The 60,948-nt window shown below is 44.6% G+C and overlaps 1 protein-coding gene and 1 pseudogene across 3 annotated transcripts; one reads left to right on the forward strand and one right to left on the reverse strand.

Annotated features, from left to right (window-relative positions):
* Positions 1-3,087: 3,087 nt before the first annotated feature.
* On the forward strand, positions 3,088-17,234 carry LOC115400811 (max-binding protein MNT-like; annotated as a pseudogene).
* A 1,979-nt stretch (positions 17,235-19,213) lies between these two features.
* On the reverse strand, positions 19,214-59,600 carry LOC115400818 (septin-4). Of its 3 annotated transcripts, XM_030108865.1 has the most exons (12): positions 59,387-59,600; positions 54,960-54,967; positions 24,041-24,137; positions 23,830-23,916; positions 23,608-23,731; positions 23,374-23,508; positions 22,536-22,653; positions 22,314-22,415; positions 21,542-21,638; positions 21,272-21,434; positions 21,044-21,143; positions 19,214-19,414 (listed from the first exon to the last, which is right to left on the reverse strand). In XM_030108865.1, exons 1-12 carry the CDS (start codon positions 59,436-59,438, stop codon positions 19,346-19,348), a joined length of 1,152 nt encoding a protein of 383 aa, XP_029964725.1. In that variant the 5' UTR covers positions 59,439-59,600; the 3' UTR covers positions 19,214-19,345. The 3 variants fall into 3 exon arrangements, with proteins under 3 accessions (XP_029964725.1, XP_029964727.1, XP_029964726.1); XM_030108867.1 differs by lacking the exons at positions 54,960-54,967; positions 59,387-59,600 and adding an exon at positions 36,945-37,092; XM_030108866.1 differs by lacking the exons at positions 54,960-54,967; positions 59,387-59,600 and adding an exon at positions 31,216-31,248.
* Positions 59,601-60,948: the final 1,348 nt, after the last annotated feature.

A 60,948-nucleotide genomic window follows, 5' to 3' on the forward strand; every position in this document is an offset into this window, starting at 1 on the left:
ACATTGAACCAATGACAACATGGTTTTACTTTTTTTCTTTAATTTTAGAACAAATTAAAACACACACACACACACAGAAACAAGGCCACTGTACCACTTTTAAGAACAGTTCCTGCACAACATGACACACAATAATGCCCTCATATTAATCAGAAGTCTTCTATTGCCATTGAATGTGTCTCTCCTCCTGTTGTCCACCTGGTGGCAGCAACACCACGACTTTCCAACCTTCCTATTGCAACCTGAGGCCTTGCAGTCATTTTTCCACTGATAGGGAATCATCTCCTGGTTTTCATGACGGATTTCTGACTCACAAACCTTTGTTTAAAGGTTTTGCGGCTGTGGCCAGAGTCAGCCTTGGTTTCATTTGGTACTGGATCAGAGAGAAAAGCTGTGATGCTGCACATAGTCTAAATGAAATGAAGTGAAAATATAACACACACATGCAAATGTCTGATGGAAACTTTCAGAAGAGCCTCTGGAGGAAAAAAGTTCAGAGCACCAAAGATTTTCTTGAGGTCAAAGCTACTCAAATTTAAATCTCTTTTAGGATGCTTCATGAATAATACACATTATTTTTGAGTCATGTTTTCATTGAAAATATTCAAAGGAAAAAAGAAACAAAGAGCATTTCCATTAATGTTATTTTGTTTTGAGCCTACAACAAAGGTGAAGGATTTGACTTGATAAATTGGAGATTTTTTTTAAAGTTACACTTCATAATTGGACGCAAGAGGGATCAGGATCTCATGTCAAATCAGCAGATTTCAGAAATTTCTTAGATTCATTCCGCTTTTCATATCAATAATGTCATTTCACAATTAGTCATTCACCATTTTTTCTTCTTTTCTTGCCATGGTGGAAACTTTAATGTATAAAAACAATATTAATGATAAGTAGGCCAATAAAAATCAACTCTGTCTGAAATTGAATTGATCAAATTATTGCTTTATTTCAAACAAAAAAATGAATAAATAATTGCATGCAGTGTAAAAGCTTAAAAAGAGGAACTCGAAAAAGGGAGAGTGAAACAAGCTTTAAGGGTAACACTCTTCACTTCTGGTTCCAGCATAAGTGTCTGTTTGAAAGTGTGTTGCTTATCAGACTGAAGCCACTCTGGAGAGGCTGAGAGCTGCTCTGAGCTCTTCAAACAGCCTCTGTTGTTGTTCTCACGTTAAGCCCTTTGGTCGTCACTTCATCAGATCCTCTGTTTTACTGTGACACTTTGACTCTGTGCAGTTCAGACACTTCCTGGACCCCCAGTCCAACTCCACCGCAGAGCTGAGTGAATGGCAGGAAAACAGACCTAAATACCCACGGCCGCGTGCGTGCGTGCAGTCAGGCCCTCTGTTGTCACAGGCAGGAGCACACTTCCTGTACGCTCTGGGACGAGGTGGTCCTCGGTCCCGGCTGGACTTTGACTTCTCTGCTGTGAGTCATGTGAGAGAAAAACCCTGATATGTTATGAAGACACCTGAGAGAAATTAAATTCTATTAACTGGAGATTAACATCAACAACCAGGAAGCTGGAATACAGATTATCAAACATTTAGAAGTAAAATCTAGATACAATTCAAACAGAAGGAAGAAGATTTGGGCTAGGTTCAACATTTTTTCTAATGAGATAAATATTCATATTGACAGAGTTCTTCCTGTGACCCACTTGGGAAAATTCTATTTTCCAGTTCTGCTTAAGAGTCTAATAGTGGTTCAGTGAGTTTATTTATGTGGGCTGAAGTTTGGTATTTAAACAACCAGTGCTTGTTGGGTCGGGGTCACACAATTTTCTCCAGAAATCAGCTTAAAAGCGTCCCGTTCCTGTCCTGCTTGTTGACATGTTGATCCAGAGTGGTTGCTAAGCCACAGATAGACAACAGTAAGCTGCTCACAGCCCTGGGGAACATTTACTGACACCCCCCCCCCCCCCCCCCCCCCCCAGACAAGAGGCTGGACTCAGGATTTAGAGCAGTCCAGCCGAGGTTGCCACGTCTGTGAGACTAAACCTGCTCCACCATTAAGTTCAACATCCATCCAGCTCCTCAGCGTCTCAGGTGCATACATCGCAGGGAAAACACACAGGGATAGAAAACCACACACACTCACAGAAAATGCAAACTCCACACGGAACGGCCTGGTGACCTTCACGCTGTGAGGCGAGAGCAGCAACCGCTGCTCCATCCTCCATGCTGCGGTTCAAGTGGTAGGTTCAAGTGTTGCTATGTTACATGTTATATTCGACTTTGTATAGAGTCTTAATAGAACATCGACAACATCTGTGCAACAGTAATAAAAGCATTTTCCCCCCCAAGTAGTTCATCAGAGTTTCATTAAAAAAAGAAACCCACACACACAATATGATTTTGGAATTTCCCCAACTTCGTCAGTGGAATGAATAGTAATGAATCAGTCTTGACTCGAATGACATTTTCCACACAAAACCAGTCTTATCAGTCCTCCCCTTCTTCATTTTTCCAGCAGGCACGGCGGTGCAGTGGTTAGTGCTCTCGCCTCATGAGTTCAAATGCTGGCCCAAAATGTTGCGGTTTCCTCTGGATGGATGGATTGACTGATCATTCATGACTGAAGCGCCAGATGTTTCAATGGGTTTTGGTGAGATTCAGAAAAATGAAACTAAGCTAACTTATCATCCTTCATTAAGCCCCTCAGTCATTTCCAGTTTTTCCACACTGACCCAGAGGCAGAGGTGTAGCCAGGTTGTTGCATTCGGGGGATTGGCTGGGGGTCAAAGGTCAAGTTCAGGGGCCCACAGTGGTGACCCTCAGCTGATTTAAACCTGCAATCTAAATCTTCTTCTCTAACCTCTCGGCCACGGGAGGGGATTTGTCTGTTTAATTTGTGTCCAGAATAGTTGTGTCGAAGCTTTAACACAGAGAAGACAATATAAGGCCATGCTACGGGAAACCCTCGGACCTGGCAACCTCTCCTCCCCTCCCCTCCCCCCCTCCCTCCACTGACAGGCTCCGTGTTTTCCCTCCCTCTGTCACTCCGGGGGGAGGGAGCTGCGTGCCTGTGGGCGGGGACACTCTCTGCGTGATTCACAAACCTTATTTGTTCCTACTACTTGGATGGAGCGCCATCTTGTTTGTAACTCTGGTACGTGAGTGGAGGAGCGGAGCGCCGAGGGGGGATCCTGTTACCCTGCTGCCGCTTCTCTCCGGGAATCTCTCCCTGAGCTCAGACAGGCTGCTGCCGCCGCTGGAGCTGCCGCCGCCCCCCTCCTCCTCCTCCTCTCTCTCTCTGCTCTGGATCTCCCTCTTTACCTGGACAGAAATGAGCATCGAAACGCTCCTGGAAGCTGCCAAGTTTCTGGAATGGCAAGCCCAGCAACAACAGAAAGCACGTGGTGAGTTTATGGTTTTTATTTCAGATGCGGATCGTGTCGCACGCGCTGTGAAAGGGCGATGCTTGATTTTTGACATTGCGTCGCTGTAACTTTGACAGGACTGTCGGAGTTTGTTTTTTTTTTTCTCCTTTTACTTTCGTATTCGTTTTGCCGCGCTGTTGCGAAACAGTGACTCTAAAAAGCCGCTGCAGTCAAACCTGCCGCAGAGACGGTCAGTGTACACACACCCACACACACACACACACACACCAGCAAGCCTTCTGCATATAAAACAAACGCCACAGGGCAGGAGGACACGAAGGGCGGTGGCGCGCGGAATGCCAGGCGCGCTTTACATAATAACCCGACACCGTGCGCGTGCGATCAGATGTCTGCTGGCCTGAGGGTCTCCGCTCCGCGGCCCTCGGGCCAGGCGGCCAGTCGGCCCCAGCCGGGCCGCGAGCCGACATGTTTCTGCCGTGTTTATCACGAAACAACAACAAACTCCGCAAGCCTCTCGTGGAGGGCATCGAGCGTCTGCCCGTGACGTGTTCAGGTAGACCACGCCCACCCGCAAGGTACAAGGCCGCGTGACTCCGCCCCTTTCGCCACGTGCGTGCTGGGTAACCCCTCCCAGAGATTGTTTATGAAGAGGATGAGTCACTACAGCCGCGAAGGTGGAAACAAATCTGCTCGTCGTGTATTTGTCAAGTCCAGTTTGTGAACTGAATCATCAAATGGAGGGAGAAATATTTAGATTTTAAATTTTTCTACAATCATTGCAATCTTTTGTGGTGTTAGTCATCAAATTAAATAAATAAAATAAAAACAAAACAAGAATATCTCCCCTATCGAAGATTCTACAGTATATTTCAATAATTCAAGTGAAACTGAGTACTAATTATTTTGTAACAGCTTTCTTAAAAACTCTAACCATTATTTTTATTTTTTTTAAGTAAAAAAATCAATTCAAGGTTGCAGGAGTTGATCTCACCTGTCCATTTCAGGAAATTACTGATCAATGAATAACCACACACACATTAGCAGCATAAAGAGCAAGACCAGTTAATAGAAAACACTGAATGTTTGGACTGTGTAAATCAGGTAGCCATGCACTTGTCCTGGAAGCATTTGGATAGCTGTTGTTGTTGCTGTGAGGTGAGAGGACTAACACCCTGCAGCCCTCTTTTCTCTAAATCCCTCTCTCTTCACAGATAATTTCAGATTTTTGCAGCTGTTTACCTTTCTTCTCCTTTTATAGGATGATGGACGAAGTAAAAACATTGACACTCTCTCTCAATGTTGGTGTACCAAAATGGTTCCAACACATTAGTCCCCTGCAGGGTATTTAGGGACACGAGCAGTCTGCGCTTTATCGCTGTGGCGGGAACAGACTTGTGCTCCTTTTGTGGGGTCAAGTGTCCTCAGTTACACTGTTACACACAGGAGACAGGTCACCTGACTGACATGCTGTCAGAAAACAAATCACAGACGCATGCCATATGTAACAAGCAACGTGAGGAACACTGCATTTAAAAAAAAAAAATCAATGTTCCCAAACTGCCCGATGTGAAATTGATTGATGACATTTAATAACGATAACTTTTATTTTTCTGTCCCCCATAAGACTTGAGTGCAAAGACCAGTTATGTGAGACATTATCACGTCAGAATAACCATATCTGCCAACAATCTGCTGACTTTTGTCACATTTTACATCTGGACTTGAGATAAGACCATGAACCCATGTGTACGGGTTCGTCTTTAAACATTACGATTCCACTGAAAATGAATATATTGTGTTATAATCGAACATTTTATACCAGAGGGCTTCGATTCTCCTAGCCGGAGAGGGCGACACCACAGCACCACAGCAGTTGTAACAAAACCTCCCCGTCCTTCAGACTCACTGCAGTGTGTAACCTTGCATCACCTTTGAATGTGAGCGGCTATTTAGGTTTCCCCCACTCCGAGCCCCTGCAACGGTTCAACCCGGAGACGACAAGATTCTGAAAATGAACACCGCTTAATCAAGAAAGAAAAGTCTTCGGCTTTACAGATTCAGCTGGAGTTTCTCGGATCTTTACTGACGTTGTGGACTCAGATGCTCCGAGTGAGATCTCTTGCTAGTCTGCTTTCCAGCCTCTTGGTTTGCTGCATGGAGAGTCCCCTCCTCCTCCTCCTCTTCCTCCTCTCCTCCTCCTCCCTGCTTCTGTAGAGCAGGTCACTGTGTTCGGAAAGTAGGCCATTGTTTCTCTGTGAGCTGTTGCAGTTATATAATGCGTACAGAAAACCAGCATGTTTTTGATGAGTTTCTCAGATTTTCTTTAAGAAAAGTGTCCACTGAGCGTGGAGCGTCTATTAAAGCCATCGCACACCAAAACTAAGAACATGCTGTTCTTTTTAGGTTCTCTGACATCAGGGAAGATTTTCAGTTCAACAACATTTTTGCTGGCAAAAAAAATCTTGTTTGAAAAAGTGAAACGGCAAATTATTTGATGTGATGCGCTTTAAGAAGAAAGTTGTGTTGTTACTGGAAGCAGGAAGAGTCTCCTCCTCACGTTGCAGCATATTTCTGTGTGAACAAAAGATAGACGGAGATACTTTCTATAACTTCCCTCCGGCAAACTCAAAGCCAGCTTTTCTGTTTTGTAAACTCGAACCGGGTTTGAGCGAAGTTTGTGTTCAGGTTACAAAACGAGGCTGTAATGTTCCTGACCTTTGAACTCTTCCCTACAGGACAAACACTTTACTCCTCTATTTGAGATTCATAACATACAAAGGAGGACAGAAAAGCAGTGTATCATCAGTTTAATTTTTTTCTTCTCTTTTTTAAATGAAAATGCCTGCAAAGAACAGATGACCGTTACTGTTTAGGAAATTGGAATTCTCTGTGCCATGTGTTTGCATTACGTTCCATCATCAACACCTTCGATAACTTCATTTCTGCAACGCCCAGATCTAATTGAGCTGGTTCCTCTGTGCGGCGCCGCGGCGCCCTGCTTTCCTTCGTAACGATGGTATTAACAACCACTTGTCGCTGACATTTCTAACTGAATATCACAGCTGCCATAGCAACTCCAGCCTCTCTCTGCTGCTTCCATACATCGGTACGCTGGTGCGGCAGTGTAAACGTGATCAGGCTGATCCTAATTCACACTCATGCTTTTCTAAAGATGTCTTTTTATTTACAGACTCAACAGACGATCTACCTAATTGATTCATTTGATTTGTTGACACACTTTGAGGTTGTTTTTCCTGAAACGTGTGTCTTGGTGTGAGAGAGCCTTCCTGGCTTTGTCAGCAGGAAAGTCGAGCTGCTGTGCAACACAGCTCCTCTTCATAAATTAGTAATATTCATTAACTGTGACCCATGTTGTGTTATTGCAATATGTATTACCAATAGAGAAACAATTTACTTTGTTTTGCAGAAGTTTTTAAAAAGGAAGAAGTATTTCAAATATTAAGAAGTCTGGTTTTAGATTCCTCCATTGCTGAATATCTTGACTTTGTCGCTCGTGTTTTCTCTAAAAGAAACTGACAGACCTTCCTGTTTTGCAGAGGGAACTGATGGCTTTGTTCAACTCTTGTTTCTCCCACAGAAGATGAGTTAAAGGAGAGTCTGCGTCTGCAGCAGCTGACTGAACAGAGGTTTTCTGATGTCAGCTACAACTCCATCGCCCCGGTCAGCCATGTCTCCAAAGCGTTCCGAGCAGAGGAGCTCCACGCGGAGAGCTGTCCGGCGCCCGTGCCTCCTGCCCTGAAGCCCCCCCTCCATGCCCGTGGCCGTCGTCCCCCGTCCCCGTGGTCACCCCAACCCCACGGGCTCGCCCACAGCTGGCCCGTCGCCACGCTCTCCCCGCCGGCGGGCTCCTCCTGTGAGTTCGCCCAAGAGCGAGCCTCACTCCCCTCAGGAGCAGAGCGCCGCGGCCCTGCTGTTCCTGCCCCCAGCCAGACCGGACCGCCCGGCCGCCCGCGATCACAAGCAGCCGACGCAGAACCACCAGCAGCAGCAGCAGCAGCAGCATCACACCCAGCTCATCGCTCCGGCCGGCGGCGTTCCGGGCCGGCAGCAGACGCCGCCGCAGCACGCCGTTCAGCGCTACCCCCGGCTCCAATCGTTTCGCCCCCGCTGCAGCCCCACCCGGCTGTCGCGCCGCAGGGCAGCCCCGTCGGCCGGGGGAGTCCGCCCGACGACGGCCGGCAGCTCGACGGCAAGAAGAGGCCTGGAGGGTGAGTCTGAACGGCCACACCGTGTTACTGCAGATCAACCAATCAAGATCAATCAAGCTTTCCTTTAATTTACTGACAGATTTATTCTCTTAAGGTGTAGATCTGTCTTAAAATGTGACTTGAATAGGAAACATCTCATTTTTTAAAACATTAATTAGTCTTTGATGTTGATGCTTCTTGTTGCGTCACCTTCAGAGATGAATCCTGACAACGTGCTCCTCTTGTGTTCCTGCAGGGGCCGGAACAAGAGAAGTGCACAACAAAGCTTGAGAAGCACAGGTGGGATCAGCGTGTAGTGAGCCTGAAGTTTAATCCAAGAGGCCACTTTGTTTTTATGTCCAGTGATTACTTTACCCGCATGGATCCATGATTTCTACTGTCCTCAGTCTCCCTCCCTGTCTGGTTCTCAGACGGGCGCACCTGAAGGAGTGCTTCGAGACGCTGAAGAAGAACATCCCCAACATCGACGAGAAGAAAACCTCCAACCTCAGCGTGCTGAGGAGCGCGCTCAGATACATTCAGGTGAGCTTTTTTTTCGCTCTCAGTTTTCACCTCTGACCTCGCTTGTTGAATTTAAAGTTTTTTGCACATTTCCTGAGAGCTTCCGTTTGGCTCGGTGGATGTTGACTAATAATTCCTTCGCTGTAAGGAGCCCTTGATTCGATTTCACAGCAGTTTAATTATCTTGCATTGTTCTGGCGTCACGGTTGGACGACAGTTTCACCACATTCATCCACTGTCAGCGCCACTGCCAAAAGTTGTAATTATACTTGACGAACGTTGTGGGGTGAATGTGTACGGAGTGTTGTGCAACTCCAGAGCGATAATCCAACGCTGGTACACAAGTACCGATTCAGTGAGAAGTCTTCGTTCGTCTGTTTTCCTCACATCTCCGTGTCTTCATTTCAAAGCAAGCTGAAGTCTTTCGATTGTCCTCTTGTGTGTGTTTTTTTTAAAAACTCGTGTAATTATCACCACGCAAGAATAAGCTTCCCTTCTCACGTTCTTGCGTCACAATAGAAGCTGCGGCACCAAGGACAGTCACGTCCTTCCCATTGTCAGTTTACTGAGAAAAACTATGCATGGAGTTGGAGTAATGAAAGAAAACACACAAACACTGTTGGACTGCGGCGTCGCCGCCTGTCAGTCGGAAGCGGTCCATCATTCAGAGGACTGAAGCATTGTCGCTGGCAGAGGAGGATGTTTTGAATGCCGGCCAGTAGTGGTTGAAGCACGGAGGAAGAGGCCGCGCCGTGTTTGTTACCTGTGGCGCTACCTGCTCGCGCGAGGGCGTGACGCTTTAAAAACAAGCCCAGGGAACAGAGCGTGACTTCAGGTTGGTTCCGGGTGGAAATCTCCCGGTCAGAGACAGTAAATGTCAACCCACCAATAAAAGGAACAGCTTGAACATCTCTTGAACAAACATGCTATAAACCAGTGACCTCTCTCCACCCAGAGTGATCGTGTTTTAGACCTCAGCTCATTTGTTATATTGTAAACTGTAATATTGATTTATGGTTGTTGAATTTTAAAATAAGGAACACTGTAGTACTAGTACATCGACATGAATCTCTGTTTCTCTGTTTTCTAGCAGTTTTAGGGATTTGATAATATAAGGATTAGTATCAGCGGGACAGTGGACTGTCGGGTTTTTCTAAAGATCTTTTCCTGTTAGTTCAGCCAGAAGGGACAGGAGGAGTGGTCTGTTGTTCCAAACAATAAACAATTGTAATTACAGCAGAAGGAAATCTGACTTTCCTCTAAACATGAAGGCTGATGTTCTAAAAATTAGATGTGGATATTTCACACTGTCGTTCAGGCTGTCGGAGGCCTGATGTGATCGAACTGCTTCGATAACATCCTACTTCTCATCCACTGCTCGCACGGCGGATTCAGCTCCGTTCGGCTTTTTCCCTGAATTCTTGGCCTGTTTTTGCCGCGGCGCCTGGGTCCCGCCGTAACCTCTGATGTTTCCCTCATTTGCACCGTAGTGAAGCGTGCAGCGTGTGGACTGGCAGCCTGCCCACGGCGAGAGGATCTGCTGGAGCAAAGGTCCTCCGCTGGCCTGGTTTATACGCTTCCAGACAGCGATTATGCTTCTGTTACGTACAGTTGAGTTTATTGACCGACCGGCGAGGCCGCGGTGGCGAACCTCAGCGAAGTCAAGGAATCAGCCTTGCTTTTCGCTGTGTGTCCTCCTCACGGAGCTCGTTCAGATCGACCCCGTGGCGATACTGACAGGAGCGCCGCGTCGCCGCTCTGATCCTCTGGGAAGCAGGGTTTTGGTCTGCTGGTGTCTGTGCGTGGATAGTGAGGAAATCTAGGACAGCGTGGGAGTGCAGCTCGTCACCCCCCAACCCCCCCACGAGCCTCTCTGTGATTAAGCAACACTTTGTGTGTGTGTGTGTGTGTGTGTGTGTGTGTGTGTGTGTGTGTGTTTGTGTGTGTGTTGTGTGTGTGTGGTGTGTGTGTGTGTTCGACTGGCTGACTGACCTGCCCGGCGTCCCTCCTATCACAGCTGAGCTGGACCAGGGCTAAATTAAAGCAGGTGGAGCGAGGAAGACTTTTATAACAGACGCTGCTTCATCCCGAAATGTCCTGTTGTGAATAGAGGGGAATTGTAACTCTGAGTTTCTGGGCCACCGCACTTTACTGCCTCTTTAAGTTTCATGTGTACCTTTTTTTTTTTTTTGTCATTGTTGTGTTCAGTGTATGTGTGTTGTGTGTGTGTGTGTGTGTGTGTGTGTGTGTGTGTGTGGTTTAAAGAAGAGAAACCAGGATGTTCAGGCCAGTGTTTTCTTTTCTTTTTTTTTTCTAAAGAAAAGCCATACACGTGCCGGTACGGGCACCGTAACATGGGAGGGCGTGCGGCCTGCCTGCAACCCCCCCTGAGCCTCTGCCCCCCCCCCCCCCCGCCCCGCCCTGTCCTCGCCTCCTCTGGCTGACAGACACAAAAAACAACTTAGCTAAAAGGCTTTTGGCTCTGCATCACATTCCCTGTCGTTTGTCACGCAGAGTTCTAGAATAAAGCGAAAGTGTTGGAAAACTGCTGCCCGTATCATCCCACTATCTACGGAAAATTCAGACTTTATAAAGCGTTGAAACCAAATTCATTTCTCCTTACCTTTACTTTTTTTTTTTTTTTTTTTCCAATTTCACTGATTCACAATTGCATTGATTTTTTTTCCATGATTTCCCGTTTATTGGAGCCGATCTGAGCTTGAGCTTCTCCCTTTTTGCTGTGCTTCGTTATGCTACCGTGCCTGTGAGCCTGCCGTGCCCTGCTCCTCCTCCTCCTCCTCCTCCTCCTCCTCCTCCTCCTCCTCCTCCTCCTCCTCCTCTTCATCCTGCCTCTCTGACTTTTAAGCCACATGAGCTGCGAGCACATGGCTACCGAGCCGCGTGACGTCACCCCCCCCCTGCTGGGCCTCCTCCCAGCCCTGCAACAGGCAGGACTCGCTGTACCAGCGGGCTTAGCTGCATGCAGCGGGGGAGGAGCATGGAGCGGTAAACACACGGCTCAGTTTCCTCCGCTTCGGTTTCCACTCTGAGCTGACCGATCCTGTTCCTCCACTGCCTCCTGGGAGACGTCGAAAAGCCCCAGTAGCGCGTGGATGCATTAGGTGTCATTTGTTTGGCTCATGCCAGCGAGCTGTAATGACTTACAGCCTTTTGAAGCTTGTCTTTAAAACACGGCTGCAGTGACGCCGTTTGACAGTTTTATATTGACGGAGTTTTGAGCTTCAGGAAAACTGATTACAGCAGAGTTCAGGGCTTTGAAGTTGGACTTAACTGACAAACCAGCATTTACACTTCCGCCTGTGGTTATTAGTAGATATTACAAAAGTGAAAGCCACCATCCTGCCCTGCTGTCTTACATGAACAGCAGTTCATTCCACTTAATTCTTTACCAGGTACGGGTAATTAGGCCACCGCGGATGCAGCTTGCAAAACCACATGCTGTGCAGAAGTAGGTATTTGTGTTCCCTGCAGACAGACCTTTTATTGTTGAACCCCCCCCCCACAACGTGACCGCCTCTGTTCCAGCTTGAAGGCACAGTGAGACAAGCTACGGCCCTGTCACAAGACCTTGTGATCACATGTCTGCAACGTGGCCTTGGAGCTCCTGGCCCTTTAAGACAAGCCAGCCTTGTGCTTGTGTGTTTCCTGGCTGCTGCAGAGAGTGGTCAGTCGGTACAGCTTGTATCGCTCTCTTTCAATCCCCCGCTATCTGTCCCCCCCCCCCCCCCCCCCCCCCCCCCCCTGCCCTCCCTCCCTCCTCCTGTTGTGGCCTCTCTGTCGGGCCATGTGCTCGGCACTCGCTTGCCTGTGACGGCGCTTGAGCATTGTTTACCCTTGCATGTGCACGAACACACCCACACCGCACACACACACACACGGCCGCCTATCTCTGCGCTGATCTAGATTTTCGCGCACACTGGAGGCGAGGCTCAACGGAGGTGCAGCCATGTGAGAGGAATCAAAAGGTGCTGGGCGCCCTTGTGTCCTGTCAACCTGGTGACACGATTAACGCGCCGTGGAAGTCACGCGGGGTCCATCTGCCTGCTGTCTCCAGTTGTCAGGTCCAGCGCGGTTAATCTCCAGCGCGCCGTTTCTCGTCGGAGCCACGATCCGAGGGACGGACGCGGCGTGGGTCGCTCCCGCCGCCGCCGCCGCCGCCGGAGAAAGGAGAGTTCAGTGGGTCTGTGTGTTTGTGGAGCACTTCTTCTCTCGCTCATTTTCTCTGCATGAGTCATGAGTAGTGGTGCTGGGCGAAACAAAGGCAGCCAGACTTCGCTGCCTGCGTGTCACAGATGTTTTCACGTCGGTTGAGTTTTACGGCACATGAAGGCGTACGGTTTTAGAATTAGGAGGGAACCTTGGGAGGCTTTCAGCCGTTTCCTGACAACCAGAGGAGGGGGGTCGCTTCAGTACATCATGTTTTGTGGCCAGAATCGAACGAGGACGTCCTCAGCTGACTGAGACCCTGATGGGAGTGTGAGGGAGGCTTTCCACATCTCTGTCCCTCAGGGAACATGTTATTCAATAAAGTCTGCAGCATAATGTGCACAAAAGAAATGAATTACAGACGACAGCGAGTGTCCACAGCACATTTTCAGGACTCATCCATCATTTCTCACTGCTTAGACTGCTGCTGTCACTTAAAACAAGAAAATCAAGTTTCAAATAATTTTAAGTCAGCTGGAATTTGTTTGAACCATGAAAGGAAGCTGGAAAACACCCGCGCCCTCACAGAGAGAACATGCAACCCCTCACAGAAACACACCAACCCCCATATCGGGACTTGAAACCAGAGGCGGTGCTACTGCAGGGCAGGAACTTTAAACCACTGAACCGCTGTGACTCAACAGTTACGTGTTTGTTCCAGAAAGTTTGAGGCTCACCAGAAGCACACAACCCTGATCTGAACCGTACGAGCAGCGAGGTGTGTGTGTGTGTGTGGTGTGTGTGTGTGTGTGGTGTGTGTGTGTGTGTGTGGTGTGTGTGTGTGTGTGTGTGTGTGTGTGTGTGTGTGTGTGTGTGTGTGTGTGTGTGTGTGTGTGTGTGTGTCACTCACACTGTGACAGCACTGACGCTGTTTTGGTTCGACTTATCGTTTTGTAGTATTTAAAACTAACAATAGATTCTTGTAGCGACATCGAAACTCCTTCCAAAACCACAAAAAATACCTCCATATGAAGTGTTTAGCCGGTTGAGACACGCAGCTCTCCTTCCAACACACCCAGCTGGAAGCAGCAAGAGCCCAGACCACTTGGCCACTGCATTTCTAATCCTGGATCAGGGCTGGAGACAGGTGCTGCCTCGCTCGGGGCCCGCCTTTTGTCCCCTTTGCTATTCATGTCCGTGTGTGCCGTACTGTAGTCCCACATGCACACAAAACAACGGCAGAAATGTCACACACACACACACATACAGTAAGTAGGCCAGGAGCAACACACAACATGTCTTGTCTCACACATGCAGGTGCTCTTTTCCCAATCCCTACACACACACACACACACACACACACACACACACACACCACACACACACACACACACACATGTAACCACGTACAGCACATGGTGGTGTGACCACAAACAGGAAGTCCACCCTTTGGAAATCCAGCTTTATGATGCTGAGTCACACGGCTTCTCACACCATCATTTCCTGCATCTCTCACCAAAAACCAGCGAGAGCAGTGAGCATTTGACCATCATGTCGTAAATATCGCGTGTCTGATTTTCCGCCCCCCCCCCCACAATAAAAACCACGTCCGCCGTGTTATCAGCGTATGAGCGGGTTCTGTCTGTGCGGCACATTCTTTTCTCCACTCCAAACTTTTCCACTTGTTGCCGTGCACGCGGAAGTCCAGCTCGCTTTGTTTGGTTGAGTGGAGCGTCAGGCTGATCAGGAGAAAATTAGGTCAGAGAGTCATTCCCAGCAGGCCCCTCCCACTCTCCAGCGGCTCCGCCCTCGTCCCTCATGCTGCACTCCCTCCATTCTTCTGGTCTGTGCGCCGCCGCCGCCGCTGCCGCCGGACTCACATTCTTTTGTTTTTCCGTCTTATTCTGTCCCGTAGCTGGATTCTGCTGGGTGATTCATTTAGAATTAAAAAGTTTAATTAAAAACATTTAAGTAGCAGCTGTGAAGTGCCATAACACAACATCATGAATAGTTTGAATTAAAGAGGGAATTAGAAATAAAACAACTTAAATTAAAAATATTTAATGGAATAAAACTTTAAGTTACGCAAGACTGGAAAAGTTGATTGACAGTTTGTCAGTGTGCATTTAAATATTTCATAATAAATGTCATGAATTGGTGAACTTCATCAGTTCAGTCATTGTTTTGAATAACTTTGAATAAAGTGGTTTACAGTTTAATCTTCCGGTATCAGAGTAGACGTTTAACCGTACATGTCTGTGAGTTTCATTATTTTCCACTTTGTCTTTTCAGACGTTAAAACGCAAAGAGAAGGAGTACGAGCACGACATGGAGCGACTGGCCCGGAGAAGATCGCCACGCAGCAGCGGCTGGACGAGCTGAAGAACGAGCTGAGCCAGTGGATGGACGTGGACGGCGAGATCGACCGCGTCGTCCGGCAGGCCACGCAGCCCGAGGAGGATCAGGCCTCCACCTCCACGGCCTCCGGTCGGCCCGCCGCCGCCCTCCGCCACGTCCGCCTTCAAATCGCCGTCGTGGTGAAATGACGCTCATGCTTGTTTTCCTGTTGCAGAAGGCGAAGACAACATGGACGAGGACGTAGAGAAGAGCCGGCGTCCAGAGCGCCGGCCGCCATGCCCGGCGTGCCGCAGAGCGCGAAACCCGAGCTGCTGCAGACGGCGCCGCCCGCCCAGCCCCCGACGCTGACGGCCCATCACCACGGCGACCTCCTTCATCACCCAGCACATCTCCATCCAGCAGAAGGCCCCCCAGGCCCAGCCGGCGCCGGCGCCGTCGGTGCTCGTGGCCGCCCGCGCCGCCGCGCCCGCCCCTCCCCCGCAGCCCCTCGTCCCCCGGCCACCACCAAGCTGGTGACCGCGCCCAGCCTGCACCCCACTGTTATCGCCCACGCCTCGGTGTCCCACCCGTCCGTCATCCAGGCGGTCAACCACGTCATCCAGGGCGGGGCTCCCAAACACATCGCCCCACCTGGCCCCCTCCCCCCGCCGCCGCCGCCGCCGTCGGGCCCGTGCACCAGCCCATCGGCCACATCACCGTGCACCCGGTGGCCCACCTGGGCCAGCATCTCCCCGCCCTCTACCCCAGCCGGTGGCCGTGACGCAGCACATCCACCCACACGCTGAACCACGCCCACCCGCAGGTCAACGGGGCGGCGGCGCCGCAGGCCGCCGCCACCATCGTCACGAAGGAGCGCCCAGATGATGGCGCATCACCCGCAGCTCGTCGGTCAGACGGTCCTGAACCCCGTCGCCAATGGTGACCATGCCCTCCTTTCCCATCAGCACCCTGAAGCTGGCCTGAGCTCCGCCCACCGGACCGCCGGGCGTCGTGCGGAGACGCTCCGCCGGAGGGGGAACCGTCCGGCCTCAGAACGGGCTGCGAGCGAGCCCCGGGGCCGGGGCAGGGAGCTGCTGGAGGACCTCAGCCTTCTGCTGAAAATTCACTGTCACTCAGAAGCAGGACGTGAAGTCGGGAACATTTCAAGACCTCCTGTTAACGCCAGGCTGCTGCAGTGCAGCGTCGGCACGCCGCGCGTCGTCGGCCTTCGTCGCCTGGGTGTGTTGTGATGCACAGTGACCGGAACTCGGCAGCTCCGGCTCGCGCTGAAGGAACAGACGACGTTCCACGCAGGCCGAAAGTCCAGCAGTGAGTCTCTGATGAGCTCCATCACCAGCACGTCACTCACTGTGATCAGAGACTCCTCCTCCTCAGCGGGAGCACGTGCTGCAGGGCTGGAGCTGAAGACCGGACTGAACTCCCCTCACACAGACCAGTCCTCGGTGACTGCGCACGCAGCAGGAGCTCCTCCTATTGGCCGTTTGTGTTCACTGGCGAACAGAAGCCTTTATGGAGAAGCGATGCTGCTCAGTCTGTCGCTCATACACCGGATGAATGTGCAGTTTTATCAGAGTCTGGCTCCTTTATGAATTAAGAGACAATCAGATTGTGACTTATCTTTATGCCCTTTCAGCCACTTAGTGTTGCAGAAAGTTTTGACTTTCCACAGATGTTTTGGCCCACTGGGAGCTCGTTGGGGCTCTTCATGGCAGAGATCTTTACTGACGGCAACGTGACTGACTCGGAGAGCTTCGTGTGGAGATTGTGCTCGTCTGGACGATGTAGTAAAATGTGTTTCCATCGTGAATCGCAGTACAGATGGCTGCAAACTGCAGCCGTGTTTTCCGCTTGTCAACTTTCTGATCCGAAGCAGCGTCACCGATAAATCGTCGTGGGGATCCGTTCTGAGCGAGTTCGCTGTGAACGGTCCCTCCTGGAGCTCGCACTGTGAAAACCTGCGCCGCAGCACCAAGGACAGCTCCAGCCGCGCTGCCTTCACTGAATGTACCGATCATGACAGGATGTGCAGTGGCAAACCTTTTGTTTTTATTTTTTTTTTTTTTTTGCTATGCTTTTACTTTATTAAAGTGTAACGTTCAAAAACAATTTTTTATTTTAAAAGAAAAAGTGTTGCTTGTTTGAGCTGTATCTCTTTATTTTAACTGTTTTTTTTTTTTTTTTTTCCTGGGACCATATACAAGAGGCTGATGTCAACACAGATGTTTTAATTTTTATATCACATTTGGCCACTCTGTAAAATCTTTTGCCCTTATTTTATTTTCTTGTGGTTTAGTATTTCAGTTTTGAAGAACCAGTTTACTGAAAAAAAATGATCAACCCTTTACCCCCCCTCTAAAATTTTTAAGCATATGATTGTAACAAAAAAAAAAAAAAGCTGTATTTTCACATCATTTTCCAAAAAAACAAAATGTATGAGAATTACAGGGACACAGAAACTTGAAGAAGCAACAATACTTGTGTGTTTTCCCTATGGTGAAAGTCTAAGTTGTACATTGCCTGTAAATGTTGGGCTGTATTTGATCTAAATGTATCATGTAAAAAAACCTGGGGGGATATGTAAAAAAATCAAAAATTTATTAAAAAATAAAACTTAATAAATGGTATTATGTTTACAAATGTCTATTTGTCCATTTCATTCAAAGAAAATGGTAATGATAGCTTGTCTTAAACAAGAGTAAAAGAACAGAAGTTGCAAGGGAAAGTTGACTCAAACTAAAACAATTTTATCATCTTTGAATGTTGAAGTGTTTTTTTGTTCCAATTCAAAAGCAGGAAACAAGATGTTTGAGCGAGAAGGAAGCCATTAAGGGGTAAGGGAGTTATTTAATGAACTGTTCAGACAGTGCTTCAGTTGTAAACACTTGTTTACTGCATTTCAAACATAATTCCGTTATTTACAAATCCATCAATTCATTTAAGGAGTGAAGAAAATCACTTTAAGTTTATCATTAATTGACTATTTCAGGATTCCAGTTTTCTCTTTGACTCTGGACTGCCTGAAGGGGAGTAGTGACGGGTTCAAGGTGTGTCCCTGCTCTCTGTCAGCTGGGAGGATGAGGAAGATGAAGCATTAAAGAAATGGACGGACAGATTAATGGCTATTATCAAACATAATGGAGAGGAAAAGAAGACATTGGGAAAGGAAGCTGATCAAAACCATGAATAGAACAGGTTATTTAAAAGCGTTGTGTTGAGAAGCATAACAGTTTCCTGTTTGATTGCTTCTCTGGAAAACGAGCGCCTTCTCAATGTATTAAAAGTTGCATAACTCACAGTCAACACTCAAAGAAGGCAAGTAAAGGTCATTGTCCAACTGTGCATGAAATTATATTCATATTTTATTACAATATTAGAATTTTTACATGTTGGCCTCTCTGTCCTCACTTCTTTTATAAATCTTTTACATAAATATACTCAAAAACATAACATACCAAAAGACAAATTTAATATTTAAAAAAAAAAAAAAAAGAAAAAGAAGGAACAGAAGCATAAACCAGACTCCGGGACAGAAGCTTGAGGAATGTCAGATTTTCAACAAAAGTTCAGAGCAGTCATATCATACCCAAGTTCAAAAAAAAAAAAAAAAGTCTGCAACATAGAAAAGACTGACAGAGACATATGTTCATTATTCTTGATCGCTACTCTTGGCATTAACAAAAATATCACTTTTAAAGGGAAATCCTTGCTTGTAAGATACGTGTTAAAGTAAGTACTCATCCGACATGGGAGTTCTCCTGAAGTGAGCAAAAAATATCTAAAACCAACCAAAATATATATATAAAAATCTGTTTTTGAAATTTCTTACAAGTTCAAAATCAAAGTGATATGCAATCGCAGTAACCTTCACATGCAAAAGATAAATACGCTGCATGTCCGCTAACGCAACCCCGCCTTTAACCCGTCACTTCATACAAATCTAGGGTCTTGTCTTTTTAAAGTTTGACTCTGAATCGACCAGTTTTTTTAGTTTTTGTTTTGTTTAAAGGTACTTTATGTTACATCTTGACACGACAATCTGGAAGTAGCTTTCTGTGAGATTACCCTGACCATTGAGCAAAGCGTCATGGCCTCGACTGCACTGAATGTGCTGAAGAATCAAACCTGACAAGAAGTGAAACAAACCCCGGAAAATAAAACGAACAAAATCACCATACGTTTCAACATCATCCATGTGAAGCTCAGCAGTTTAGAGAGGTGTTATAAAACAAAACCAGCAACACATGAAAGGTGGAAAACGGTTGGAAAAAAAAAAGTGTAGTATAGAAAATTAAATTATTACAGTATATATGCATGTTGACCTATAAAGATAGTAACAATAAACACTTGCACCATAAAAATTTACTTAAAAAAAAAAAAATCACCTGTACTTTGATGTAAACCTCATAAACTTCATAAACCATCCCTGTGATCATGTGGCTAAATAAAGACTTCAGATATGTGAATGTACTAATTCCTGTTTCACACAGCGGAGTGGAGAGTTCTGGGCTTTGCAGCAGTGGCGTCGTTAACGTCAGAGATCCTGGAGAGGTCGAAGGTGTCGGGACATCTTACCACCTCCTCAGCAGCTCCCTGAGCCGCGTGGGACATGCTGTTGATGAGGCCGAGTGGACGCTGGCAGAGTGGAAGACGGGTTTGCTGGGTACTTTTCTTTTTTTTTTTTTTTTTTTTTTTTTTGTATCCCAGTGAAAGAAAGACATGTACACAGCGTGACGGGAGCTCTGGGTTAATAGCCATCTTTCTGAGTGATCATGTTGTTCTGGATCCTCTGCAGCATCTCCTGCATCCGCCGCAGCTGTGGAGAAAAGAAAAGAGAGGGGTGTTACTATCATGGTGGACGTACTGCAGCGGAGCCACGCGGGGTTTAAACAGGGCTAATTGTTCACACATGAATACGCTGATCTAAAATCAATAACACTCGGGAGATCGGCCATCGCTCTGCTGGTCACGTGACCTGCGGTGAACTGCCGCAGGATCCTCCGCCTGACCTTTAACCTCAAGACGACCGGTGTGGCACAAACACATTTTAATGCTGGAAAACTGTTCTGCCACTTATGTTGAGTTTTTTTTTTGTTCGTGGATAATTCAAATCTATTTTACAATTAAAATGACATTTAATATTCAATAACACAAACATTAGTTACCCAGCTAGTTGTATGTGCTTTCATGTTTGTAGTAAAATATGTTAAATGAATGAAACAGCCATGTTTATGTTTTGCAGTAACGTTACATTGTATTATCCCATCATGTTTACACAAAGAAATAAAAAAAAAAAAGAAACAACTGAGGAAGAAAAGACTCTTTATTTAAAATATAATAAATAGGGAAGAGGAGTTCGAGGGGAACTTGAGACACAGTGGTATTGCATTTGTATTTTTATATCATATCAGCATATTTTAGGCTAAACTTTTCTGATCGTTTAAGCCAAGAAGAGGCTTCTAATTTGGCTCATTTCATGTTTCATTTCACTCTAACTTTAGGTGTTTGTCTTGTAGCTACAGATTTAGAATAACAGGAATATCTAGGTCATGTTACTTTTCACAATAATATTGATGAAAATATTTCCCATAAGAATAAATAGTATTATTTTGTCTTTTTAAATGAGAACTGATGGGGGAGTATTGTAGATCTGAGTCAGATCACCAGATATTTACAGCATGTTGCATTAAAACATGACTGGCAGTCCTGAATCTGATTGGATGAGATCAACGGGGCGGCCGACACTCTGCCTGCCTGCAAATGACATTTACACATGTCAAAGAAAAATCATAATAAACACTTTATTGAATGTGGAGCAGGTCTGTGAACGTTCCCATTTCATTCTGAGTGCTTCAGCTTCTGTACGTCAGAGACCGGTGTGTCCATCGGGGGCAGAGTGGGGGAAAAGGGGCTGGCAAGTGGCAATCATTGAGATTGATGTAAGCTTCTTTATGTGTTAAACTGTTCGAATTTGATTCAGGTGATTCAGCTCACCTTTAATTGATGAGTTCTGCGTTGATTATATTAAACCAAGCATCTTGTGGTCCTGCGGCTGAAGCTATAGCTCTATAAAGTAACGTGCGTGTGCTTTCAGAGGGAGTGTTGATCCAATAATGTTGATGTGGCAGATTAGTATCTAACCCACAGCTCAGACAGACAGGGGAGGAGAGCTTTGTTATATTACTACACCACTTCAGATTTTTCATGCTTGATTGCCTTCTAACCACAGAAAATGTTGTTTGGTTAAATTAGAAAAAAACAACAACAATAACAACAACAAAAAACAAGTTACAGTCGACAAAGTTCAGAGGGCTTCGTCGTCTATCCGACGTAAGAGAGTCTCTGAGCCGGGCTGAGGCTCTGAGGGCTCGTGCTGCTCAGACTCCTGCTCGTGGCCGTGATCGTTCTGCTGATGCGAGTCCAGTTCGCGCTCGGCGTGCCGTACCTCCTCGTCTTTCTCTCTGATGAGCTTTTCCGTCTCGCTCTCCGACACGCCGGGCACCACGGGGATGGGGAAGTCTGTGCCGCTCTCCCTGGTGAGTTTGCTGCAGAGAAACGCCGGTTGGAGAGAAGCTTTAACGAATTACAGCAAACAGACCTGGATGTGTCCTCCCCCAAAACAACAGCTTCGCGTGTGTGTGCGCGTCCGGCCCGCTGCGGTGTGTGATCATACTTGCGGTTGCGCTCCTTGACCACCATGCGGGTCATGCTCTGGATGCAGTGGGCTCTGTAGTTCTCATAGTGACACTCTCGGGTCACGTCCTTCAGGTCTTGCATGTGTGTGCGGACGAGCATGTTCCTCAGCTTCACGAAGTCACAGTGCGCAGAGTTTTCCACTGTGAAAGCAGATTCGACCGTCTTCACAAATCAAGAATTTCCACTGTCGTGCCGTAAAGTTCAGCAGATGAATGATTTACGACTGTCAGTCTGAGCAGGGACACACCTTCTACGATGCCCCAGGGGTAGAGGCGACCTCGCACCCGCTTCCCTTTGGCCTCCACCACCGTGTTGCTGCCAATTACTGCAAAGGGAATGCTTTCCTTGAAGAGAGAAGAGAAAGAGAAGTAAATCTGAAGCAGTGCAGGATGTCTATGGGTCAACAGAGAGACTGGACGGATGCTGGCTGTGCTGCACTGCAGTGTTCACCATGGATTTGTTTTCTTTATAGTTCCCAATACACATGCCCACTGCTCTGTTTTCTGCGGCAGCTCCCTCATCTCTGTTTAATCCATCTGGAGGAACGCTTCACAGTTTTAAACACTAATGTGGAAAGTTTATTCTGAAGCTCGCGTCCGTCGGTTCCATTTCGTCACGCTGTTTTCACTGGAGGGCAACCGAGGACGGAGGCACACAGAGATACACCGCCTGCATCTCCTCTGCCAGCGAGCGATGCGAGAAGGGTGGAAAACGGTTGGACGTATCAGGACTGGGGACGTCTGCACTGGACTGAGTGTTCGGGTGATTATATTGATCTGTTTTAACGTCACTACGTTATGAACAAGAAAGCTTTAACACATTTTTTCAGTTGAATAATTGATTGATGTGTTAAAAAAACTGAAAAGAAGAAGAGAATTTTTTTTCCTGGTGTTCAGTTTGTTATGTTATGTCAGTATACTGATGTCTACTGTGGAATAACTCTAGAGCCCTGAGGCTTCTGCCCCAAAAGGCTGAAATAAAGAAATGACAGCAGGCTGACAGACAGCTGCGAGGCGCACCTTCAGCTCGTAGTCCTGCTGCTTGAAATCTTCATCCTCATCAGAGTCACAGTCGGGGAACTGGTAAATCTTGATGCCGTACTGCTCAATCTCTTCTCTGATCTGCAAGAAAAGATCTGATGTGAAAACTCACCTTTTACAATGTAAATGAAACTGACTGACATCACACAAAGAGCTGCAGGCCGGTGATCGGTTCGCCTTAAAGGAAACAGTTTCTCTTGCCTTAATTTTCTTTTTCTTGACCTCCATCGGGGTGAGCGTGTCTGCTTTGGCGAGGATGGGGACGATGTTGACCTTCTCATGCAAAGCCTTCATGAATTCCACATCCAAAGGCCGGAGACTGGAAGACACACAAACGAAGTTCAAGAAGGAGAGATGTTGAGATTTAATAGCTACATCAAGAGATGTTTTAACGTGAGTGCAGCCTGCTTTGCTAGATGAAGTTCTACATGAGATTCTGTGTGCCTGCCTGACAGAGAGAAGGTTCAGGTTGGGTTTGGGGAATTATGCATGAGTCTCATGTTCTCCCTGAGTTTGTTTTGAACGTCTGCCTCTCTGCGTTTGACTCTGGAGCTGGTGGTTTCCAGTCATGAGAGGAAAGTGGGTGATTGGTCAGTGGCCGCAGAGGTTTATCACTGGTTTATCTGACCGGTATAGACGGTTACACACCAGCAGGGGGAGCCCTTTCTCTATACATGTCACTGAAAAGCACTGCAGCTACTTTGGTTTTATGGTCCAGCAGTTCTTTGATGGGGACAGTGATGTGAAACAGTGCATGTGCACAAATGCACTGAAAAGCACCACATCAGCACAGTACAATTGATTTGTGTGAAGGCGCTGCAGCAGATGTAAATCCACCTGAAGGCAGCAGAGAAGTGCCTTAACCGTGAGCGAGAGACGCTGCATTAACAATTTATGTGGTTGAATGCACCGCAAGTAAAGACTGGTGCACTTACATGTACGCATTAGTTCCTTTACTCAGGTTGTGAGTTAAAATGAGTGGATTAATTATAGAAAGGTCTCGTGGGCGAGCTGGACGAGAATGGGAGCTTTATCATACCCGTGACCGAAAGGTGAGATGAAATAGAGGCAGCAGTGTACGCGGTTGTCCTGGATGTTCTTGCGGTTGAGGCCGCTCTCGTCCCTGAAGTACTGCTCGAACTGCTGGTCGATGTAATCGGCCACCGGCTTCCAGCTGGAGTGGAAACACACAGGGACGCTCATTCTCCGAGGCAGTGTGGATAACAGAGCTGAAATCAGATTTAGAGTCTAAATAAAGGCGTGTTACAGGTACCACTCGGTGTTGTTTACAGCATCTCCAAACCCTGGGGTGTCCACAATGGTGAGCTTCAGCTTGACACCTTTCTCCTCAATGTCCACAGTGTGTTTGGTGATTTCCACTGTTTGTGTAATTCGCTCTAGTAGAAAGACAACAAAGGAGCTTCAGCTTCAAATATTAGAGCACGTAACCTGCACAGCAAAACCTGAGCCGTCAAAGGAGAACCACCTTCCTCACCTTCAGCATTGAGCAGCTTCCTATCTTTGTAGAGATCTGTGAGAAACAGGCTGTTGACCAGGGTGGACTTTCCCAGGCCAGACTCACCTTCAAACAGAGAACAACAAAGAGAAAACAGCAAGGCTCGACACTTAGTGATTAGCAGCCGTCCCTTCAAAGTAAGCAGGGGGCTGAAGATCAAATGTCTGCTGATGTGCACAGCGGGATTTACCTGCTACCATGAGCGTGAAGTCAAAGCCTTTCTTGACTGACTTGCGATGGACCTGGTTTGGCAATGTCGCGAAACCCACATATTCCTTGTCTTGGTCCTAAAAGTAAATAAGAGTTCTTTGTGTAAATGGACGTTATATGGATTTCTGTCTGACTGTGGTCCACTTCAGTTGTTCAGTACAGGTTGTTTCATTCACAGTCAACTTCCCCAAAATCCCCAAAAGAATCGAAGCTCGCCACAAAAATATGAGCTCAAACAAAACAAAAATTCAACTTTCTGGTTCAACCTTCCACAACAATATAAATGTTTCTCTACAAAACGCAGTTCAGCTGTTCAGCCGTGCTACAGACAGATCTGAAACACTCAGAACGAGTTCCCCCTCTCCTGACAGCTCCTCCTCCTGTTACCTCGTTATTGTCGTACGGGTCAAACAGGCCCCAGGGGCTCTTTGGCCTGGAAGGACTGGCGGAAGACGGCAAGTCAAACTCCACACTTTTGCTCTGCGGCAAACTGGCGTCTGACCCTGAATCTGACTGGGCCCTGCCCGCCGCCGGGGGCCGCAGGTAAGACGGGGTGTGTGGGCGGTCTTCGCCCTCAGCCTCCCTGTCTGCGTCCTGATCCTCGTGATCGTGATGGTGCGTGTGGTCATGATCGTGGTCATGGTGGTGGTGGACGTGCCCTCCGTGATGCTGAGGGTCTTGCATTATGCTCTCCACTTCCGAGTCGTCTGAGTGGCTTGAATGCTAGAGAGACGCCGACGTCAAAGGGGTGGATGGATGGATGGACGGACGGAGTGGTGCAGAGGACGGAGGAGGTGGAAGGAAGGGGGCAAACACAAAGGTAAAAAAGCAGGTGGACGAAGAGAAATCGGCTTAGCTAGTTAGAAAATGTGCGAATGGGTTTTCAGAGACATCTCCAGCGTATATGGCAGGACTGTCAGAAACAATGACGAACACTGACTCAGAAGATCTCTGGGTTGTTTTGAATACGTGTATTTTTTTCATCTGTTATCAGCTTTCCTGCATCACATGTTTGAGTCTTCTGACCACTTCTTATATTTTGCTCAACAAAACAGTTTCTTCCTGATTTCACAGTTTACAACATCATAAAGGAATTAAAATGGTTTTTCTTTGTTAAAATACACTGAAGGAAATAGCAGATGTTCCACAGTTCAGGCTGAAGTTGAGATGGTCTGTTTGACCCTGGGGAGTTATTGGGGGCGTCACTGATACCTGCTGAGCATCATGGTCCCTGCAGTGGGCTGGGGAGGCGGGGCGCGAGTCGTGCTCGTCTGAGGAAGACGGAGCCTCGTGGTCACTGTCCTCCATTGCAACAGGGGCTACAGTGCACTCTGCGATCTCCAACCAGACAGGAGCGCACAAGTGGGAGGGGGTTCAGGGCGGGTGACAGTAGTGGGGTGTTGAGAGGGAGGAGACGGGCCCACAAGTCCACGATGATGAAAATACGAGGCGCACGAGGTTCAAGAGTCACGAGGAGTGTGACGAAAGGAGTGAACATGATGAAGGTGAGGAGAGGACAAGGTAAAAGATGAGAAAAAAAAAGGATTAAATAAATGCAAAAACAAATCAAAATATGAGACAACATACCATTTACCACAGAAATGGTATGATCGAAGACACGAGTGACTGATGCAGAAACAAGATTTCCGTAAATTCCAATGTCGACATGAATTCCTGTGGGTTTGTCCTATTTAAACACTGGAAAGTCAGCTGGTACGTTCAAACATCCCCGCTGCAGGAGTATAATGGAAGAAACCATTCAGTGTTTGATGGGGAGTCAAACTACCAAAATAAAACTCACTTCCTCTCAAAGAGATTAGTTTAGTTATCTTTGCCAAACTGGCACCAAACTTTATACTTTGAATTCTGATATTCTCCCCACTGTTAAAACATCAAAGCTCAAAACGCAGTTCTTGAAACACTTTTTCTTTCCTGCTGCATGGTTTCCATCCTCCACTCCTGGCCGACAGCTTTCATTATGTGTGGGATCGAGAGCTTAAGGGCAGAGGAGACATTGATAGTTTCCCAGTTTAGGAAATCAGTGACCTGTTTTCCGGCGCCACAACCAAACCACTGAGATCAATGTCCAGCATGGTTCCTTCTGTGACCTACATAGAACACACGGTCAATCGGAAAGCGCCAACAGCTTTGAAATGACGCATAATATAATTTCCCACATTTATCCTAAATATAGTGCTAAAAAAACGTAAAAGTAACTGAGGAGAGTAGCAATCAGCACCACCAACATATAATCAACAACTCCAGCTTGTAAAAGAAGCAAAATGAAAGATCAAACTAATTCGATTTCAGAAAACCTGCAAAAACTGTTCAACATTTCTTAATGTACAATCTCACCTCCTCTCCTCTGCCGTCTCACCTGTGGTACCTTTCACCAGCGCGGAAATCCTCTCCCTCTCGTTTCTGTGCACACTGCTCTTCATACCCGCTCTAGCAGGCAGCACGGCGCTCAGACCGGCAGCCCCGGCCTTTATACGCCTCCAACCCAGGGGACACGGCGTCCTTCAGCTCCATCGAGCCACTCGGTGCCCCGCAGGGACGATCAGCAGCATCGACGAGCAGCGCGTCACTGATCAAAGGCCACACACTGACCCACACACGGAGTGAATCCTCTGAACCAAGGGTCACCGGGGAGAGCTGAAGCCCCACCGCGGCCTCGTCCAGCTCCTCTCATATCAGACAGGAAGGTTTAGTTGATTTCTGAGGTTATGACCAGCTGTTTGGATCCTCATTTTAGTTAAAAGCATCTTGTCAGCAATCATGTAAAACTGTGAAAAGCACCCAAATACTGGAAAACATCCACTCCACTTTGATAAGAAGCAAACTGTGTTATTTCTGATAAAAAGTTCAAATATAGAAGGAAATGAAACATGCCCAAACACTCTATTAATATACGTATCTGTAATTTATCTCAGAAGAATAAACAAAGAAGGATAAGTAAGCCCTATTTATTGAAAAAACAAAACATAGAAAAAAAATAGCATCCTATGTGTCCTAACATTAACCTGGATACACCAAATGAGAAGCCAAGCTGCTTAATATAGCTGCTGTGAAGATGTTAATGAGCCCACTAATTGAGCAAATAAATGAATTAAATATCAAGTATTTACATGCTGATGTACATGGGTTCACACACACCGCATTAAACTTTAAAGCAACTTCCTCATTTGTAAGCAAATGTATTCAGCAAGTTCCTTCAAAGTAACGATCACCTCACCAGGGTGGATTGTCTCAGTTCACCAGCATCAAGCCTCAAATACGTCTCTGATCCTCCGACTTCACTGGAACCATAATACCACTGCTTTTCCAGCTATTTCTGCAGTCTCAACATATAAACTTGAAGCCATTTTAAATTTGGTAGTGATAATTACGGCTTTCGATTACAGAAATAGTAGTAAATACTTATGAAGTGTTGTAATCTTTAAATCCAGCTGATGAGGCAGAAATTACTGCGAGCAGGTTTCAGGATTAATTCTCTCCCAGCAGCTTTGTAAGGCAAAGTAATTAAGTCGAAAGAGGAACATGATGCAACTTTTTCCTCCTTCCGAACCAGCCAGACGTTCGGTCCATGTCCGTCTTGATTTAAGAGCATATATGGGGTAAAAACAGTTACAGCTGAAAAGGTTTAACAAAAGGAATTTCATTAAAAATGGGATCATACCTACAGTGTGTAAAATGAAGCTACTCCTGGCCTCTCTAAGAAATCTCACTGGAAAGACAATTAACACAGCTGAAGAGGTGAAGTCAGGAACAATCCGAGCTGCTCGGTGTTGCTGGCACACTGTTGCACCAAAGAAGGAAAAAAGTAAAACTTCATGTTCTGTTAAGTTTATCCAGACGACTTATAATTCTGAAGCAAACCCCGAAGAGCTTCTCCATGTCTTCTCTAAGTCGCTCCTGTCATACAGAGCAGCAGCAGCAGCAGCAGCAGCAGCACTTCATCCTCAGCCTGGATTTATTTCCACTGAATTGCACTTTTCTTAAACTGGCTCATTTCCATGGACTGCAATGCAGCTGAAAGTTGCTCTCAAAACTGCAGATATTCGATCATATTAAACATACCACCACAGGCGGTTCAAATATCAGAACATTTCAAGAGATCAGCACTACCTCCCTCCAACAAGCTGTGTGTTTTCTGTGAGCAGACTTGTTCAAAGCGAATACAAAACGTACACTTCACTGCAAAGCCGATAGAGAGGCTAAATCAGACCATTTTGTGTTGTGTGAGCGGCATGAATCAATAAGCTTAGGAAGCCCGGATGTGATTGATTTTAGAATTATCCTGAGTTTATCGTAACTAACAGAGTTGATGGTTCTTAGTTGTATTAAGGGTTATGTTGTAGTCAGTGCGTCACACAGCATCCCACAAATTCCTCACAGCCACCTTTTTCTCAAATATTAACTAATGATGTGGAAAACGATCCCGTAGAACCCCAATAAGACCGAGTGGGCTCTGACACCAGTTTCTCAGATTTTCCCTCTGCCGCCGCACAAAGCGTCTCCAGTGGAATGAGTCTCAGCTGAGACCTGAACCAATTACTATTTCCAAAACAGGCTGAGGGGTTAATTCCTCCTGAGCAATGAGGAAAATGTGTCATTGGTAAGATGAGAATAATAGAGAAGAAATCACCCTCGAACCAGGTGAAACCACAGTGTGGCTGGTTCAAGCCCAAAAAGGCCTGACGAGGCCCAACAATAACACACCCTGCGAAAACAACACGGCTCGTTTTATGACAAATATTCCTGCAAAGAAAGTAAGACAATCCAAGTCTGATTAGCTTTAAAGACTTCCTCAAATTACTTCAAATGCTTTAAAGACTTCCTCAAATTGCTTGAAAACATTTATCCACATTTTCTACATAGTCAAATAAATGAGACAGGGAAAATAAAACAATGGTATGCAGCGACATTAAGCCCGGGGTAATGAGGGGTCTTCCTGGGGTTTGATACACGGTGCGTAAAGGACAGAGCGTAGTGATGAAGCCTCGACGTGAACCCAGGACGCTTCGCAGTCTTGAGGAGACGACGTCCAGGAATGTCCTGTCAAAGTGGGGCTGAAGCAATACTTCCACTCCAGAGCTGTTTATTGCATAAACAGTCCAGACCAACGGATTCAATCAATTTAATGACATTTAATAAGCAGTCTGAAAGGCAAGGAGTAAGCGGCTGTACAACTAAGAACACTAATCCTTTGTAGCCTTTCAGCCAAAGGTTATCAAGGAAACCTTCACAACCTCCTGATCATGTCAGGGAGCTGCTGCGGCGCATGCTTTATGGTGGGACTAAAACCTCCGCTGCTGACCCATGCGCTCCCTGAGAAACAATTGTAGGACATGAAATCCGGCCGAACACAAACAAGTTGTGCGTTTGGCCGCGCTGCTTTGTTACTGTTGGACGGTGGCAGTGGGTTCGGCTGACACGCAGCGCTGATGGATGATGATTTGTTGCAATAAACGCGGCTCTCGAGGGGAAAGCCCTCTTCAAACGCTCCCCGTACGACATGGGAAATGCAATCAGAAGCTGCCAGGAGTCATAAAGAACCATACAGCATGTTGGTATTGACCTTCGATGATGAAAGCACGCCGCGGTTTGCAGAGGAAACGCAGTCGACAGACTCATTCATAACCCAGCTCCAATAATTGCTGCGCTGTATTATTCACTGTATGCTTGATCTTTTTTTCATGACAAGGGTGGCCCTCCGAACAAGAAGTGTCACTTTAATGTATGCTCGCAAAATATGAACGCTGGTACAGTGACTGCATAACTACACACCAATCGGCCATAACATTATGACCACTATCAGCGTGAAATAAAAACTCATATTCTCTCCTGATCAACGGACCTGTTGATGGGTGGAATGCAGCAAGGAACATTTTATCCATGTGGTGAAATACAGAAAAAAAGTTATCAAGGGAAATTATTTCTGAAAGTTGATGAAGGGATAACTGTGTTGACAGCTAGGACGAATCATCCTCAAAACTGCAGCTACTTGTCGGGTGCTGCCATTCTGCAGCGCTCAGTATTTGATCAAAGTGGTCCAAGGAGGAAAAGTCGGTGAACTGACGACAGGGTCACGGTTGGCCCAGGCTCACTGATGCATGCAGGGAGTAAAGGCTGGCTTGTGTAGTCTAATCCAACTATTGAATCTCAAACAAAACAGATGCAGAACTTAAAGCTGGTTCATACAATAAAAGTTACCAGAATGCACACAGTTTGCTGTTTAATACAGTCATGGGCATGTGGCTAGAACATCATGAATGAAAAAGAATCAAGAAGTAGGATCATTACATATACTAGAAAACCTAACCTTGTGTACATTGATCTTGAAGAACGTGAATGGAGAGGAGGGCACATGCTGAATACCAGTAAGGTTTCTCCTTGTGATGAGGCCAGCAGCAGGTGGTGAAGTGAGCCATGTGGGCTCTGTGTGAATGCTGTGGTTGTTTGGATAGTTATAGCAGGGCTCTGTGTGAAGCTGGCTCAGTACGGAGGGAGAGAGAGAGAGAGAGACAGAAATAGTCCCCCCCCTCCACCACCACTCCACCACCACTACAATCTCTCACAGCTCATGCAAATGGTCACGTGACCACAGCTCCACAATATCACCACAATAGAAAACAAGTAATGCTGCATATGGTACATGCAAGATATAGAGTGCTAAGATATACTCAGATATCTTAGCAATAGCATCCCTGTCCCAAATGTGTCTCGCTGTCAACTGAGAAACATTGTCTTCCTCCACCAGAGGCTCATTCATAACACTCTCAATGCATTAGGCTGTCATCTGTGGTCAATACATGCGTCAATTATGTAGTTTTAGCTTCCTTGAAATGCGCATCAAGTAAAAGCTCGGAACATTTCATGCATAACAGATATTCTGGATGCTCTCAGTATTAGACAGAAATGGCCATGACTTGTTAAAAAAATCATATCTGGAAAAAAAAGCATGATCTAATTCATTTATGTGCAGGATTCAGCTTGCGTGCAGCTTCTTCTGTATCATGTGAATTCTGACACGACATGCACGGCGACAACCTGCAGCCGCCAATGATGGAAAGTCACACAGAAAAGAAAAAAATTGACAGACAAAGAGTTGCGCTTGAGTGCAAGCTCGGCAAAAGCAGAAGCAACACATACCTCGGTATCACTGTTTGTTTCCATAGTTGCTGCCATATCATGAACTAAAAACCAGCAGGAAGGACTCCTTTGGTTTTATCCAGAAAGCACAAGTTTAAAAAAAAGAAAAAGCAAAAAGAGCTTAAAGAAGCCTCCGAGAGGGAGTGTAACCTCTTGTTTTTCAAGGCAAAGTTACATAAGCACATCTACCATCCTTCTCTCACTAATCACACAGCATCCAATTTTCTCCTGAGCATTCTCCAACACTTTGCCTGTAAACATCTTTATTTAAACAGGTGCATGCTCGATCACTGCCTCCCTGCATCTGGAGCCTTCCAGGAGCTCCACCCTCCTCTCCAGTTTTGGCCAATCTGCAGTTGAATTGCAGACGACTGACAGTCCTGTGTGTGTGTGTGTGTGTGTGTGTGTGTGTGTGTGTGTGCTGCTGCCATGCCTTGAGAAAAGGAGCTATTCGACAGAGAAAACATCTGCCCCGTCGACTCGCTACAAGCCTCTTGTGCCCTCATTCCTCAAGCCACCCTGTGAGATCAACACATCACTGACTTCTCTCACGCACACACGCATGCACGTATCCACGCACGTACGCATGCACAAGCAAAAAGTAGATTAGTCAGAAATTGATTCGTAGTCTGAATAGATCATGTCTTGACAAACAGTGATCCAGAGACAGGAAGTCAAAAGAAACGAAGAGTGTCTGAGCGTCAGACGATAATAGCAGCTTCGCTTCTCACAATGGCCGTCACATCGGCCCAGACCTCCCAGCTGGCAGTGCCAGGGCCAGAGCGGCACAGGCTGAGTGTGAAGCCATGGTGGGGAGAAGAGGTGACTTGTGGGCTACATGCTACAACTAATCTGTTTATCTGATGCACACGCTCTCTTTCTTGCTCACACACACACACACACACACACACACACACACACACACACACACACACACACACACACACACACACACGCGCACGCGCACGCACGCTGTTAAATGGGCCACAGCACAAAGCCCCCCCATTAATCTTGATGAATCTCTGCTTTGCACGTCTTATAATTCTTAAAGAAAAGGGGTTTTGTGGCTGAGCTGCAGTGTGACGTTTTGTACAGAAGCAAATGGGTTCAGTAGCAGTGTACGTCATTTTCACTTTCTTTTGTACACTGCCACATGACTGCATTTTTGGATTTCACAGTGTTCCTTTCCCAGAGACTTTCCATTTCCTACCGCTGCCTAGGTGGACAAAGAAATATATGTAGCTTGAAAAGTTCAGCTCGTGTTGAGGCTGGGATCTAATCTTTAACGGCTTCAGGGAGAGCAAAAACAGGAGCGCAATTCAGCTGAGGATTCATTTTCTGCCTATGGAGGGAAGAACTGAACGCAACATGATCCCAATCTTAATAGCTCTCGGCGTAAGTGTGCCAACTCATACAACTGTAATAACTACCATAAGTAGTAGACAGGGAGCAACACAAATAGCATCAGGTCGACAGACATGCCAGTCCGGCAAACCACACAGTAGGCAAATCTCACTTAAATCCTCATTTCATGTTACACATGTTCACAATTGACCTAGACGAGAGGCCGAGGAAAGAGGAGGAAGAAGAAAGAAAAAAAAAACAGCAGGAGACAGTACTTCCTGTAAGGGAAGATAGTGTCTGGGGGGACGACTACCGGCCGGCTTTAATCCTCTCTGGCTGCATCACATCATGAGGGTGATTATCATGGAGAGTCTGAAAGGGCTGACGGAGCCCAAGAAACACACAACCTCAGATGTACAGTCTCAGACTATACACACACACACACACACACGCGCACACTCGGAGTAACCTGTATGTTATGCTGGATACACACATGTAGCATGCAAAGGCATGGCACAGACAGATGAGACAAACTCGACGTGACAGTGAGGAGCTGTCTATCGGCGCTGTGAGGATCACATTGCCAGTTGTAATTAAACAGTCTCTTTGTTTACACTGAGGGGCTGTTTGGCTCTGGGCCGAGGGGACTGCAGTGACTTTCTAGATAAAAGCCCCTGCACTCACACCAGCAGCCAACGCACGCCGTCGTTCGCAAACGCTGAGGAGCAAGCCGACTGAGTAGAAACCAGTATTTTCAGCTAAATGCATGTGTGTAAAACATGTCTGCGTGCAATGCCAGCATCAGGCTGTTTGTGCATTTTCCCCTACTGACAATCTGTAGAGGATGCAGCCTGGTCAGGGGAGGGAGGGCAGTGCCACCTGCTGCTAACGACAGGAAACAGTCTGTGCTGCAGCAGATCACTGAAGCACCGGGCTTCACTCGCTGCTGGAATGGGTTGAAGGCTTTTTTTGGCTGCAGGCATGTTGACTTTTACAACCAGATGATGCACAAATGCTCCTGACAACATCAAGAGTGGCTATTCTATTTTCATACTCCTGTCCACCGTGACAGTGAAATGACATTTACAACACCAGACCAGTTGCCATAAAGTGGCTGAAACAAGATACTTGAGTCATTGTAACCTGAACAAGGAGATTCGACGTGTCGTCCAGTCAGTGTATCCGACAGACCTCAAAATAGCTGATACTACAAAAACTTAAAAAGTGCTTTAAAATTATCAATGAAAAACAAACAAATAAAAAAAAAGAACACAAACACAGATAACTAATTGCACATTCCTTTATTTGTTTTGGGTGACATTGTGCTATGAGAAACACGTAGAAAACTCAACGTAAATATGCAGAAACATTGAATTTAATCACGTTTTCTGTTGAGCTGTCTGAGGAGGTGGAAGAAACTTTCTATTAGTACAATAAATCGGGCATCCACGCTGCTGCCCTTTGAAGCAGATATCCACCATCTCTGTTAGAAACATAAATATTGTTCCACAATGGCCAGGAACGAGGAGCTGCTGGATTTGCTGAACTTACACTTCCTACACTTCCTCCTCCATTCAATTAAGGATCGTTATCTAACAAAGAGAGATTCCTGTTGGAAAGGAGCTAAAGCATTTTCTCACTTTGTTTTTTCCCCCCCTTAAAACGGTGGCATACTACAACAAAGACTCATGTGCCTCTGGGAGGAGGGGAGAGTTTCCACTGGACGACTTAAAGAAAGAAAAAGGCTTTCCCAGATTACAAGTGTTGGAATTCCATTGTTCATTTGCAGCCATACCACACATTACAATCAGCAGTCATCGGAGGCTTTATACACGTCTGGGAGGAACTTGGCTGTCATCCGTGCTCATGGGTGGCTGGGTTTATGGGCTATGTTCACGTGCTGTTACGTGTGGTTTATCTGGCATTTAAATCCCACGAACCTCAACAAAATAACAACGTATCCTACAGAGAGTACGAGATACCTGAAGTTTGTCTCTCACAGTCATTTAAGCTATAAAAGATAACGATGAGAAAAACAGAACAGAATAAGAATAATTGTTTCCATCTGAACTTTGGGGTGTTTGCAATCTCCTCTGCATCATTAACGGTAGTGTAGATGGTGTAAGGCACATTGGCTAAATTAAGGAGAGCATTGTTAAACGTAGCAAGCAGATTTAGAGCTTATCAAAATCAGCTTTGCACAGATGCAAAACAGTGAAAGTCACTTCAAAAGAAAACACAAAGGGCCTGCTTTCCACTGATTCAAGTAATTGTACTTTATTCTGCTACCTTTGGCACGGACCCGAACATTTTAATGAGTTGTAATGTTTATACTCAGCCATTACTCAAAATGAGAACCAGTAACTGACTCACAGAGGGCTGAGCAGACCGCTGCTGAATCATGAAAAAGAAACACCTTAGAACAAATTGTAGGACTGAGTCCAGTCTACAAAGATGGCAGAGGTGTTTATTTAGTCTGTTGCACCCACGCAAACAGACACTAATGCACCTGTAAAGCTAAAAGCAAAGAAGTAGTCCAACATCTGGTGAACTCTGTGTGGCCTGGTCAAAGGAAGTCAGTGGGATGTGTGCAGCTTCGCTTTTGCTACACTGAATTCCAGCCCGTCTCGGTCCCACATTACACGAACACAAAACTACCTTGTGTGATTTTTGGCTCCTGCCGAGTCTTATCACCACGCTACTGGAGCTGGAACCTCAGACCGACATAAACACTGCTCATATTGTGTCTCCAAGTGATTCAATAAGAGAAATTACATCAGCGTCTGGACTGGGTTTCCTGAATTCGCAGAGGTGGTACGGGAACAGAAACAAACAGCAAGAGGCTGAACGAGCCCCACATTCATTATGTTTTCAGCAGCAGATTAAGAAGCTGCAGTCAGCAGTCCCCAAAGGCAAACTGTGCTGGAGGTTGACTTTTCATTCCCTCATGTGCTGTATGGAAAACATGTAGACTGAGGTGTAAACGTGCACCAGAGGCAATTTACGCTCCTCTAAAAGCTTACCATTTTATTACATTATTGTTATCAGTAAATCTGTTCGGACAGAACAATCAACAGGTTTCAATGCAGCTGACCAGAGTGTGTACTAATCTATTTCAATTCTTTCACAAATATTTTCTTTTGTGTGTGTCCATTTATCCTGTTTGACAACTATACAATAAATCCTATTTCTTTTGCATAGAACATTTGTCATGCGTAAAACCTCAAGGACTTTCATGTTGGGTTGGCTGGCATCATCTTCCTGGTAATTGAGCGCTTCAGACTGGGTTGTAAGGAGCTCCTTGCTTCTTCCAGCATCGTTGATTGACAACCAGCAACAGCAGCATCCTGAATGTGAGCCAACATGAAACCTGTGCACATCCCATTGTGTTCTGGAGTAAGACGCCACTGGGATAACAAGCTGCAGCTTGCACTGGTCTCACATTGATCTTTAACTTTTCAGAAATCTCCCAACAGATTGGAACTAAAAACTTCTCGTAAAGACTCAAGAACTTTTGAGTACTGAGTTACATCTGGGCTTCATATGAGAACGATCCAGCGAGAGCAGATTTCCCTCCATGTGGTCGAAGCTGTCTCAGCTCTTACTGGCTGTGGGTCGCTCTATTTCAATCCACAGAAGATATATTAGGACAACGTGTTGGAAGAACACTCTCAGAACAATAGTAAATGTGAAACATTGACAGTAAATAACGTGACAGTACAGGACGCATGAAAGATGGTGGCGCTGACTGAGGTGGTGCCAGACAAGCTCGGGCTCCGACATGAGCTACACCTAACAGTCCCCTTCCTCCTTCTCGTCCCATCTGTTCCCCTCCTCCCGGATGTAATCCACGTCTCTAATCTCGGTGCCCATTCGCACAAAGAACCACAAGACACACACACATGCACAGGCACACATGGAAACCTCAACAGAAGTGCTTACACACAAACACCATGCCTTGCCAACTGACTCATCTGTGACTTCAGCACACGCAGCTCCAAACATACGTTGTTTTTCCTGACAGGCATGCAGCCCTTTAAAGAGAATTCTCTCTCTTCTGTGTCGTGTGTTTCATCCTTTTGCCTCACAACTGTCTGTCATGCAGACTGTACAGCTGCAGATAACACTGCCACCAAGATATTAGTAATTTCAGGACGTGCAGATTGCAGGCAGAAAGATGACAGTAGACCGTTATTAGGATGCCATCAGAAATCACAGCTTTAGAGTAAAGATGGCAAAAAAGACTGTTTGGAGGACACTATCAATGTCAAAAACAAAAAGGCACATTTTAAATCACCTCCGGTTGCCTGAGTCAGAAGGCACGGGCCCGAATCGCTACGCTCATCTCCCTGCTCGTCACACTGCGGATGACACGCTACGCTTACCATTCTGCAGATGGCCAAGACGCACACACGGCTCAGCAGAGGACAGCGACAAACCCAGAGCTCCTGCAGGTCCGTGTGGACAAACCCTGTGTGCCTCCAGCTCCTGCAGAGCTAACCAGTCTTACAGCTGGACATTAATAACGTGAGGCTGCACTCACACTCGACTGAGGTGACGCTGCAAAAAAGAGCAGTGTCTGGGCAAGAGCGTCAGTTAAGGGAGTGAAACCAGCAATCCCACTAAAACATGTCAGGAAACAAGCAAATGCACATGAAAGGAGTTTTATAAAACTCCTTTGAAAAGCTATGTTTGCCAGAAAATTAAGTAACTTCAGAACTCTGATAATTCTGTTTAAGAAATTCTGTCAAGAAGAAATTGGTCACAAAACACCATCAACCATCACCATCAATAAAATCAATAAAATCAGGGGTAAAATCAGGTGCAGCTGATCATAGCTGGACATGGGAGGACAACAGGACTGATCACAGCTAATGTTCTAGAAAAATAAAACCAAATGCTCTATTTGGATCCTGTACATGATACTGTTTTGGCATTTTTATAAATGCACAGAAACTGCAAATAATTGAAATGTTTTCTGCTCTTAGAGTACAGCATGCTGCAAACCAGCCAGATGAACTTCCTCAACTTACTTGGGTGGTACCCAGCCATTTAGCCAAATAGACTGATTCTGATTCATAACAAGAGAGAGAGAGGGAGAGAGAGAGAGAGAGAGAGAGGGAGAGAGAGAGAGAGAGAGAGAGAGCATGTGATGGTAGAGCTTTAATTAATTTAATTAAGAAAGCATGAATTCAAACACTCCTGACCCTTGATGCAGTTACAATAATAACCTGTGGCTCTATCTCACAAGACACAAAACACCGTGTCTGATGCCAGTTTTACATGAAAGTATTTCAAAATGTTAAATGATATGATAAGGATGCACTGTGCTGTCTAAGACACATGGGACTGAGGTACAAATGAATTTACCCCCAACAGTCAGAAGCAGTGAAATGCACCAGTCACTTCAGACTTCAGAACTTTTTTTTTTTTTTTTAAACTTAAAAACAGTTTTCATTTGTGCTCAACGAAGCCAACTGTATCTAAGGCTGTCGTGTGTCTAAAAAAGAAAAAAAAAAGAAGAAGAAAAAATACAGGATCTAGATCTGTATCATTTAAAACCACTAAATAACTTGCTTTAATGAGTTTTGTTAATATAAAATACAAACAACTTAGTATATATTTTCTATAAGCCATTACACCACTGCTGTGCACTGTCCGCATCTTGAAGATGCCTTCACCTTCGAGAAGTTGAAGTTTACGAATTCCGATGATACGATCATTAAAGGACTGGAATTGTACCAGATTTTTCTTTTATTTTGTGGTTATTTTGCTGTCAGGCTCTCCTGCGTCTGCCCGTCCACACGTCCCTGGTGCTGACGGCACATTTGTGGAAATAACAACCAGCCTGTGTTTGTAGTTCGGCCACTTTCGTTGAAAACCTGCAGAGATCTGTCAACCTCTCTGGCTGGCGTGCACAAGAAGCAGAGCATGATAATGTTTATTTTAACTGCATAAGCACTCCCTCACTTGAACAGGATAGCGACTCAGAATGAAATAAACAGTTTTGCAGTTTTCCAGTGAACTTGTAGGTGAAGATTTTATGTATGTTATGGAGATGGTGTGATTCTGCATTCCTTTAATATTCCATAAAGCTTCACTGTGCATGTAATAAGAGCGCCACTTCTGCCTCCATGACGTGCCACTCAATCCAGGAATGTAAATCAACAGTCTGAAAAGCAGCGCGGCACATGATGTGTGTCATCAGCGCTAACATCTCGAAAAAAAAAATGAGGTGTGAAAGAAAATGCTATATTCAGTGAGACAAATTGCAGAGTCCTGCAGAAGTTATACTGAAACCAGAACCCAGAAAACAATACTGAAGTGAATCATATGATTGTCATATTTATTAGCAACGCACAACATAAAATAGTTATGGAACTGTGAGAAATCTTCCATGCACTGCAAATTCAAAATGACAGAGCACAGAACACAAATCAGGAAAAATGACAAACCGTAGAGTTATTGTGACAGACAACATTATCATGTGATAACCTAATATCGCGCAGCCTAAATACTGATTTACATTATGACATAGTTCATACATTTGGACATGGAAGCATTTTTGATAACAGTATATGGCACCCAGGAGTAAGTCAGATGGTACTAACCAGACTTGTAATTTTTAAATACTGTATTTACTGAATTCTTTCCTGAGAGTATGTGTGCATATTGGAGGGATGGGACCCTTTATATTGGGTTCATTGCAGATGGGAAAATACTTCAGCAATAAATTTCAGAGACGTTAGCCTGGTATTGTGAGCAGTTTGCCAGTTGTTCAGCTCATAACTGCCTTTGCTATGTTTCTATGGAAAAAGTTATAAAAAAGAAAAGTCAGGGATGGAAGAGTGACTTTGCAGCATTGAAAAGGTCCTGTGTTAAGAAGGTCAGATCCAATATTAAAAGATGAAAATATTTGGATCAACACAGATCTGAATGGATGGGCAAGTTCTACTCATAAGATCAATCAATCAATCAATCAATCAATCAATCAATCAATCAATCAATCCATCCATCCAACTTTGAAAAACCATTTAAGGATTGTGGAAGCTGCAGCTGATTCTGACAGTAGGCAAAAAGCAATGCACACCATGAAACAAAGGGCGAACAGACAGACTAAATTCACAGCTTCAAGAAAATTAGAGTTACCAATACTTTTTATATGGACAACACTGGACACTGGGGAACTGGGAAGATCTACATGTGCACAGTAAGAATAAGCAATAATAATAATGGTCAAGCATGAAACCAAACCGTGGATAGTGTCACTGTGAGGTAAGAGAGCTCACCACTACACCACCATGCAGCCCTCTTATTGATACCAGACTTCAGAAAATAAATGCTAACTGAACCCTGAAAAACCAGGCCAAGGAGTGAATATCAGGAAGATGCAGTAACAGTTCATGCACAGTGAATTGCCTGGATCTTTTATTCACATCTCGTCTGGCCAGTTTTGCTTTAATTCCTCAGTTGTTGGTCCACTTTTTCTTCAAATCATTGCATTCAGCTGCCAGGACCAAACGCACAAACCTGGCACGATGGCACAGTTTGAAGATAAAGTGAATTTCCACTGACCAACGCAGAGCTCATCTGGGACTGTGTGGAACCGGTTTGAAAGGGACTTCAGTCAGAAAGTTAAGTTGAGCAGAGTGATGAACTCTGCTGTGGAACGGCTCAAGGTCTCCACACGCTGCTGGGTAGAGCAGGAAGTGAGCCGCCGCCACACAATGTGACAGTCATGTAGAGGGAAGGATGCGGACGAGGGGCAGGTTTGAGGGAATTAGCAGCAGTGAACGAGGACAGCGAGATGAAGAGTGGAAAGAGCTTGAAGCAATGTAGACACATGCAGAGATCCAAAGATTAGAATCCCAGCATTAACATTTTTTATGCTTCTATGTTGCTGTAAGACAGAAATGTGACAAAATGAGAAAATTTTCAACATTTTGTCTCCTCATTGTAACTTGCACCATAGACTTGGTTAGTTTTAACTAACTAACTAAACAGAAACCCTTCTTGTCACTAATGAGGATCGAACTCCGGCACCTCGGGCGGCTAAAAGCTAAACTATTTTTTCCCTGATTTCTTCAGCTTGGTTCACGGTGTTTCACCTCAAAGGGTCCAAAACGATCAGCATGTCTATGCAGTTTTTCCACATTCCTGCATTTCATTCACCTCATTTATTCACAGTCATCAACAAAAGCAAAAAGCTACATACAGTATACACAGCGAGCACGGCACTTCAGACAGTGTTGTGTTTGTGCATCTGCTGCGGAAGCACTGGTTGCAGCTATTCCAGATGTTCACAGTATAATCTCCATAAACCAAAAATAGAACATTTATGGGATACAAAGTGACTAAAGCTGGAGCACACATCCAAGACTTGAAAGCTAAAGACAGCAATCACACAAATAACAGAAATCACAATCACAGATGGTTGCCACTTAAACGCTTCCTCGTTTACTATTCAACCCTCCAACAGAGAAGTTTGTGGCTCAGTTATAATCTGTGTGGGTGTCAGTGTGACGGCAGTATAATCTGTCGGGTTACACTGGGTTCACACAGTCCATCTGTGACTGAGGAATAATAGTAATGTTAGTATTTGTTTCAATCAGGGGCTGATGGTTGGGGGTGTGTGGCTTTCAATCAGACTGCAAACTGCAGATGGGTGAGACTGCATGTTTATATAAACTGACGCTTGTGTGTCTATTTATCTATCGGTGTGAGTGGACAGACTGCTGACAGAGCTGCCAGAGTCTCACGAGCAGCTGTGCTAATAAAATAATCCAGACAGCCACATCTGCAATATTTAGAAAAGCCAAACTCTCTAGAAATGTGGTTAGCACTCTCACACCACAGTGAGAAAATCCCCACAAATTCAGGCCTGGGACTTCTGTTTTTTTCCCCCCACAGTAAAGGGCCAGAGATTGGGAAGAGTCGTCTGTAAACGGACTGTAGGTTTGAATCAGTGTGAGTGCTTCAGTTATTAGACTGTAATTTTATAATCTCTACAAGAATGTTGAAAGACTCTTTGATTGATCAGGATTTGATATTAACGCTGTGCACTAGAGTGAAGCAACAAATGACTTTCTGATTAAGAAGTAGCGATAAATAGGGATAAATATACATATGCAGTGCTTAAATATACTTACTTTTACCTGCAAGCACACCAGAGGATGTTGACAGAAGTTATCGATTATCAGAGGGAGACTCACCGCTGCTAACTTGTGGGTTAAATGATACTACCATGCTCAATTTACATTATAAAACCCACACACTCTCATATAAACTACTAAAGTTGGGTTTTTGCCAGTTTTAGCCATAGATAAAGCTTGAAGCAATCAGCAGAGTGCACCTGCAGAGCTTCTTCGGAATGTACTTCTCTTCTTGGCATCTGTCACTTCCGACTTATCAAAAGCACTCTCTACTCCTCTGAAATGTCTCCTCATTCGGAGTCTTCTATACTAATCACGTTGAAACTCAATTCCAGCGCATTAAAATGTCTTACTTCATGAATTAAAAAAAAAAAAAAGCATAGAGCAGCTGAGATGCTGAAAGGCCATTCCAGGAGGAAAGTGCTCTCTACTCTGCGAGTCGCATGAAAATCTTAAAGCAGAAAGCGAATGTATGCGGCAGGAACAACAGATGGCACTTTCTGGAGTGAATGTCCCTTTAACTCCCTCACAGTGCGGGCATCCTCCATGAGTGCAGTATACATACATACATACATGCATACATGAAGAGAAATGTAAAATATGCATAATTTCACTGGGGGACTTTTCCCTCTTGTTCCGTTCCAGAAGTTGGGAGTAGGAATCTGATTGCTGACCTTAGTCTGAATTCTCAGGCTAGCTCTATTAATAGCCCAGACACCAGTGAGCACAAGACTCCTAAGTCAGCAGCAGAGTTTGCTCTGCAGGCCCGGCTTCAGTCTGGCTCTGGATGGACCGGGCTGTTGATTAGAAAGAAAAACAAGCCTCCTGGTCTGCTTCTCGACTCATTCAAGTCATTCTTTAGGTTTCGCCAGAAGGAGAAACAACACGGCTAAAAATACACAAGATCTTGACATTCTACATCTGTCTTCATTCGGAAAAATTCAACGTCTGCAACTACACCGAGATGAGAAGCGTATTTTAACAAGGCGAGGCTTGAATCGCAATGCACAGGACCTCAGCGTTCCCCTGTGATCATAATACTGCAGAGAAGGGGGCACCCCTCTTGGCACGACTCCCAGGGAAACTGGGCAGCAATGCAAGAGAGACACCGCTATGCCATAACCAGAGTGCTCATTTAGAGAGAGGAAACTGGGCTTTTGTCTCCAGAGAGTCTGAAAAACAGAAAGGTATTCAGAGACTACTGGTGCACTGCAGCACCAACAAGAGCTCGCAGTAAATCAGTCAAAAATGTGTGTAAACCTCACAAAACCAAACTCCCCTGATGCCATGGAGTGTGTTGTTCAAATGACACAAATTTACTCTCTGCAGCGTCCTCGTGCCACCCAGGAATTCCTTTTGGTGTGTTTGCTCTTCTAACAGTTTCGTGGACCAGTACAGGTTGTCGTGGGATGTTACGCAATGCCAAACTATCTCTAACAGGCTGCTCCAGCTGGACTTTTCTCACTGGGAACAATCTCATAACCAAAGCGGCTAAAGTGGAAAAGGCCACATCTGTCATCTCACATTGTACATCCACAATTTGTACTCCTTAAAATCTCAAACCTTGCTCGCCTGTTATCTGACTCAAACTCTACAGATAGTAGTTTCACGTTTCTTCTTTCAGATTAGTGCTTAAACCGAAGTGGAGAACAGGAATAGTTTTGCCACCTCTGATTTTCTACGTGGTCAGACAGCGTGTCTTCAGAACTTGCACTCAGGAAACAGAACCTGACATTTAACGCTGGCACTTAACAGGTTCTGAAGAGGTGTTTACTTGCTTTAACATCACCCGCAAACAGCAGCTTAAATGACAAATGACTGTTTTAAACATGGCTTTTCAAATGTGTCTGATGTGTTTTGTAATTCGACCTAATGCATGATCACAGGTTAAAGACACTTCACTTCTTTCCGAGTGTTCCTAAAATACGCTGCAGTCCGCACCAACATAAACATCACAGACGGGCGGCACGGGAGGGCGGCTGGCAGTCTGCTGTGGTCGTGGTTAACAGGTGGAGTGGAAGTAGCAAGGACACCGAGGGCGTTTATTTACTGCCCACTGGCCTGCTGTGTGGTGGGAGAAGACAGACGCCTGTGGGGGGGGGGGGGGGGGGGGGGGGGGGTGTTTTAGACTCTTTAAATTCTGAGCATGTTTGAGAATGAAGAGTTTGCAGGACACAGCAGGAGGATGCAGTGTGTGAACAGAAGCATGAAAGGAATAAACAGGAGAGTAATAATCAGGCTGGCATAATCGATAAGAAAAACTCATAAAAACAAATGCAGAACTGTTTTTTCTCAGTGAGTAATCCATTACAGGTATCGTACTGACTGGGTGATAGTATAATCTGTGCTAGTTAAAATATGAAATATATTTTCATGAGTTATTCAGAGGCTTAAATTTCTCTTCACCACATTTTCCCCAGCTTGTCTGGAATCTGATTTCTGTTTTTCCCCCTGGATCCTCCAGGAAACAGACAGTTTCAGGTCAAAATACTCTCAGGTTGAACAAAATCCTTTGAAGCAGCAGGCATTGAAAAATACACATCGAGGCGTGCTGTGACATATCGCACTTAATATTTAAGGATAATAAGCATGACTAACTCATTGGTATTTAATGGTAATGCACACTGGAATTAGTCAGAACCAGCTGAAAAAACAAGGAGATATTTGGCTGAAGTGGAAAACAGCAGAGAATTGAGTTTTATTGGATTATTAAAGAGGCAGGATTTAACCAAATGAATGTAATAAAAACCATAAATAATACCTTGGTATAAATTAAAATGAATACTATATACATAGTTGTACGACAGAATTAAATCTACCATCAGATTTCTATCTAAGAATCCACCACGGAGTAATAATGCACAGGCTAAGAATGGCAATTAAATTCTGATTAAAAAAAAAATAAAATAAAATGAAAAAATAATTAAAATTTCTTTGACTCTGACGGCAAGACAAAGTCTGATCTTGGTCACATTCCGCAGACACACACGCTTGCTAGTTAACTGTAAGTCACTTGTTTATTTAGGGTCTTGCCTTAGGTAGAAAATACAATTCACTCGGGATAAGTCCCCATCTGATCGGCCTGCGACTCGTGACTAGGTGGAAACAAAAATGTGACACAAAACACAAATGAGCAAGAATTTTTCTTGGAATCCCTGAGAGTATTTGGCACAAATCTTGCATGTTACACAAACTACTGGTGCAATTTGGATCAAACTTTGCCTGCAGTTCACAACCATGTTGTAAGACACTCGCTCGATCGTCACATTCAAGATTTAAGATTTGGATGAGAATAAATAAATTGTTGGTTCTTATGACTGTTTCGCACCAGAGGTATAATGTCATGCAAAACTTCTGAGCCTGTTGAGAATTTTTGACTATATAAATACAGAGCCTCTCCCAAGTCCGGCAATCATTTTGTCATCAGACGTTGAGCAAAAATAGATCTTTAAAAAAAAAAAAAAAAAAAAAAAACTCCCAATGCTGCTGGATGATTACCTCAACTTGGATGAAGACCAGACTGACATGCTGAAGGCTCATTTCACATTCCTCCCACTTTGTATTTCACAAAAACTAAATAAAGAATGGTTAGAAACAAGTCTGAGACATCGGCGATGATTTTTTTTTGGTTTTAATTCAGTAAAATGTCTGGAAGGCCTTTTGCCACTGCGAATGTCGTGGGACATTTTGGAAACGCCTTCACAAATTCTGCTCCCGTTTGATGCAGCCCAAAGAGATAGAGGCACAGCTGAGCAAGAAGTGCAGCACAGATCTTCTGATAAAGAAGTTGGTCGTCTGTCCAGCTTTAAGTCTCTCCTCATATTAGCTAAATTAATTGTTTTTAGAGTGGAACAGAAAAGTGAGCGAGTCATGATCTGCCTGAAGTTAAAATTTCTCTTTCTCATCTCTGTGTGAAGGTGCCAATAAAATAAATGCTGAGGATACAGTCCTGGCTGAATGTACTGTATCAGCCTAGTGGGTCCATGGCAACGTGCTGAAATTACCGGATGTTTTTCTAGTTACTCTTCAGTTACCAGGATTCTAAAAAGAGGCCGAGAGAACTTTTTAACAGTAAAATTAAGGAAGTCATTAGCTGCTCTCAGTGCCTAAATACTATGGTCAGCTCCATAAAACAGGCGAATAATGTGCGTCCTCTGGCTGCGCTGAACGTTTGAAGATCATACGAACACACACACGCACGCACGCACGCACACACACACACACACACACACACACACATAATTAAAAGCACCTCACACAGAGCAGCAGTTAATGAGTATTTTATTTCCTGCTGGGTTACGCTCTTCTTAAATGACAGGTTTTGCAAAAAAAAAATTTTTTTTCTTAAGAATTTTAGTTTGACTTCAAGCCATAACTTTGTGATTTCATTGTGATATCTTCATTTAAAGGAATTACACTTTCAGTACATACTCTGTTAAACTACTAGTGATAACTGTGAACAGACAAGTTCGGAGATGCAGTGTTTTTCAGCCCTTTGTGACCTTGCAGGATAAAGTGAGCATAAAGAATAAATAAGAGAGCACAGAATAAAGAATAGAGCATAAACAAAATTTAGGTCTATAGCAATATGTACGCGCTTAACTCTTGAATGCTCTGAACACTCCACAACAGGAAAATGTGTCTAAAATAAACATGTTTATTCAGCAGTTGACTTCAGTTCGGAAACCTCCTTGGCATGGAGGGTGGATGCACATGGTCAGAGATGGGTAAAAAGAGGGATCCCAGTCTGGTTGGAGTTCCTGAATAACAGGGAGGTCAAGATGCCACAGGTATGCGAGTGTGTTTGTACTGAGGTTAGCCCGAGGGAGCAATTCTTTTAAGTAAGACGGGCTATTTTAGACAGATGTCAGAGCTCCTTCGTGCACCGGAAGACAGAAAGCAAGAAAAAAAAAACAACAACTCCAGTCTGAAACGAGGGGAGCACATAAAAGGAAAACGGGGTGAGCAGTTGAGGGGGTGCAGGCTTCAGAGTCAGAGGAAGCCGGGAGCCACGTGTCTTCTCTTTGATCCTCCAATCAAACGCACATGTTGTGGTGTTCACCCGGTTCCTATGATCTCAATTCTCAAAGAAACACGCTCGAGAGGCTTCAGCCTCAAGTCCCGGCCAGCACAACGCTAATGTTTTCAATTCCTCCCAAGACACTTCTTGTTTTGGAGCACGTACCACAAGAACTTGCAATCAGCCTGTCTACTCAAATAACACCACCACAACCTACTGCTGCCGCTTCTGCCGCTCCAGCGACACACTCCTGCCACTGCCACCAAAACACACACTTTACACTTCTGACTGCTGCATCCTATTTGTAAAGATAAACCAGATAGTGAAAGCACTTAGCTAGCATGAGAATAGTTTTCCCTTCTTATCGCCAATAGATCTCAACAGCCATTAACGATAATGCTGTTTTGCTTTCCACACATTAAATTAACACCAAGAGGGACAACAGGGTGAAGCTTCACGGCTCCATGACTACTGGATATAACATGATCACGATGCTGCAGACTGGAATCTTTTTTCCTCATCCAGCAATGAAGCTCTTCTCCATGAGGCGTTTACTAAACATGTATACTTACATTCATGAAGTCATCTGCATTGTTATTAGGATTCGTGGATTTATTCTTTTTATTTTATTTAAAAAAAATTACTTTTTGAAACTCAGGGCTTACAATGATTAGTTCACAACATCTCACATCACCATTTGACTATATCTGTTTAATTGTTGAGCACTAGAATCCACATATGAACAGATATAAATGTAAAAAAATCTGACGATATGCTACACATCCTCAACTATCATGATCAGCTGATACATACCAGCAATGTACTCAAGCTCCATGCCACATCAGAGTACTGGTCATACAAGACATAACTGATTGAGAACAGATGTATCGGACATCATTCAGATCGTTTTTTGATTACATGGTGCTGTTACATAGTTTTAGAAGTAAAAAAACAAATGGGTCCTTCATTTTGTTTAAAAGGTCATATTTAAACAGTACTGCAACAAAAGGCAAACAAAATATTTTTTTTAGCACGGCAGACTGCGATCTAGAAAGTCTTTACCACATGTATTTATTTCAATATATAAATCTAGACTAAATCACTCAAAATTTCCAGTATTGTTTAAAATATAAGCAAATCTACGACTTCCATTAAATGCCAAGTCCACGGTTTTTAGAGCAGAAAATACCACGGGAATGAAATATAGAACTCAAGAAACTATTCCAGCAAAACTGCTCCAGGAGTTGTAAATATTTACTGAATTTTATTATACTAGTCTGTGGGTATAGCTTCAGTGTTTGGTTTCAGATGTCGCACATGCACACGTGCACACACAAGTGATACGCGGAGAAGAAGAAATCCACACGCCGCTCAGTAAAAGTGTACCTGGCTTTGTTACACTTGGGTTCTCGTTGTGCGACGGTTGACTCCTGCTGGGTGAGCAGCCTCTTGTTTGTTTGTGCAGCACATTTATCAGCTGCAGGTGGGGTCTCCTGTTTAGGGTCCAGCAGGCTGTGAAGCTGATTCAATCAGCCACTAAGTCGCTTTCTTTATTCCGACAGGAAGATTCTTCAAGCCCTATTATGGTGGTCTTTCGCTGGCAGTTCTCTATTTCTCTCCATTTATCATCATGTCGGAGCATGCTAACACACTCCATGCGTCACTGACACCCAAGAGGGTTATCTGACACCACCATCTGTATAAGTATCTGTTTTGTCTTGGTGTTCTCGCCAGCTGTGACGACGGTGGTAGAAACAGACGAAACACAGTTAAATGAATTGGTTCCTTGGCTGTCTGGTTTAGATGGTGCTCAATCAATACAGGGAGCAATCTCTGACTTTAAGCATTCAGCAACCTTGTTTTTTATTCCTGTAACATAAAAAAAATCAGCTCCTTTCAGCCACAATGAATCAAATGTACTTATATTCTTTATCCTGAAGATAAAATGCTTCTTTTTCCCCAGAAGGATTCACTGGCAGACTACATCAAGATATAGGTTCTATGTTCTCCAGAGACTATAATCTTCCTTTACTACATCCCCTGTCATCACGAAGATCTCCACCATCTCTTCTGCTCTTCCTTTTTAGCTGGTCTGGAATTTCCTCTCGCTGTCCGGCAGCATGAACGGAGCATCTGGAAATGTTTTTATAAGGGGAGTGGAAGGTGCCGCAGCTGAGGACCATGCGGGTCTCATCTTGGGGCATTAGTGTACAATCCCATCAACTCTAGCATGGAAGTTCACACACCATTATTAGCAGCCATTAGGTGATGCTAAATGTAAAATGTGTGCATCAGGCGAAGCCTCAAAGGCTCAAAATAGGGGGAAAAAAAAGCTTTTGGGAATGCCAGAGACTAACTGCTACTGATGGGGGCACAAGTGTTTTCTCATGTTCCACAAAAGCTATCAAATATTAAAAATATCTGGCGTGACACCGTGTTCCCCTGATAATCGTCATATCCTTGTTTATAGATGGAGCTCATTACTGTCTGCCTCGAACAGAGCTGAGTCTTCACAGTGGCAGCAGTCAGTGTAAACTCTGTGGCTTTGCTCCCAGAAGCACAGAGATAAGATCAACCAATCTTGCCTTTTGGTTCAGGCTCCTGCCCATCCTGACAAAGATCAAAGATGCTAAAATGCTGTGAAAAGCTGCAGCAAAGGGCACAGCTCACAGTTCAGACATCTCCTTTCATTCCTGCATACGGGTTCAACCTGTCAGTGGCTTTGTGATCCACATGAACATAAAAACAGTATGGTGTCCTCTACTGGATCGCAGTTTGCCCTCAGGATAAATTCCACTGACAAATTGATGTCTTCAAGTACTAACATACTAATAGGCCCAAATTCACTCACTGCTTATCAGAGACTACATTTGCAAATCTTACAGTGTCATCAGTTGGTTGAAAGTGAAATGATAGAAATAAGGGTGGCGTTTAATCTGTCCACTGCAGCAACACTCAACCACATTCATCGCAGATCATGTGATCTGCATGCCTGAATTGGCACCAGAGACCCCTCCTGATGCAGCCTGAGCAGTTGGGTGTATGTGGTTTGCTCAGAGACCCATCAGCAGTTGGATTTGAAACAGAAAACTTACACTTCGAAGATGGCCTCCCAAATCTCTCGGCCCCGCTGCCCTGACCACAAATACATCATAAGCACTGCACTGGAAAAATGTGAGAGACACTTACTTCCAGTCCCACATCTTTCATATTACTGTCAGGAGGACTGGTTTGAGCAGTAGTGATATGTTTTCCCAGCGAATGCGAGTTTTTAAATGTTAATATAAATTATAAATCTTATGTCCGACACATGAAGCAAGACAGGATCTCTACAGCTAGTTTTATGCCAACAAGTCATGTGTAACAGCTTATACGTTCACGCAGACACTTCAGTAAATGAAACCGCATCAGTCGTTTGATATCAGCAATCAGTTGTGAGCATGTTACCAAAAAAAATGGTGCAATTAGAGCAAAATGATTCTCAATACTGTCAAAGAGAGACAAATCAACATTTTTGGTTGCACTGCCTACAAAACCTTTAGGGTCCATACATTTGGAGTATTTGTTCACTTTACTATAGATCAACTGAATTTGGAAACGACTAATTTATTCCCCATAAGCTTGTTAAGTCTTTCTAAAAGAAAAGAAACTATGAAAGTTAATATTTCTTTTCCTATGCTAACAAATGTTAAATTACACTGTTTCTCCCTTTATGATATGCAGTGTAGACTGAATACCAATGACTTCATGGCAGTACAAATCAGACACGCACTAAATGTGGGTTCATCATCACAACGACTGCATTTCAGACCAAAAAGTGAGAGCCCAGATTAAGATATTCAAGAGGTGTTCAGAGGTTAGAGGCTGATGGTGTAAATACTGACAATATGCAACACAAATATGAATTTCAAGAGGGCCAAAAGAGTAAGAGTAAATTTAAGTTTGATTATAAATGTCGCAGTCAGCTCCACATCTCCAAGGCATAGTGAGAGAGCAAACACTCATCAGTTATCATGAAACACTGATGTTCTGTTCTTGTAAAACATATAACACACTGCTAGTTCAGTTGTGAGACCTCAAAAGGGCCATGGGAACTGCGATGGGATTATTTATAGCCATTGGCAGGGACTACTTCTATGAGGCTTTAGAGGAATGTTTAGGGTCGCCCTCTGACCAAAACTTCTTCACAGTGCTGAGGATGGAGGTTGAAGGCTTGCTCAGGCTGACGTGGGACATCTGCAGGGATGAAGACGTAAGCCAGTCGGCTTGATGAAGGTCTGGTGAACTGGCCCAGGAGGAATGGGAAGGGAGCAGTGAGCATGAGGAGGGAGGAGATCTGAGGGGAATACAGCGATTCAGAAAGATATTTCTGAGCTAGTTTTAGGGGAAATGACTCAAGACATGAATGGAGACGGACTGAAGGATTCACAGAGAATGATCGCATCTTCTCTGCGGTAACTCGATGTCACACTAAAGGTGGTGGTTGATAGTGTTGTTGCAGAATTTGTCTCTGCAGCAAATGGTATCAATGGCCAGGTGTACCTGCAAAGATTAATAATTGATCTGTTCTGATCGGGTGTCCCTGTGACGACGCAACAGTGAGTCTGCATTAACAACACAAACACTCTCAAACTGATGCAACCAACTCGACATTTTTAGGTAGAATCACGTCTCAAACTCACAGCCAAATTGCCTGATGTCACAAGAGTTTATTTGTCTACAAAAGCAGAGTGCCTCATTACATCCCCGACCGGGCCTTACATGAACCTTTTCCTTCTTTGGTGTGTTTGCATGACTTTGCTCTGAGTGGGAGTAGTAGTTGTTTTTGTTGTTTTACCTAGGCATGTGTAATCAAAGTCATTCTAAATGTTTTATTTTATTGTTTGTTTACCGTTTCCAATATGAGCCCCTGCAAAAATACATATACTGGGGGCTTTTTTTTTTTTTTAAATAATTTCTATGTAATCTACAAACATAGATAACGTTGACCAAAAAAAAAATTGCACCGGTGCCTTGTTGTTGTTTTCCCTTTGAATGAATGAATGAGTGAAATGAATTGAATGAATTATGCCTTTATTAGTCCCACAAGGGAAAATTTCTTTTGGTACATCAGTCACGGTTCAGACTCACAATACGTTTGGTGGCAACTATTCAGGCTATTTCTGAGAAATGCAACGAGGGCAGACTGAGTCTACAATGAGTAAAATCCCTAAAACCCCGATAAATACAACTTGAAAAGAAAACGTAAAGCCACGATCAATGGTCATCCCATTCTAATGGTTCATTGTGCAGCCCATCAACATGTAGATCTGCATCAAATACGAAGCCGTTCTCACAAGACTTGACAGAGATACTGCATTCCTCGTCATATGGAACTTTGACATCTGGCTGCTGAAACTGAATCGCTTCAGTTGTAAGTGAGAGTTAAAGTTTGAGCCAAATTTGAGAAACTTCTGTCATGAAACAGACAATTTATGATCACCAAGCCTCTGGCCTTTGGCTGTTGTTATCTCAGGGGTATAAACAGTATTTCAGTTATAGTAATATATATGATGTAGGGGGGAAACAGTGGTTCATTTTTCAGAGTGGGTCATCTTTCAGTCTCAAGGTTTGTAGTGTGTGAGCATGTGAATGGGTGAAAGTGACAAATTATGTACAGAATGATTAACGATGTATTCAACATGTATCATTCACACTTGTTTTTCCAGTTTCTTTAAATGTGTCACAGTATATAAGATCATCCAACAACAAATCCTGAACTTCAATTGAGATGTATTAAAAAACAATACGTCCTCATTCAACATAGAAAGCCAAAATATTTCCCTTTGACAGGACGTGCTGTAAAAATATTACAGCCTCATGATGGCATTAGACGATTTAAATCAATTTAACCTTACTTAGTTAGCTCATGATGACAGAAACACAGACTTGTAAAGCTTCTCTTCCTGTGGAAAAACTCGCTCTTACAAAAGAATACTAAACACATGATGGCATCTGATGTTGACGACTAAACCCTCTTTGAGCATTCATCTCTCAGCATCTCTTCATTGCTCTCTTACGGCAGTTTGGTACTGGGTCAAGTGTTGCATGCTCGCCCCCTAACTCGATTGTTTGCCCTCACATCAAACTGAAAAAAAGCCCAGAGGGCCGGCTGTCAAAGCCAGACCCACAGGCCGAAGCAATGTCTGCATTATCACTGTGCCGCCGCACAGATAATGTCATGAGAGTAACCCCACACACACACACACACACACACAATGCACCTAATGTAAAATAATACTGAGGGATGAGTCAGGTTTCAGCGATGAGTGATACGTCACTCTCTCTCTGTAAACGAGCCCACATGAAGTGGCTCCGTTGTTGGTTTGCTGGCAGCACAGTGTAGTGTGATGGATGGTAGAATTACTGTACAGCCTGGAGTATGGAACCAACATTTGATGCTGTATGCTGGAGAAGATTCACTTGGTAACAACACCAGGGCTACAAGAGAAGAGCGAGGAGTTGAAATTCAGTCTGTCAGTTCTTCTTCATTTAAAACTTTCTTGAAAAAAGTGAACGCTGTATCATAACATTTTGTCAAGTCACAATTCACACCCTTTCACACCCTCTCACACCAAAGATGTATGTGTCTCTTCAATAATTAAATGTCACGTACGATTGGGCGTGGTGCTGCAAATCTGCACATTCTGCCCTTCCAGTTTGCAAGTGAATGCCATGAGCATGCACACACTGGCAGTGATAGCGAATGAGAAACACAGAGGCGGCTACAGGGTCGGAGGAAAGCAGGAAGCGCCAGCCACCGATGCAGGAGCTAGCAAGCTAATAGGCTGATAAACTCCAAGTATAGACTGCCTACTCGATTGGCAAGCAGCATTTGGAGGCATAAGGAGCTAATGGCTAGTTGAGTAAAAGCCACAGAGGAATGCGAGCACATAGTGATTTTGTGTGTGTGTGTGTGTGTGTGCACTTTTGAGGGAAGTTTCTCTCAAGTGAGACAACCATCTTCTTCATGCTCTCCGGGGCTGGCGCTGCCCAAGAAGACTGACGTCACCCTGTGTGTATGTGAGAGACTTTGTGGCATTTTCAGGCTAACAAAAGGAAGCCACAGCCACCCTCTTGCTCCACCACACCCGAGAGTCTTGCGCGGTTTACGGCCGCGGGGAGGGGCAGGACAAGGGCACTTGAGTACTGTCAATCTGGACCAAGTGATGAGTTTTGGAGGAGAGATACCTCGTTTCTAATGAGGTCTGGACAAGGGGTGTGGCTCCAAAAGCAGGAATGTAGATCCAGCAGTCTTGAACATCTGCGTATTTAATCACAAAACCAATAAGAGACGTGCCAAACCAATGGTGAGGGTAACGAGCGATCGCTGTCAGGCTGCCAGCAGCAGGAGCAGCAGCACCAGCAGGCTCCGCCGGCTTCGGGACAGATGCTGAACGTTTCCTCTCGAGGTGTGCCCTCGTCTACGTACTCAGCAGCTTTGTCACATAGGCCAGGAATGTGGTTGAGGAAGGAACCCGGGTTTGTCACACCCGCACAGATCCCCTCCTCTCCACCCGCCTGTGAACTGTTGGGGCTTGAAAACAAACACGCCCCTCTTTCATCCCCACTCAGTCAGGCCAAACACAGCTGCGGGGCTTTGGGATGTACACAGTGACAGGAGGGGAGGAGCAGAGAGGAGGGCCGAGGTGAGTTCTGACACCAAGGTGATAGTCTTCCAGCTACTGGAAGGGGTATAACAGACGACCATCATCACTCAGACTGCAGTACATCACGCAGAAAGGCTACCTGAACCACTCGGATGTGTGGAGTAACGCAGTCTGGAAGACAAAGCTGACGCACAGCAGATACTCAGCTGTCACCTTGCAAGAAGAGGAACAAGAAAATCTGGGCTGTGTGAACACACCTATTCATACAGGGTTATTTCTGTGGTGTCAAGTGAAACCCTGGAGCGTTAAAGCAAATCTCAGTCGCACACGTTCAGTGTTCACAGCAAAAGTTGCAGCACATCTCTCTTTTTTTAAATTCGAAGCACATGCATCGACTCCTTGCAAATTAAACCAAACTGCAGATAAATCCAACGTCACGGGCTATCAGGGATAAAACACACTGACATCAACAAACCACACTGCCCTCGTTTTTAGTGAGACAATCGAGGCTAAATCTCCCCTCACAAGTGACCTACTTCATCTTCATCTGCAGGGTTGAGGAAAACTGGAGTTTCTTACCTCATCATCTGGTTGGAGGATGACGATTCAGCGGCATCAGAAGTGATTTCAAGTCATCCAACAGCGATCGGACACATGAAAGAAAAACAAACATTACTTTTAAAATGTTGAATAAATTCATGAAAGTACACAGCCTTGCAAGTTAGGTGAAAAACTTACTATATGTACAAAATGCTTCAAGTGCTAAAGACTTGTTCAGACACGTCAGATTTATGATCTGATTTTGGTCTATTGCTTTTTGAGTCCCTGACTAAAAGTGTGCTCTAAAAACAAATTGCCATGTGCTTTATCAATGCTGTGACAGCCACAAAATTAATTCCTACCCCGACTGAGGACCATGCATTAAATAACTGCTTTTTCAATTAATCTTTGTGACATCTGGCCAAAAGCGTTAAATTCTGAATATTAAAAATGCCGTGTAATTCGAGCATGTTCACATTCAGCTATGATACAGCTTGAAAGAGAAGCATGTATGTTGTTTGCCTCTCAAGTTGTTTGATAGTCCTCAGTGATACAGTGTGCTTCGTTTCCTTGAGTGAATTTTTGAATGAGCTCCTGACATGTTGTCACCTTCACACTCATGATTACAGCATCATAAAAGAGAGCAGGTGTGGTAATCACTGAACATCACCGGGACAGAAATTTCCATTAAAAACAACTTGGGAATAAGACTGTGATACACTCAGTAGTGAAACTGGACCTTGTCTCAAAGTCTCACACTGATGGAACATTTGTCCTCTCCTGTAATTAGTCAAGCACAGGCAGCAGTCCAAATTATTCATTATGTTTATAATTTCCTCATTTTCTTATTACTAAGGAGTCAAAACATTTCTTTACTAATGCTATATTGTGTGATACAAGCAAAATATTACGTTCAATTGGCACTTTCACAACCTTTTGGATATGTGAGGTTGGGATGGGGTGAGAATTATTTCGTGATTTTTTTTTTTTTTTTTTGGTCTTGAAACTGGAGAACATATTTGCGACTATTTTAGATCAACTGATATCATCAGCATTAACATGGCAGATTTCACAGGATGAACCCCTGAACTGCTGCACAGAACAGCATGTTTTTATATCTGGTGATTCTGGCAACAACAAGACATGAATTTCTTGTTTGAAACAGAAACTATCATGTATTCACACCAGCTCAGAGGTGAGCCAGCATGTTGGTTGCAGAAATACACATGTAAATAAAACATAAAATCCATGATTTGTTAATTACAATCATCAGTATCCTCTTCCCCATATGGTGCAGGTCTAGTTTTGTCGAACCTGCATATAGGCGATTTATAATGTATGAGCTGCAAATTACTCCAGGAGCCGGCCTCAGAGTGCATCGCTCCAGATCCTCCTGATGTCAGTGGAAGACGGATAATTGAGATTTTTGTGCACAGTTAACAGTAAAACTAACAAACAGATGAAATAAACCTCCCTAGCCACAGCTTACAAAAAGCAGCCTGCGCATTCTCAACTACACATTTACACATTCTCATTACACAGAAGCATTACATGCACTGCGCATTAAACTCTGTGGTTCACTCGCTTCACTTGTTAATTTTTCTTGTGGCTCTTTTCTTGACCTACATGCTGAGATGGTCCAGCAGCGCTGCTGTCAGCGCGGCCACAGACGCAGTGAAGATGGCAGCATCTCTCCGCAAGGCTCTCCACAAGGAATGTTAGCCGCTGCTGACTGTGCCACCCATCCACGCCGCTCACTGTCCCGCCGGCGGCGGCTGTTCACAGTTTCAATGATGTTGAGCAGCAAAGCTTCATGTCAGGAGTTGAAGTCATAGCTAAGCTGCTGCTATAGGTTTGGAAGTTAGTAAAGGCACTGTTGGTCGTCACCATACAGTCACAACTTAAGTCACCACTGCATATCATCTCTTTTTTGTGTAATTAGTTTGCTTAACACTTTAGACTTAACACTGCAATGAAACGTGAGCTGAAATGAGACAAGACCAGAAACAATGTAGCCACCCAAAAACCAATACTTCAACAACGAAAAGCAAAATGTAAAGTGACACTACTGGAGATGCTGAAGGAAAATCATTCAAGAGTGTGATTCACCTCAAATCAAAACAGACCAGTTTCTCATCATGTTCATGGATTCTGGTTAAACCAGTGCAGCAACACGACTTGTAGCTTGACAAATACAGTCAACGTGAATAAATAAAGTGGAACATCAGCATGAAAATGGATGAATTGTAAGGTTTAAATACAGATTTGTTATTATTTTAGTTGCAGCATAAGACATGAACAACATATGGAAAGAAACCCACTATCCCTGTCCACACTCATGTGAGCACTTAACCCTTCCCCCTTTCTCCACTCTGTCTCCATGACTCCAACCCTGCATGATCTACAGCACAGAGGAACAGTTCTGTGTATCACCAGACCGAAATGGGCCTGAAAACAAACTGCTCTTTTTGCACACAGAGGCAGCTAACATGTGACCTTTCATGCAGTTTGAAAAAGTAAAATAACAAAGTACCCTTAACAACAAAAAATGGAAATCTGCAGCGAGATTTTTCTGTGGAAAACGATAGTTAATTGGCTATATAATGCAGATCAAAAGACTTGGTGGATTTGTAGAATTCTGAAAACACTCAGCAGTGACTTATAATTGTAGTAAAGTAGATTACACAGTGTGAACTGGACTAAAGTCTTAGTAAAATGACATGCTTGGAAAAATGCTCATGAAGCTACAAAAGTGCAATTACATTAGTTGATTTCAATGATTTCAGTATTTACAATTTGTTACTTCTACCCCTGGGGATAGGAAAAAAAACATACTTTTTTGTCAATGGAGAGGGCGAGGGCCCTTTTCCACGCCCACAGGCCCTGTTGTCTCATAATCTGACCATGCAATTTAAAACTTTGAGCTTAGAAAGTTTATTTCTAAATAGTTACATGTCCTGTGGAATACATATTGTGGTCAAAATTCGCAGTATTTCAGGAATTATTGAATGTATTTTCCAGTGAATTATAGGAATTATATCTATATATTCATTTTAAAATCAGACCTTGCATTAAAGAGTACAAGCATTGGACAACAGAATCTCCTTCATGACAGACTATCAACAGTTTGCTTTCACAGTTTTGGGAGCCTCACATGCCATGATGTGCCACCTGGCTGCAAAGATTCTTAAAAAAGGCACACAAGGTGTGTAACTTGAGTCCTTCATTGATACATTAAAAGTGAGCCAGAACTTCGTATTTCACCATTATGATTAGATGCACCGGCGAGGTTTCCTTGGTGAAAACTGGGGCTCCCTCCCTGATCAGAATGAAAAAGCTTTAATTTAACATGTGTAACAGAAGAATCTGATCCTATAGGGTATATTGGGAAAGAAATTTAATTCCAAATTAAAAAAAAGGTGGTTTATGCAGACTCTTAATTCAAACAGATTTTATGAACACTCTTGTTCCAAACTGGTCTTCTTAGGGAGGGTCAAATAATTCTTACATAATCCACATGGCACTTCAAGAAAGAAGACAGTAGCAAAACATGATTGCTCGACAGAGGAAACACCGCTGCTGTAAACATATAACTGTATTTCCTGTGCACACTCTGTCTGTTGACGACTATGTTCTTGAGGGATTGCATTTTGAAAACAAAAATCCAAACAGAAATGGAGCACACTCAATTAAGTTAACAAACAAGAACAATCTTCAGCACTATTGGGCTTCCAGGTAAAGCTGGACATGGGATCATGAGCAGTTAGAAAAGGCCAACATCACATTGCAAAACGTTACGGGGCTGATGGACTGAACTGAAACCGAAAAATGATTGGTGCATTTAATCTGCACATCAATAAAGTGAAAATGCAGCTAATTCATAATACATATATAGAAGAAATAGCTATTGGCAGCCTTCAGAGAATCCGCTTTTTTGTGCCCACCCAAGTTTGGCTCTTGGTTGAATTAATTTAACCCCCCCCCCCCCCCCCCCCCACTCCAGTGCTCCAGCCCAAAGAGAAATGTTGTGGGTCCGCCCCTGGTTAGACGGACTGGTTCTTGGTGCAGACTTCTCCATCCGGCTGCAGTCTCTATTTTACCGGTGCAATCCAGTTATATGTGCGCGGTCCAGAAATAGTCCAGTGCGGTACCACTCTCACATAGCTGCAGAATTACAGTGTACTGCTGCTGCCGTGTCCCGTGTGGGGCTCTCAAGGATTTTTCATTCGGCGGGACTAAATGTACCCTGTCCTGTCAAAGTACAACAATTATGATCAAATCAGGACTGCCATCATCGGCTTAGGGTCCTCAGAAGGGTCAAATCTGACCTGTGGGCAAACGGGCTGCATCGCTGCGATTAGTGCGGGTTTAAATGAGAGCACGCAGCCGAAAGTGAGGATGTTTGTCAAAAACCTCAGCTCGAGACCTGAGAAGGTCAACACGTTTAGCGAGATGAAGACACTCACCGTTGTTGAAAACCGCTGAGCGAAATCGGTTGTTACTGGACAAATTTTCCATCGTAAAGTTTTAGTTGGTGGCGGCGGCGGCGACCCTCTTCTCCGTCTCCCCGGTGTATTCCGCGGTATTTCCTTCAAATTTCTCTCTGTGGGTCCGAGCCCCGCGGCTGCGAAACCGGTCCGTGAGCTGAGCGGCGTCCTTCCCTCCCGGTGACAGAGTGAGCTCGCGCGGCTGCAGTCGCTCGGTACTCACCGCCGAGCCTTCGAGCCCCGTGACGTCACAGCACGCCGACCGCTGCGGCGGAGGCGGCGACGTCACAACGAAAACAATCGCACGTGGATGCGATGGGAGGCCGGTCACGTGCACCCGAGAGGAGAGAGGCTGCTCCGCGCGCGCACTCACACACACACAGCCTGGGCTTTCAATTATCTTTCATGATATTAACAAATGGTCTATGTCCATCCATCCGTTTAGTTAATGCTTTTACAATCAGCGGCAGCATCTTCTGTCATTATAATGTTGTGCTGGTGTGTTCACAGTTGTTATATAATTTATTTAATTCAATTTGTACACTAAAAAAGTTAAATAATAGAAAAAAAAAACCAAACAACGTATTGACTGAGGTGTTCCTGAAGCAGGTTGTCCTGTAGCTGGTGGTTTGATCTCCAAAGTGCCTTTGGGAAAGATATTGCCACTTTTAACTCTCTTTGCACCCGGGTTTAGCTCACATTGAGCTTTAATCAGTTCCAGCATCCTGCAAGTCAAAGAACATTGCTCTTTTTGTTTCCCTGGCAGAGAAAGACAGTGACACCTGCTGGTTGTAGTAAAATTTTGAAATTGTAATGATTTTTTTTCCAAGCAGAAACAAGCACTATTTTTACCACTGTGGAGAATCCCACACACATTTTTCAGTTTGCATCACTGACAGAGCTTTTATAATGTGAACACAAAGACTGCAGCGGATTTTCCACATGTTACTGTTGAAATCAATTGTACTGTTAAGTCAGGTTTAAAGATATTTGGACAATTTTCATCATTTGAACTCTGCAAACCACCACAATGGATTTGAAATGAAACTGTTAAGATGTGTTCCAAGATTTTAATAATACCCAAATCAGGAAACTCTGCAACACATTACATAAGTGTCTGCAGTTGTACATCATGAAAATGTTGCATGTTGTGTTGCTTATGCTTTGTGCACTTTGCTCTTAGGAAATCTTTCCATGTGAACTTTGACCTCGATTGGTTTCAATAAACCAATATTATATGACTAATATGATTTTTTAAAATGTCCATGTCTTTGCGAATCCCCTGGTAGAAGGTTAATGTTGAAGTGTGTAATGGAAATTTCTCATGTATGCATGCTTTTTCTCACTTGTAGTGTTCACAGAGGTATTTTTGGAAACAACCGTAGCTCACACACTCGGATGTGTGAGGAACCACGAATGCTTTGTCTAGAATTTACTTTTCCTGATAATCTTAGCGAAGCAGCTGCGGGCACTCGTGGGAGTCTTCCTGTGTCCAGCCTACGGCTGGGTGCAGTCAAGGCCCCTGGGAGTGAACGTAGCAG

Source organism: Salarias fasciatus, chromosome 14 (genome assembly GCF_902148845.1).
Source record: "Salarias fasciatus chromosome 14, fSalaFa1.1, whole genome shotgun sequence".
Taxonomy (NCBI): Eukaryota; Metazoa; Chordata; class Actinopteri; order Blenniiformes; family Blenniidae; genus Salarias; species Salarias fasciatus.

Excerpts from the sequence above, each read along its gene's own strand:
- LOC115400818 (XM_030108865.1), bottom strand. The coding sequence starts at position 59,438 with ATGGAAAATTTGTCCAGTAACAACCGATTTCGCTCAGCGGTTTTCAAC. Across the intron at positions 23,509-23,607 it reads GCTGTAAACAACACCGAGTG|CTGGAAGCCGGTGGCCGATT; the intron begins GTACCTGTAACA and ends TTTCCACTCCAG. Across the intron at positions 22,416-22,535 it reads TCAAGAAAAAGAAAATTAAG|ATCAGAGAAGAGATTGAGCA; the intron begins GCAAGAGAAACT and ends CTTTTCTTGCAG.